The 72089-nt window shown below is 41.0% G+C and overlaps 1 protein-coding gene and 1 pseudogene across 1 annotated transcript in view; one reads left to right on the top strand and one right to left on the bottom strand.

Moving 5' to 3' along the window:
• The window catches only part of LOC147892797 (putative galacturonosyltransferase 10), a 10830-nt gene extending 8917 nt beyond the window's left edge, over positions 1-1913 (bottom strand). The window contains exon 1 of the mRNA XM_087387021.1: positions 1198-1913. Within this exon, the coding sequence (XP_087243147.1) occupies positions 1198-1347 (150 nt within the window). The 5' untranslated portion in view covers positions 1348-1913. The remainder of the gene's footprint in view (positions 1-1197) is intronic.
• Positions 1914-49757: 47844 nt separating this feature from the next.
• Positions 49758-51324, top strand: LOC147892796 (F-box protein At5g46170 pseudogene; annotated as a pseudogene).
• The last annotated feature ends 20765 nt before the right edge of the window (positions 51325-72089 follow it).

Below are 72089 nucleotides of genomic sequence, written 5' to 3'. Positions count from 1 at the left end.
AAGCAAAGAGAGAGATGACCATGAATAAGCAAAGAGATAGATGATTGAATTTTTACCAGAGCCGGATTCTAGAAAGTGGGAGAGAGAGGACAGATCAGAAAGAGCCTGAAAGATTCTAATAGGCAGAAGGCTCAAAAGCTATTGGCAAAAAACTCAAAGGATGCAAAAAGAAGATGGTCCCACGTAAAGAAACGTCAATTACTTTTCTTGCTGATAATGACAAAGGTTTTCCAGCTTCTAACTAGGAAGTTTTCAGTGAAGAAGCCTCAGAGCCTTTTAGAGCACTGGTGTGTCCTTTCCTTCCTTGGAATGTGCAAGGGATATGTGACGTTGTAAAGCCAACAGTCTGTGGAAGAGTAATTTGGAAAGCCAAGCCAGACACACTAGCGCATCAAGAGATTAAGATAGGAGTTGATGAACTCTTCTGGTTGAGGTCCACTTTTCCTGAATACACCCCATATATATTTTATTCACAGCCTGGAGTGGAAGGGGTGTTTTGATGGATGGAACAAAATGGCAGAGTAAAGAAAGGGGTAAGGATCAAAGTGGGACATTTGTTGTGGTTGAGGTTGCCGATCTATGCAGACAATAAATCTGCTCACAGAAAAATGTAGTTGGAGGAACTCAGTGAGTTGCTTGAAGGCCAGAATGCAGTGTTCGCTGGGCATTGGAATATGACAGAAGGTGGTGAAGACAGCTCGCATTAGAGAAGAGACAGAGGATGCTTGGCAGACATGAGAGCCATACTGGGCTTATGCGATGCTGCTGAGGTCTACAAAAATATAGGGCTGAAGTTGCCTAGTTGAAATAATAGCCTGTGTGCTGATAAGTTTAGACCTGCAGCTTTTATGCTATGAATGATGCCTGGTGGTTAAGATCGACATCTGTGGGTGCAACATTGATGAACAGTGCAGTCTCAGGTCATAGTCAAAATGTTTGGTCATTTAGTTTACCCTTTCAGATTCAAAGAATGCATGGGACTGCCATCAGATTCAACTCGAGTGGTTAGAAGATGCTATATTCTGTGAAAAGTTAGCTCATGAATGGAGAACATCTCAGGACAGCTCCCTCCCAAAGAATAGATCAATGGGGTGGCCAATGCTGAGAGGTGTTGTACTTGTTGGGATTTGGAAAGCGAGAAACCTGATAATATTGTCAAAAGAAGTCAGGGGATATAAAGTAGAGTACAAAGATGACCTGCTGTTGTGAAGGAGTGGCGGAAGGTCGACGGTGGTGACCGAGGATCGCGAAAAGCATTAGAGCGAAAAGACCCGCAACGAGCACAACAAATTCCCGAGAGAAGCGCTTTCGCTGCTGACGCCGTGGATCAACCAGTCGACGCCTCATTTCGGTAATGGGAGAACGGTAAGTCAATCAGCGCGATCTTTACAGCATTTCGACATGGCCAGCTTCGGCTTTTGACTCCACGCAAGTGAAAGAAGCATTCCAAGCAAAACTAGCCTATGTGTAAAAGATAATCTTGATGTTCTATGAATCTTTCTCAAGGATGCGACCTAAATCATTTTGGCAGTCCAAACATTCCATTACTTTCTGTGTCCAGATATGTCATCTGTGAGCTTCTTCTTTGCGACTTACAAAGCGAACACAAAGAAAAATGCTGGAGAGAAAGTGTGGTTCGCTACTGCCCGGGCAAAAGAACGCCGCAGAGTTCATCCCTGTTAGGACGTCGAGCAATTCCTGAAGGGTTACTGAGGGAAAGAAGATCGAAAGGAAACGAAAGCTGTCTGCAAAGTTAAGGATGGAGGTGGTCCTGGGCAGCGAAAGAGGCAAACAAGGGGCGGAGCTAGGTGCAGAAACTCTGTATTCGGATCGAAATGGTGGGAGAGTCGACAATGCAGACGATGAAGGGCATGATCCGCAGCTCAAACAGGCACAAATCGCGAGGGTCTGTGATTCTGCAGGGCAGTCAATTTTCATACAAAATGGGAAGAAGAAGTTCCTAGGGCGGCACACGTGTGTTGCCCCTCCACACGTGATGCTCTTCGCCAGAACCAGTCGACCTGACCCTACACCACTAGCAGGATAGTTAGTATTACACCCGGCTTGGGTGAGGATGTTAGGTTAGCATTGCAGCTCCATCACAAAAATGTGGTGATTCTAGCCCGACCTTGCAATGCCCAAGCATTGCATTGGGCCAAGCATGTTGACTTTGACACGATCGTGTGCAAGAATCTCCAAAACTCTGTCCAGCCTGCAACAACCTCAACTCCAGGGCTGTCATGGGACTATGCTATTGTACTGCTTAGCTGGGTAGTGGGCTGCTGCAGTCTCAGCCTTGGCTTCCACACGGGGAAGCCCTCTAAGATTTCACCCGAATCTAATCCAAAAGGAAAATTTGGCAAACACATGTTTTTTGCAAAACCCGGCTTTGACTTCGAGAGTGACAAAAGTTTTCAATGCTAGCAAACATGAATGTTTTGCAAAACCAGACTCTAACTGGGAGAGTGACAAAAGTTTTCAGTGCTGGCACTGGCTGAAGAGGAAGTTTGCAAGTGGAGTGTACGGGTTGCAAGAATCATGGACCACAAAACAACAGGCAGCTCGAGCGATTCAGTTTTGTCCCACCTAGGCTAATTTACGAGGGGCCAACCTCTATGGCATCAAATGTAGGTAGTTGGCCATGGGTGTGTGAGTGAGTGTGAAAAAAAAATATTCATGGGCCATCTATACATGAGCCTTAACACACTCTCTGACAACTATTTTCTCTCTCTAAGCTCTTACTTTCCATACTGTGCCCTAGATGTCTCGTGTCTATAGCCCAAGGACATGTAACACTTTGTTGAACATCAATAAGCTAGCTCTGCCTTGTCATAGTTTTTTTACCTTTGGAATTGTCAAACCAAGACAGCTTTCTATGACCACTTCACACTAGCAACACCCTTGATATGGCTCTGATCTAAGAGTCAATTGTAAGGGGAACGATCATAATTCAATTTGGAGTTTGGTTTATATGTTTTATGAGCTGCATTGGTCATAAACTCTAGCTCTAGTTTCTCACTAGAACTAGTCTTTCTCGTCCTAACCTCAAAAATACATTTGGTATTCAAATTTAATATAGATCCACACACATTGTGGGCCAAGATCTTTGTATCCCAATGTTGTCTCCTTGGTACCACATCAAACTTTGCGTGAGTTCTATGGCATGGAGAGAATACCTACAAGTATACTCCTTTGTATAACTTGTTGAAGGTTGTTGACTAGATCAAATGTATCCTAGTTTTGCCTCCTTGGCACCGTATCAAACTTAGAGTGAGTTCTATAACATGGAGGGACCATTAAGAATACCTGAAGGTGTCCTCTGTACAACTTGTTTATCCTCCATTCGAGCTATGGTAACAGCTTGTCGACCAAGGCATCATTATATATATTTTTTGGAATGCTATGAATGTCTCACCCTCCTCTTATTCCATTTTTGTGTATTTTTGTTGATTGTGATTTTACATTTTGTAAGATCTCTAAATGTTAACAACCATATTACTTCTACAGTTCATAATGTTGCCCTTATCTTATGTAGAGATTCATTAAGATGTCAAAGGTAACTTTGGATAAGCAAACTTTCAAACATGATGCCCACATCATCACCCCTCTTTAAGACATCTTCAAAATGTGCATGGACATTCGATTCAAATACATAGCTAGACAAATCTCTAACACGCATGGTCTAATCAAGCCAATAAAGGATGACAAAAAGTCCAATCTCACCATCAAAGAGCAAAGGGAGTCAGATGCATTTATGTGGCTCGATTTGCAAATCAACATTGTGCACATTTTTTCAATAGTTGGCTTTGCGCCAAGCACATGACAAACTTTGGACATAGATACTACAAGTGTCCACAATTCACCATGCACTTCAATCTTAATATGGGGATTTCTTTGGCAGCCGCAAGATCAAGATATAACGATAAGATGTCTCTCACACTGTCACTATATTGCTACAATGTCCTCTTTAGGCTTGATTTATATGCTTACCATCCTACAACATGTTGTTGATTTTATATGTCAAAATGAGCCCACCATCCTGCAACTTATGCTTCTTGCCTAACAACAAATGCTCACTATCTCTAATGGCACTCAACTCCTAGATCATGCTCTTCAAGAGGATTGTTCTACTTTTGTTTATATTCCATAGTCGACTATGTCAAATACTACCATATTTGTAGATGCATGACAATCTCTTGCTGACCAATTAGTTGGCCTTGATATTGGACCAATCTTTCATCTCAGTGCCAACAAATTGTTTTATCTAGGTGGGCGCTTGAGCAATAACCAATTAGTGGCAATCATATGCCAACAATCGCCAACTTATCTCCAAATCTATCTCAACGGGTTGTTTGAAAAGGGTAAGGATAAGACCCCTTGTTTTTCTCTCAATGTGAGGTCTTTCATCCACATTGGCATTTTCTCCCTAGCTGGCAACTTAAAAGGGGGAATGCAAAGTAGTAAAGTTTCTCACCTTTTTCATTTTGTTTAAAAATTTGGTAGCATATTGGCACCTTACTCTCAGGAATAGTTTCTCTCATTTCTTTCAAACAAGTTTTGCTTCCGTATGAAAAAACAAAAACAAAAAATGACATAACCACCCTCATCTTAGGATTGTGTGTCTCTCCCTCTCCGATACCTCTTCTCCTCAACACTTTTGTACTTGCTTCAATTCACTATAGTGGATCATGATACATACATTAGTTCGCAACATACATTGTTGAGTATTCTTTTGAATTAATGTCGGTTGCTATGTGCACAAGCCTATGTGTGAGATCTTAAGAGCTTTTCAATCTCCAGGGACATCACTCTAAGGAGATTTGAATAGGCAAGCAAGCCTCCATTACTCTAACACATTTTGGGGGTCACATGTAGGGAGTTGACCCTGATTCTCTTGCAAGCTTCTACTTTTACTCTTAATAAATGATGGGTAAATAATGAAGGAAGATGTGCATGCTCGTCAATAACCATTTAGCAAGGGCTTTATCAACTCAAACACACTCTCCACTTAGCATGGCGATAGATTGAATTTTCATTCAGGAAGGGATTATTTCATTTAGCAAGGGTTTTACTAGCTCATACACACTCTCGACTTAGCATGGCGATGGATTGAATAAATTTTTTGAACATTTCACATCTCTATGCTTGCTACAAATCATGATCTTTGCAAGATGATGTCGGCCGATGGATCCATTGCATGAGCATGGTGAGTGGCACTTATGGGATTTTTCACATCTCCTTCAATCATGTGATAAAGCGGCTTGAGTGGACACACATCATTGTCTCACAAATTCTCTCTTATATATGCCAAGATTTGTATCAGGTGGTGTTAGCTCAAGATAATGGATATGTTCACAATGTAGCAAAGGGCTTCAAGTCATACTGAAAGGTGTAAGGTAGAGCATTGCAAGTAGTTCTCTATATCCCATTGTGTAGGATAGGGCCTCGAGTCACATTCCATTGAAATCCATCAAAAGTTGTAAGCTGCTACATAGAAAGCAATTTTCACATTAGCTCATGTAAGGATTAATATTTGCTCATTAGGTTTTGATGGAGAAGTGCATCTTAGGGTTACAAGTTCAAAAGGGTTGTAGGATTCAAAAGCTAGGTAGGGTTTAGAGAGTGGATACCTTGTACCCTTCACCTATTTAGAGAGATGAGAGCTAAGAAATGTAAAAGGAGTTTTAAGGATTTGAGGAGTAGATAGGGCATACGAAAGAAGGATTGTAGAAGTAGATTGCCAATAGCAGATAAAGGTTGGAATACATCTAAGTTTGGACACACAGACACACATACACACACGCACACGCACACGCGCACGTGCACGCACATGCGCACGTGCACACACATGCACACGCATGTGCACAGGCATGCGCGCATGCACACACACACACACACACACAGAAAGAAAGAAAGATATATTAACATCCGCAGGAGGCCTCGCGGGTCTATGGGACAAAGTATGGAATCAAGTAACTCATACAGAATGTTGTGGCCCGGGCAAAGGGCTCACTAAGGCCCTTGCTGAGTACTAAAATACTATACTAGTACAAAATAACGAAATAGCTTGAGGGTGGCATGAAAATATCAAGTGCTTAGAGCTAGAGTCCCAAGTGCATGAACCAGCTCCTCGTACCTAGGCTCCATGGTGGCTCTTTGATGAGATGCAAAGAGCTCACGTATCTGCATCTGTCGGGCTGCCTCTCATGGTGGTGGAGGGCGTGGTCTCCTCAATCTTTGGATCTGATGGGTTATGTCAAGGAAGACGCCTCGCCTCGGTCGAGATCTCCCCTGAGGAGAGCTGAAATAGGTTGAACCTCGATCGTATGTGCTTTGGTTGCCTATCGCATCATGTATGGTCTCTATGTCCCTCGTCTAGTAGTGTTGTGTCGGCTCTCTCCACCAATCCATACATCTCTCATGTTGGCTAGCTCCTCCTCCTCTACCCCATAGTGCCCTGGAGCTGAGTCAAATGCATAGGAATCTGTGACTTGTCTCTGCGCTCAGTCTACCTCAGTACCCTATGGTACAGTGGTCCCATCCTATTGCTCTCTCTGATATGTCGTAGTAGCCTCTCTTTGTGTCGTCGCATCTCCATGAGGTAGAGTCCAATACAGACCCAGTCCTAGAAGTGGATCAGTCATCATGAGAGTGGGCCAAAGCCATGCCCCTCCTAGAAAAGGCAGTGGTAGCACCCTCAAATCTCATAGTGGGTTGGGCAGACACATAGAAAGTGCTCCTCTGTTTCGACCGCCCCCATCGCGCACAACCTGCAAGTCTATTGCTCTCTATGTATGCCTGCAGCTCTCCCTGCCTTGATCCTCAGCTGATGGAATGAGACCCGCATTTGTCCAATCGCAATCCTTAGCGTGTGTGAGACTCCTCTATCCTCGAGATACTGCTGCTAGGGGTGCTCCCTCGCCTCCTAGGTGGTCTATGAGAGATGTAATCTCATCAATGTAGAGCCCAAAGAGAGTTGGTGAGAGAGGGCATCCTTACTTTACCCCGATCATGCTCTCAACCAAGTCTGATAGGCTTCCTGGGACACGAACTCTCCCTTTGATAGACTCATATAGGCTCACCACTCCTATTGTCTCTGTGCCAACATGGACTTAGGTAGAACAAAATGTGTGTGTAGAGTAGCGGCAAAGCTCCGCTTGTACTTGCATAAGGCTAAAAATAATAATCCGGGGTTGGCACTCAGCAAGTTTCTAGTGAAGCTCAAATTCTATAGGGACCTCTATTTACGAATCATAAAGGAGGGATTCATTGATCCATAAGGATATCTTGGGATGAGGTCCCATGTCCATTAAGGATATCGATAGGATAGTTCCATGTCCCATCACATTGACTCTGTATTGAGAATGGGTGGGCAAACCTTGGGAGAGCCGCATATGCACCTATGTGACTACCATGAAATTGAGGACTCTTATAAATCCTCATGACAACTCCATTCTACTTACAAACTCCTCGATAGATAGCCTCACAAACACACAAATTTACTCAAACCAAATGCCCCTAAGCCCCCAACAATGAATGACTTTGATACCAATGGTTAACTTTGAGCTTTCCCATGCTCTTAATTTATCTAAGCATAAAATGAAGCTGATACATAGAATATAGATTGTAGTAACCCGATTATCCGTCCACCTTAAGAATCAAGTGATGAAAGAATTGCGACATAGGAGAAGACCTAAATATAAGCTTTGTATCAAACTGAATGAGACTTGAAACAGATTGACAAACTAGAGCTCAACATGACTGTGTTTGTTGCTCATAAAATGGTTGACACAATTGACTCTACTATGGAACCTAGAGTAAGACAGACTTGCTTTACAACACATCAATAATAGCTCATAGACTCTCATCCAGCAATTCATTAATAAATTATCCGAGCTTATGTAGGTCAAAATGAAAAAGCTTGAGTGCCATCCTCCTGCTCTCCCAAGAGCCATTGTCCACACTCATCTCAAACAATTGTTGACTTACCATGCAAGGTTCAATGGTAGTCATGCACTGCCCAGTTGCCATGCCATGTGATACATGCATTTCACCAGCCACTGAACACGTAGGAGAGCCAAATACCCACGAGTTGATTACATCAACTAGCCATGGAGCCTAAGGCTTGTTCTACCCTTCCAATCCTTTAGCCAACAAGACAATCCCCCTAAAGAGGATTTTCTTACATCCCCCCAAAATTTGAGTAGGGGAGCGCTAAACAAGAACAATCTTGGAATATCAAAATTCAACAAGAAAAATGGTACCACCAAAACCTTTTGAACAAAATAGAATATGATCTACCCAAGAAGAGCCAAGACCATCTATAAACAACTACATGGTTACAAAAAGATTCAGTAATTCTAAAACTTTGTAAAAGGCTAAAATGCCTAGTCATGATCATCAATTTGTGTTTCCATGAGACTTGCAACATCATTGGGATTGTACACACCTTTTCTTTGGAGCTCCCTAGCTATTCATCTTTCTATCCTTTATAGAAAAACTGCTTGATATGGCCTTCCATTTCACAATAGTAGCACATGTAAGTCCTTCCTAGTGCCCTTCATGGACTTTCTCTTTTCTTTGACCATGTAAGCACGTTCACTGACAAAAAAATTTAATTCCATATATATCTTCTCACTCATCAATAGTGCAATCAAATCCATAAAATCGAGTCCTTCAAAATTCCTATAATATTTGAACCAAATCCAGATACCTGTGAGACAGTGATGAGAGAAGTATTTCCTTCGAGTCTTCATTATTGATTTTGGATACAAGAGGTATCACTTGCTTTAAGATTTTGACTGCATCTAATTTAAACAAGTGATGAGGCCCTTAGTCTCTCCCATACAAAAGCCAAACAATTCTTGTTTCAACAAAGCCTTTCGATTTCTCATTTTCTTCCCAAACAATGACTTGAGTATGTGCCAATTATCTATTACTGCTTTTGTGACATCTACATGATGAAAATATTCTTTTCCCAATGCTCTTTGTGGAATGCCTATAGCCTTCTCATCCTTATGCTCCCAAGCAAATAACTTGTTAACTTCATTTCCCTTACTCTTAGGCTGCTTCTTTGTTTCTGACACAATGCCCACAAGCCTTTTTGCATGAGATATAACAAGGTGGAAAGCTTCCACAAAACAAAAATTTATTCCCATTAAATTTTAAAATGGAGCTCTCCAACTTATCATTCAAAGGACTCGTGGCTTCTAGTGCCTCAAATTCACCAAGATAGAGCCAATGAGAACTGTTATAAATTCTCATGACAATTCCTCTCTACTTGCAACTCCTTAATAGATAGCCTTAAAGACACATGAATTCACTCAAACCCTCACACATTCCCACAAGCCTCAACATTAAATGGATTTGATACCAATAGTTGAGTTTTGAGCTTTCCAATACTCTTAAACTATCTAAGCATAAAATGAAGATAATTTCTCAAGCCGATAAATAAAATATAAATTGCAATAATTTGACCATGCATAACTCATCTACCTTAAGAATTAGCACATGCATAACATCAACAAGCATCTACTTAGCTCTACTTCTGGCTCTATGGGTAGATTTGCACTATGTGTAATATGATGCTTATTGTCATCACCTGCATGCACATAGGATACTTTCATAATGGGTTGCATACTCTCAAACCAATTAGCTTGAGAAGTCATGTGGTTGTATGCTCCTGAATCCACATACCACTCCTCATCTGTCTTTTGCATAGCACCAAATACATGCTGCATACCCAATAGATCTCCTGCATGAAATTGATCCCTTGATGCATAGGTACTCTGTGGGATCTTTGCAGCACGTATATATGCTTGCTTCTTTTTACACCATAAGCATAATGACTAGCGATTCCACAATAATTGCATGAGCTTGGCTACCTTTCTTATTGAGTACCACCACGACCTCTATTGCTCGCCCTGCCTCTAGCATATCCACCCCTATTTGGGTTGTTTTGGGGTCAATTTCCTTGCTGAAATTGTTGGCTTTTCTTGCCATATTGTGGTTGTCCACCATGTCCTTAGCCTTAACCACAACCTCATGCATCTACTCTTCCTCTACCTTGACCATAATAGGTCACTAAGGCATGCTCTAACTTGCTAGATGTCGAGCTACTAGTGTTTGCAATCACACCTTCTTTTGACAGTTGTGTTTGCTCACAAATGAGTAGTGGGATGAGATCATTGAAAGATGAAATATTCTCCTTGATGGAGATGCTAGTGACAAAAGATTGATACTCTCTTCGTAGTCCATGTAAGCATGTGGCTACAATGTCATCATCATAAACTTAGACACCAATGATACCAAGTTGATCAACAATGCCTTGAATCTTCAAGACATAGTCTTGAATGCTTGTATTCTTGTGCTCCACATAATGTAATTCTTATTGAGCTGCAATTTGTGAGCCTTGGCTCCCTTGGTATGTAAAGTGTGAAAAAGAGAATTTATGGTTTAATTACTCAATCTAGTAGAATTTAATACTCATTTGTGCTTTCCCAAATCTCAATATCACAAAACACTATGTCCTTTTGGGACCTTTTTCATTTTGTGTGCCTAAATGAGTGAAAATAGATCACTTGGTATAGATAGTGTGAATCAAGACTAAGGTCCAAAGATGAACCTAAAAGGGGACATGCGAAAAACTTTACACCTTAAGATGTATATATACTCATGTCCCTTCATTATAATTTTAGTGCACCATTAGACACCTTGGTTATGCATCCCTCTCTCTTCCCGCCGCCCAAGGTTTTATGATGATATTTCAAAGCCTATAGTGCTCTATCCTTTGTTGTGAGAGAGTGATAGGTGCTGAGAGACCACGCTCAACATCATGTGATTACATGTGCATAGCACTAACAAATATAGAGTGCTATAAAGGAAAGGGTTAGATGCCCTAACCCTAACCCTAAATGGATTTGTATATATTCTACATTTTCAACTAAATCTCAATCTAGTGTACAGTTAGTCATTTGTGGTGTGCTAACTAGGTGTTCCCTCTCTCCTCATCTCCACTCTTCTCCTCTCCACTCTTCATATTTTGTCATAGTATCACCTTCCATTGAGGCATTGCGGTCCATATGAGAGAGTGTGATAGTTCGAGAGATTGAGTTTTCTCTTTCGTGAGAGAAAAATTCCATTCATTTGGAAGAATTTTTGTCCATTCTGTTCATCTCTATGTGAGAGAGATTTCTTTGATTGAAAGCGAGAGAGAGGATTTTCCATCCTTTGTTCTTTCTTTGTGTGTAAGAAAGAGATAGGAAGAGAAAGAAAGGTAGATTGAGTGGAGGAGAGAAAGCTGAGAAATAGAGAGATAGGTGCTTCTGAGAGAAAGAGAGAATGAGTCCATCATTTGAGAAGGAGAGAGTCGCGCCTTAAATGTGCAAAGGGGTAGATCACAGTTCAGGGGGAAGTCCCAAGAAAGAGGGAAGTCTCGTAGCAAATCCAGGGCACAGAACATTGAGTGTTACCATTGTGGCAAGAAGGGCGATATGAAAAAGGTTTGCTACAAGCTGAAAAGAGAGAAAAAGGATAAGAAAAAGAATGCAAATTAGGGTGCAAATAAAAAGGAAGAGAGTCCAAGGGAGGACAAAGGAAAAGTGAAGATCAAGGAGATCAATGCAGTCACACATGATAGTGACAATGACACTCTCTTCATGTCTACTTTATCTGTAGAGTTGCTTACCACTTCAGATGATGCATATTCCCAGGATTGGATTTTGGATTCTGGTGCTTCATTCCATGTTACTCCCCATAGGGAATGGTTCTCCACTTATGACAGTGGAAAGACAGGTTGTGTGCATCTTGGAAATGACTATGCATGTGACATAGTGGGAGTAGGTGACATAAAGTTTTCTTTTGCAAATGGGTCTACATTTGTTTTGAAACATGTGAGACATGTGCCTAAGTTGACCAAGAGTCTTATTTCAGTGGGTTAGCTAGATGATGCTAGTTTTCAAACCACTTTTGGATTTCAGAGTTGGAAAATTCAGAAGGGCTCTATGCTTTTGGCCACGGGTGCCAAGTGTGGAACTTTGTATCCCTTACATGTATCAGGGGTATTTGATCATGTTGTTGCAATAACCGAGCAGCCGAGCACTTCTTTGTGGCATTGCAGGTTGGGGCATATGAGTTAGAATGGAATGAAACTCTTATGCCGTTTGGGTTATGTACCGCATTTGAGTTTCTCTGATTTTGAATTTTATGAGCACTGTCTCTATGGGAAGCAGACTAAATCAGCCCATAAAAGAAGGGGAAAGAAAGAGTTTGAAAAGCTTGATTTGGTGCATTCAGACGTATGTGGTCCCATGCCTACACGGTCATTAGGTGGGGCTGAAACATCATTGATGATGCAACTAGGAAAGTGTGGGCTTATGCTATAGCTCAGAAGAGTGATGTGTTCCAGGTATTTCAGAAATGGCTAGCCTTGGTTGAGAATCAGGTAGAACGCTTAAATGCCAGGTAGAACGCTTAAATGCCTACGGACTGACAATGGTGGAGAGTATCTCTCTCATGACTTTCAGCATTTCTATGATACACATGGGATTAAGAGGGAGCTCACATCCCCTCGTACTCTAGAGCAAAATCCAATTGCAGAAAAGGTGAACCGTACCATTCAAGAAAGGTTGCAATGCATGCTTTCCAATGCAAGTCTTTCTGGTGGTTTTTGGGTTGAGGCAATGAAGACTGCAGTGCATGTGATCAATAGATCACCTAGTAAGAGTTTGGATGGTGGTATTCTTGAAGAGGCATGGAGTGGCAAGAAGCCCTCTTACTCTCATTTGTGTATATTTGGGTATGAGGCATATGCACATGTGCCAAAAGAGCTTTGAAAGAAGCTAGATTTTAAGTCTAGGAAATGCATCTTTCTGGGTTATGGTGAAAGTGGAGAGATGGGCTATCGTCTCTGGGATCCAGAAGCAAAGAAGGTCATATGCAGCCATGATGTAGTCTTCAATGAGAAGAAGATTCATAAGGCACCCATGAGGGATGTGGAAATGAGGAGAATCACTTTCCAGGATGTGAATCCACCTGCATATGTTGATAGACAGCAAGCTGTCCATGCATCAAATGTGCAAGAAATGGTACCACCAAGTACTCCCACAGGTATACAATCAAGGGTAGATGATGGATCATCTATTGGTGGAAATGATGAGCCAAATGTGGCTGATATGCAAGTGGGACAGCAAGCTGAAATGCCCTTGAGAAGATCATCTAGAGTGTCTAGACTGCATGATAGGTTTGTTCCAGGGGTAGACTATGTGATGCTTACTGATTGCAGGGAGCCTTCTTGCTACAGAGAGGCTATGATGCACGAGGATCAACGCAAGTGGGAGTATGCTATGCAATCAGAGATGAGTTCACTTATGAAGAATAAGACTTGGGACTTGGTTTCTTTGCCACATGGAAAGAAAGCATTGCCATGTAAATGGGTCTACAAAATAAAGGTCACAGGTACAAGGCCCATTTGGTTACTAAAGGGTTCAAGCAAGAGAAGGGTGTGGACTTTGATGAGATATTCTCTCTGGTTGTGAAGATGACCACACTTAGATGCATGCTTGGACTAGTGGCATCAGAGGATTGTTGGAAAACTAAAAGGAAAGGAAAGAGTGGACACAAACTCAGAATACTTGCATTACTTGGTTGTAGAATGAAGAAGAGTGAGGTCCTTAAGTAGGCACCTCATACATGCTCACTGACATCACTGATGACTTCAGAGCTCCACAATCATCTCCTCAATCTGCTCCTAGATTCTCTCAATCATCCTATGTGGCTCTTCCACCACCTAACTGTGCTTGTGGGCACCTAACTGTGCCTCTAGCACTCACACATAGAAACATAAGGTGTGCCTGAGGCATACACCTTGAGATATCCCAACAAACCCCCCCTCAAGGGAATGCCTCAGGCTATGTCAAGGATACATCTAGTCTCATAGTTTCTCATGCCATCTCATGGTGGTCAAGGATTAATCTATGGCTAGGTTCTCATGCTAGCAAGGGTTCCCTTGGGTGTAAGGTAAACAAAAAGGGATACAAAAAGGCCTTCCAATGGTTATCTCCCCTGCATGTACATGCACACAATGTCTGCAGGAGGTACCATGGAGCAAAACATACACATGGCCTACATCATAAGGTGACCAGAGGTGTTTACAAAACACACAAAAACACAATAGTTTATTTCATTCATTTTGGAGGACTATCTAGGCTGAGTACCTTGACATAAAAAGAGAGATCTGGAGCATACATAGAGATGATTTAAAATGCATAATCTTCATGGGATGCCTCATCTTGTGGAGGCAAAATATCCATGTCAAGGCAAGGTCTTACCACATGGGCAGTGTCTAATGCCTTATAAGATGGTACTATGATAGAACAAGTGGATCTGAAAATCATATCCTTCAAGAGAACAATTATCTTGTCATCTCCATAGTTGTGTAGAGAAGCATATCTTAGGTATCTGACCTTCATCTTTTTCTTGTACTTGGAGTCAAATAAAAGTGCCATGAGAGGGTAGATCTCTAGCTTTGTAGTTGCTTCCTTTTTGGCAACCATTGTTTTTGCAATCTTCAACAAGGAAGTCAGGTTGACATTTTCATCCTTTGTAGCATAACAAGACATTGCTTTATGTTTTGGCTTTTCACATATTTTGCATAAGCAAGCCATGAGAGGGTCTAACCCAAGTATTGGGCAGTGTCTTCTCTCTTACAGGGCTTAGAATAACAACTGAAATGCTTCAAAATATAAGCATTTAATGTAGCAAAGTCTTGTGACCAAAATTCAATCAATGATGCTTCTTCTTACATGCTTCATAGAAGTGGGTGAAATAAATACTTTCCAATCAAAACCAGGTCTAGTAATTCAAAACAAAACTGAAGCCACACTTGTACTGAAGTTATTGAAAGCTTCAAAAAACCAAAAATGCTAGAGTAGCATTTTATGTAGCATCATCTTCAAAAACTTGTCCAAAACTGTCAAAACTGAAAAGCTAAACTTGGAGGGCTTGTAGCTCACTCTTCAAAGCAAGGAAAAGAGGGCTTTCTGAAGCAAAAGAAAGCTCATATACCAGAGAGGGTCTAGCACAGAGGTTGGACGAAATGGTGCACACTTTTGCCTAGGAGAGTTGCTACAGTCTGAAACTAAGAGTTTTGACGATTTCTCCCTCGTTACTGAACCAAATGACCTGAAAAATGGCTCAAAATCTTCGTCTTGACGTCGCCCATCTACTCCTAAGAGGGCTCAGGCAATGGCAGAGCAAGCAGGGAGTATGGAGCAACAGAATAAATTCGATGTTTGGAGAATGGCAGCCACAACAGACGTTTTTTCTTCAATTGCTTGCAGGTGGAAGTTCGCCCATACTAGAGGAGTTTCCAGCTCAGAGGGTTTGGGCAATGGTCGTTTGTAGGTGGAGAACCAAGCTCTCAAAGATTTTGGGAAGAAAGAGGAAAATGGAGAAGAAGAAGATGAAGAAGAAGAAGATGATGTGGCAGAAATGGGCTCAAGGGGGATCAAAGGGCTCTGATACCATGTTGGAAAACTGAAAGGAAAGGAAAGAGTGGACACAAACTCAGAATACTTGCATTACTTGGTTTTAGAATGAAGAAGAGTGAGGTCCTTAAGTAGGCACCTCATACATGCTCACTGACATCACTGATGACTTCAAAGCTCCACAATCATCTCCTCAATCTGCTCCTAGATTCTCTCAATCATCCTATGTGGCTCTTCCACCACCTAACTGTGCTTGTGGGCACCTAACTGTGCCTCTAGCACTCACACATAGAAACATAAGGTGTGCCTGAGGTATACACCTTGAGATATCCCAACAAGGATATGGAGCTTATGCAGATGGATGTCAAGACAGCTTTCTTGCATGGGGATTTGCATGAGGAAATTTACATGGTGCAGCCGGAAGGCTTTGAAGAAAAGGGCAAAGAGCATTTAGTTTGCGAGCTGAAGAAGAGTCTCTATGGTCTTAAGCAAGCGCCTAGAGAATGGTATCAGAAGTTTGATGCTTTCATTCGGTCCCAGGGTTTTAGAAGGAGTGAAATTGATCACTGCCTCTACACTAAAAGGGCTAAGGATAATAGACTGATAATCTTGGCACTATATGTGGATGATATGCTATTGGCTAGCAAGAATACTTATGAGCTAGATGCATTAAAGGCCAAGTTGCATGAGGCCTTTGATATGAAGGATTTGGGATTTGCAGGTCATATTCTTGGTATGCGCATCACACGTGATCGAAGTAGGAAACTCCTTTGGCTTTCACAAAAAGAGTATGTTACAAAAGTATTGTAGCATTTCAATATGGAGAGGGGGGAGGCAGTGAGTACTCCATTGCCTCCATATGTGAAACTGAGTCATACAGAAAGTCCCAAATCAGATGAGGAAAGGGCCATGATGGCCAAGGTTCCTTATGCATCAGCAGTTGGGAGTCTTATGTATGATATGATAGCTACTAGACCAGACATTGCATTTGCAATGGGAGTTGTTAGCCGGTATATGGCTAATCTAGGAAAGAGGCATTGGGAGGCAGTTAAGTGCATCATGAGGTACATGAAGGGTACCAAGGAGATGTGCATCTACTTTGGTAGAGGAGACATGCGTGTACTTGGGTACACAGATTTAGACTATGCAAGGTATGTGGATAATAGGAGATCCACTTCTAGTTATGTGTTCACCTTTGCAGGTGGTGCAGTGTCGTGGATGTCTCGCACATAGAAGTGCATTGCTTTGTCTACCACAGAGGCTGAGTATGTTGTAGCCACAGAGGGTTGCAAGGAGGCTATATGGCTTGATCGGCTAGTGGGAGATTTGGGGATTCATATAGGTACCGACATTGCATAGTGATTCCATGAGTGCTATTCAGCTAGCACGGAATCTGGTCTTTCATGCAAAGACCAAACACATTGAGGTCAGGTACCATTTCATCAGGGAGGTACTTGAGGACAAGCGCATAGAGCTTGTCAAGGTTCATACAGATGATAACCTTGCAGATATGTTGATGAAGAGTCTACCTAGTCAGCGGTTTGAGTATTGTCATGTATTGTTGGGCATTGGATAGTATGCTCACTGGTTGTTCTCCCTTAAAGGCACATTGTCCTTTAAGTGGGAGGTTGTGGGGGTTAAAGGTCACTGTGCCTTTACCCCGGTTATGTACAATACTCAAAAACATATATAAATGAATGAAAAAGAAGATTAGGGTGGTTTTGCACCCACCAAAACTTGTGTGGCTCTCTATTTCTCTCTCTCCCTCTTCCATTCTTGCTTCCGTTGAGAGCACTCTCAACTGGTAGAGGTTTGGCGAGCAGTGACAATATGTATGTCCTTGTGGTTGTCAAAGTAGATCCAAGGGTCTGCAATGCTCAGTTATTTGGAGAGGGCAGAGTTTGCTACATGTGGTGTGACACGAACATGCTCTAATCACGATCGTACAATTCAAAGGGAATTGACAATTCACGAGAAGTGCCTCTCCTAGACCGTAGATTGAAGGCCCTTCATCCAACGGCAGACATAAACCCTCAAGATTACACCATAAGTGCCACTGCCAAATGAACAAATGGCTGCTTGACACGTGTTTCTCGCCACCTCTCGCATCCATCGACGGTCGAAAATCCTCTTCTCTTTGCCATCTTCCAAGCACATATTACTTGTTCCCTTTGTCATTGCTCTTGTGCATGCATGCTTCACCCTCATTTTCATTCGCCCAAGGTCAAGTGTTCCCCCATTAATGGCTGCGGTCGACGGAGGGCCAATCAAGGCCATAGGATCTTTAAACCATCATAATGGTAAAGAGTGTTGCAGACTGTGATGGGGTAAATTACAATGTTGACCGGCTAATTAAAGTCATCAACCACAACTGTTAGATTAGCCTTTTATCGATGGTTAACAAGAGCAACGCTTCATCGTAGCCATAGGATCTCAAAGTAGATCCAGGGGTCTACAATGCGCAGTGCTTTGAAGAGGGGCACAGTTTGGTACACGTGGCACGACATGAGATGCTTCAATCATGAATATAGGATTCAAAGGGAATCGATAATTCACGAGAAGCACCTCTCTTAGACCATAGATTAAAGGCCCTTCATCCAACGGCACACATAAACCCTCAAGATTGCACCACAAGCGCCACAGCCAAATGAACAAATGGCTCCTTGACATGTGTTTTTGGCCACCTCCCGCATCCATCCATGGTCAAAAATTGGCTCCGGGAGCCGATTTTTGGGAGGAGAGTGTGGCGGTGGCAACCAGCCGTACGCTTGCAGGCTTGACTATTGTACTTTTAATGAGAGAAGCTCATTTCCTAAAAACTTGGATAATTTATTTAAATGGGAAGCTCATATTTTCAATGATGTATATTGAGATAAGAACAATAAGTAGATTGGTAGAGGTTTGGCGAGTAGTGAAAAGATGTATGTCCTTGTGGTTATTAACGTTCATGCCTTGCGTAAAGTGTATAGGGGACATTGGAGTGTTATCTACAAGAAGTCGTCCATAGAAATTCTGGGTGTAAGCAATCCATAGAAATTGTGGTTGTTAAAGTTTATGGCATGCATGAACTATATTAGGTACATTGGAGTGTCATCTACAAGCAATCCATACAAAGGCCTTTAGTGAAAGCCAGCAACCTTTAGGTGTGTTGCCTTTTGCGTTTTGGATACCTGAAGAAACACTCGCCTATGTATGTGTTCCCCCTTGGAGCTTCCCTTCTCTTTGCCATCATCCAAGCACATATTACTTGTTCACTTTGTCATTGCTCTTGTGCATGCTTCACCCTCATTCCCGTTCGTACAAGTTCAAGTGTTCCCCTTCAATGGCTATGGTCGGTGGAGGGCCAATCTAGACCGTAGGATCTGGAAACCTTCATAATGGTAAAGAGTGTTGGAGACTGTGATGGGCTAAATTACAAAGTTGACCGGCTAATTCAAGTCATCAACCGCAATGGTTAGATTAGCCTTTCATCGACAGCTCACGAGCAGCTCTCAATCACAACCGTAGGATCTCAAAGTAGATCCAAGGGTCCGCAATGCACAGTGCTTTTTGACGATTCACGTGAAGTGCCCCTTCTGGACTATAGAGTGAAGGCCCTTCATCCAACGATAGACATAAATCCTCAAGACCGCACCACAAGCGCCATCGCCAAATGAATAAATGGCTCTTTGACACGTGTTTCTAGTCGCGTTTTGCATCCATCGACGGTAGGAAATTGGATCCAGGAGTCGATTCCCGGGAGGAAATTGTGGGGGCGACGAGTGCCCATAGGCTTGTAGGTTTCACTAATGTAGTTTTAATTAGAGAAGCTCATTTTTAAATTGGAGACTGGCAGGCGATTCTTGAGAGGAAGCTGTGGCAACACGTGATTCTAGCCGCTGCCGCATCCATTTATGGCCGAGAATTGGCTCCAGAAGCCGATTGTTAGGAGGAAAGTGTGGCGGTAGCAATTGGTCGTAGGCTTGTAGGTTTAACTACTGCACTTTCAATTAGAGAAGGTCATTTCCTTTAATCCTTTAATATTACTTCTTTTTCAAGGTTAAATGAGGAGGCATTTGTCAAAAGAGTGTTGAAAGATGTTTTGTACTTAGTTAGGAAGTTGGGTTAAGTGAATGACTCTTTTCACATCCAAAGTTACTCTTGAGGAAACGGAGCAGGTAAATTTAAAGTTCTATATTGTGCTATGGTGTGATGTTTGGTTTAAAGTATGTAATTGAAGCTTCACTTTTCTACATGTTGTTTGGAGTAGTCCCTTAGCTTGGATGTTTGTTTTGCATTTCACTATGTAGGCAAGAATTGCCAAAGATGCAGTTCTAAAAAAAGGCATGGTGAGTTGCATTGGTATCCACCCACTCGTTGCATGTTGGTGCGGATTCTATTCCTATTTCTTGCAGCATATTCTTTTTATTTTGAGCACAAATAAGGGGATTTCATTGATTTTAATGGAAAATTGGGATATGAAACACATCAGAAACTAGGTCAATCTTAACTTTTGTTGCAGTGAGAGATAGAAAAGGATCTCATGGCTAAAAAATAGAAGGCCACTAGGAAGTGATAATTCACATGGGTGCATGCTTCTCTTGTGAAGTCATTGCTCTGGATATAATAATTTACAAGAAAAGTTATTTTAAAATGTTATGAGATGTACCTGAAATGTCACATATGTATTGGGATTTACATTGTCAGATAACACTTATATTTGGCATTTCATGAACACATTGGTTCTATGTTAGACGTAGCCTTCTTTGGCCATAAAATTGTAGCAAGAGATTATGTTGGCTGGAAAATGAGTGGTGTGGAGATAAATACTTCCTTACCTTGCCCTTAGGTGGAGGATATGAATTTACTTGTCATGCGAGTGATGGTTATATCATTGGTGCTCTGAGTGTGGGATGCCATTTCATCTATTTGCAAGTGGAAAGATTCACTATATACCAAGTACTATGAATATGTGGAATCAACCTAGGATTGTGAAAGGAGTAAGCATCTACTCACAGGAAATCAACATTGAAAAGAGTGGTGGTTGAATTTTCCTATGGGTAAATTCCCTACTTCTGACAGGTTGCTCTATGAGCATCATGAGAAGGTCTTGCTTTCACATAACTTGGAAGATGGTATAGAAGCAATAAAGATGGCCACTGCTCGTTTCACAGTGAGTCCTAGGGAGGAAGAGGTGCAACCAATTGCATGGAAAAATATGCCAAACTCAAGTGTGAATAGAGAGGTTGTGGAGGTGGGTGATTTTCAACCTAAGAGGAGAAGGGAGGATTTAGATTACAAGAAAAGGAAGGTAATCACAAAAAGTATAATTGTTGGATCTATTATAATTTGTGTTGATCTTATGGAATTTTTTGATGGGTTGCAAGAAAACTAGAGATCAAAAGAGATTGATGCTACTAAAGATTTCTCGATGTTGCATGTGGGGCATGATGGAAGAGATCAAGGAAGGGAGCCCAAACCTCCTATAGTGTCCACTGGCCTATAATTCTATTGGACATGCCAATTGGCATGGCGGTTGAGGGTTTTGATGGCTTGCCTGATTGGAATAAGTGGTCCATTGATATGCTTGAGGCAGTGCTCGGTGGCCATGTTGGATGACTTGGAATGGCTACTATTGGTTTCCTCTACACTCATAGAGATAGGAGGCAAAGCTATAGATCGAGAGACATGGTTTGCATGTTCATGACTGCATACATTTGAGGGGCATGGATCCTTTTGGAAGGAGTTTTGATGGGAGATAAGTGAAGCTTCCTTATTTTATATTACTTTTACTTTTTGGTTTCTTTTAGAGGGACTATGTCATTTCTTTTGTAGGAGTGTCTTGATTGTTAGCAATAGTAGGTATGCAACTATAGAGCAGATTCTATGTAGCTGATAACAACCTCACAACTCAACTTCAACTCAATCAGCCGACTAACATCCTTTGCTGACTCCAACGACTGCAACGCCTCCAACAACGAGCATTGAAGGTGTATCCATAGACGGGTATCTCCTTACTGCATCGCGGGCTCACTGGTCTTCTTCATCTCAGTAGTTGGTCTAGTGTACTAGCCTTCTGCTCCAAGCGGCTAATGACCGGTACTCCAATGACCCGCCTTTGACTACGAGCTCACGGTGCTCCTCTTGGCTCTACAGATCAATGCACGTGATGCCACACAGCCAATAGCACCCTGCAATAGAGGCCTCACGACCCTCAATGACTCAGAACCCATAAGCTCCAATGTAGGAGATAGATTCTCTAAGATTCTGTCGAAATCATCGAGATTCCGGTGAACTACTGAATGACACGTGGCATAGTCCACCAACCCTATCACAAGGGTTACCACACACCAGTGTGGTCTCAAAGTTGACACGTGTCAACCTTTATCTGCCATGTGGTAGACCTTATCTACCACATCATCACCTCGCTTAGCTTGCCACATCATCACCGTCTACCACATCATCTACCATGGTGGCAGCCACATCATCATTGCCATGTCACCTTACTGACATCATCATCTATGCCACCTCAGCAATGCCACCTCAGCTATCCAGTCAACACTAACCTCTGTAGGCACACACAGTGCTCCACAATCATTGCATGTGACCACTTCTACCACCTCAACACAGGGCTTCACAGGCACACCTCTTGCTAGGCATAGTGCCACATCATCACTGCATGTGACCCATAGTGACACATCATCATTGAGCACCATTTGCACTCCTTTTGCCCCTCCACCTAGATCAAGTCGTATCTCTTGGTCCAGTAAGAATTTGAGGGTGCTCCAAAAAGGAAAGTCGCTCGTCTTTTGTGCTCTACGCGCTTGTCACATCATGTGCACATTTTGGCACAAGTTACACTCACATTTTAGCCTCGCCGACAAACCACTTCCTCCATGCACATTCACCTCTACATCGATGCATCTGACCCAACACTTAAAAAGAACAAAAGAAAAGGAATTATTTGTTGTTCTTTCATCGATCACACTTGGTATAGATCTAGATCAGAGTAGACAAGATTGCCATAGAGGGGACACTTTGAATTTTCCCAAGTCGCCAATCTAAGCCATGCCCGAAATTCCCGACTAGTACCTACTCGGAGTTAGTCCATATGCTCACATACGGTTTCACATCATTACATTACCTGAAACCTTACGTTCATTAGTTCAATAAGCAGACTTCAGAGAGTACAAAGGCATTGCAAATCGTTTTAGTGGCTAGATAGCACTTGATTTCACACACACATGCCACCATTGTAAAGCCTATTCGGCTATCTCACGGCATCATGCACATCATTTTAGCCTTGTAAAGCCTCTTGGCTATTCCGGCATCATTGCCACAAGCCTTGTAATACAGATCAGATTTTATATATTGCAGTTCTATCTTCACCGACAGTTCAGAGATTTCACTTGGCATAGTCAGTGTATTTGCAATTGATTCATATAGAGATTTTTACGACACTTTTGAGTACATTTCTTGCACCATGTCTATGACTAGCAACCTCAATCTGGAGGCATCTGCTAAGTTAGACAACTCCAATTATGGTACATGGAAATACCGAATGGAGACCATTCTTGTTCTTCATGATAAATGGGAGTATGTCGATGGGTCTACACCTAGACCATTGGTCGATCCCGCCACAAGTAGCTCTACTCCATCTGGTGTCACAGCACCAGCAACGGGATCTACATCTATACGAACAGTTTTCACACTAGTAGCCGATCCTGCCATTGCCCGAGCTCAGGCAAAATGGGATCAGAAAGACAACTACACCTATCACCTGATCAAGCAAAATGTGCAAGATGTCATGTTAGGATAGCTCAACACAGTCAAGACATCAAAAGAAGCATGGGATATGTTCGTAGCTCTTTACAAGTCTAAGAACACATCCAGGATTCTCACCCTAAGAAACCAGATCAACTAGAGTTTCCATAACAGCAATGAAACCGGTCATGCTTATGTACTCTGCATAAAATACTACAACAATCAACTTGTAGTAGTAGGAGAGACTATGAACCTGCAGAAATGGTTCAAGTCATTCTGAATGGACTAAGAGAGGGATACGAGAATCTAGTCTAGAGTATTACCATCCAACAGCAAATTTCGACACTGGAAGAACTTCAGTCAATCCTACTTAGTGAAGAACTCAGTACTCAGGCCATTCAAGCATGTAAAGGTCATTCTAATGATCAAGCATTCACAACTTTAGACAAAAGCAGAGGTAGAGGCAAAGGAAGAGGTAGATCATATCAGAAAAGTGGTCATCATCAGCAACAAAATCAAAGTCAGCATCAACATCAGCATCAGCATCATCCTCAGCAACATCAGAATCAACAAAGAGAAAATCATTCCAATCGAGGAAGATTCCAAGGACGAGGGAATGCATCCACCAATTGTCAAACATTCAGTGCAACTACTATCACAAGTTTGGACACTATGAAAGAGATTGCCGCAAGAAGCAATATGACCAGGGCGATCAATCGAGCAGTAATCGAGGGAATTTGCGAGGCAAAGGAAATCATCATGGTGGACATTCTAGTCAGTTTTTTTGCAAATAAACATGGAAATATGTTTCTTGCAAGCGAGGAATTGCATCAGATTGATATAGTGTACGTAGACACTGATTTCAATCCCAAAGATGATTACAGCTTTCAAGTCGACCAAGTGGAATAGGATCCTTGGTACATCGATAGCGGTGCATCATCTCACATGACAAATCATCAAGAATGGTTCACAGAGATGAAACCATTAGAAGGTCAGAAAAATGTCATCTACACAGCAGACAATACATCGAATCCAGTTCAAGGGACATGCATTATCCCTATGAATAATTTCACTAGTACAAAAGGATTAGTGAAAGATGTGCTCTATGTTCCGAAGCTCAGCAAGAACCTTTTGTCAGTAGGTCAAATGATGGAACACAATTACAAAGTCATCTTCGACGATGATGAATGCACTACCAGAGATAAATCCAAAAGATGTCAGCAAGTAACAAAAGGTGTCAAGGAACGACGCTTATACAGAATGCTAGCTACAGTACCAGATAAGCATGCCATGTCAGCTCAACCACAATAGAAGCCACTATCTGCAAAATGGCACAAGAGATATGGTCATGTCAACTTCAAGTACTTATTAGATCTCAGGAATCAGAATATGGCAATTGGGATTCCGAAGCTAAAGTTTCTTGGAAAAGTTTGCGAAGCATGCTGCTTTGGCAAACAAAAGCGAACCAACTTTGTCAGAAGTACCTCTCGTGCATGAGGTATTCTTGATTTGATACATACAGATGTATGGGGTTACACCCAGACCCGCAGCATCAATGGTTCACTTTACTACTTGACTTTCATCGATGACTACAGCAGATATTGTTGGGTCTACTTTCTAAAAGAGAAATCTGAAGTGTTTTCTAGATTTCAAGAATTCAAAGCCATGGTAGAAAACCAGACAGGCAGAAAGATCAAAGTCATGAGATGAGATAGAGGAGGTGAATACATGTCTTCAGCATTCATGAACTTTTGCAAAAATCATGGCATTCGAAGACAATTCACATGTGCAGGTACTCCTCAGTAGAATGCAAGAGCTCAAAGGAAGTATGGGACTTTAGCAAACAGTGCTAGAGCAACGCTTAGTGAAAAGCATCTTCCGGATCAGTATTGGGCGAAAGCAATAGCTATAGCAAACTACTTGCTTAATCGGCTTCCTATCGAACCGATACAGGGTATGACTCCTTATGAAGCATTCACTAGACACAAGCCACACATTGGGCATCTCCACATATTTGGTTGCATAGCATATGCCCACATACATGATGATCATCATAGGAAATTGGATGCAAAGTTATGCAAATGCATCATGGCTGGCTATAGTGAAGAAAGCAAAGCATACAAATTGTATGATCCCATCAATCGCAAAGTCATTATCTCTAGAGATGTAATCTTTGATGAGGAATCAGAATGGAAAACCTCACCTACACAGGAGATAGAAGCATCGACTTCATAGTCATCTATAGAACAGGTTGATGAAGAAGAGCAAGAATTGCCAGCAATACCCCAAGCAGAGCCACAACAGCTTAGACGGTCTACTAGGGAAAGCAGACCTCCAACTAGATTGACATATGCTCAGAAAGGCAAAGCAATTCAGGTTGAAACCACCAATTATGCTCTTATGACTACCATCATGGCTACAAAAGAGCCAGTGTACTTCAAAGATGCAGTAGACAAGCCAGAATGGCAAACTGTGATGAATGAAGAACTGGATGCTTTGTATAAGAATAATACTTGGGAATTATGTGACCTTCCACTAGGAAAGAAGGCCATAGCAAACAAATGGGTATACAAAGTGAAGTACAATCTAGATGGCAGTATTCAGAGATACAAATCCAGACTAGTTGCAAAAGGATTTGCACAACAATATGGTCAGGACTATGATGAGACTTATGCTCCAGTAGTAAAGATGGATTCCATACAGTTCTTGATATCACTAGTGGCACTCAGTAGATGGAATGTGTATTAGCTCGATGTCAAGCATGCATTTCTCAATCGTTATCTAGACGAGGAAGTCTACATGCAACAACCAACAGGTTATGTTAAACCAGGAAAGGAGAATAAGGTTTGCCATCTCAAGAAAAGTCTCATCTTAAAACAAACACCCAGAAGTTGGTACAACAAAATTGACAAGTAATTTGCTGATTTGGGATACATGAAGTCCAATGCAGATCATAGTCTCTACTACAAAGTTCAAGGGGAAGACATTACTATTGCACTTTTGTACATAGATGATCTGATTGTGACAGGAAGCAAGGATAGCTTCATCAGAAAACTGAAACAAGACTTATCTGCAGAGTTCGACATGAAAGATCTTGGACTTATGTACTATTGTCTTGGAATTGAGTTCTGGAGAGATTAATATAGCACAGTCATGAGTTAGCTCAAGTATGTTGATAGTCTCCTGAAGAAGTTTCATATGGCAGATTGCAAGATTGCAGCCACTCCCATGGAACAAAGTTTGAAACTTACTGAAGATTAAGAAAAGCCTACAGTCAATGACAGATACTACAGGCAGCTCATCGGATCTCTTATATATATCTGACAATCACACGGCCAGATATTTGTTATGCAGTAAGCTCACTAGCACAGTTTATGGCAAATCCAAAATGGTCTCACTAGAATGCAGCCAAAAGAGTCTTGAGATACATCAGAGGTACAAGACAGTTTGGGATAGAATACAGAGGAAGTCATCCACGGTTGCATGGGATATTGTGATAGTGACTATGCCAGAGATCATGAGACTAGGAGATCGACACAGGGATATGCATTTTTCCTTGGTCAAGGTGCTATATCATGGTTGTCAAACAAACAACCAACTGTTTCTTTGTCTTCAATTGAAGCAAAATATAGAGCACTCACTACAGGTGCATGTGAGGCTATATGGCTCAGAAAACTATTGTCAGAAATAGATTACTTTGATGAGTCAAAGCCAACAACAATATACTATGATAATCAATTGGCTCAAGCATTGGCAGTATATCACTCCAGGACAAAGCACATCGATGTCAGAGAGCACTTCATTAGAGAAAGAGTGTTACTTGGTGACATCACACTCCAGCATTGTGATAGCAAAGAGAATGTTGCAGACATCTTTACCAAACCACTCAGTAAAGAGCTATTCGAGAAACACCGACTAGCTCTTGGTTTGACACAGAGGAAGGACATTCCCATTAAAGGGTTGTGATGGAATGTAATGCTCAGTCCTTCTTCGATTCCCCAGAATCATCATCTTGAGGAAAGGCCTACTTCATGATGTTGATCTTGAGGGAAGGTGTTGAGAGTTCACACTCAATATCATGTGATCATGTGTGCATAGCACCATCACGTGATCATATGTGCATAGCACTAACCTTATAGAGTGCTATAAAGGAAAGGGTTAGATCCTCTAACCCTATTCCTAAATGGGTTTGTATATATTCTATTTTTTCAACTAAATCTAGTGTACAGTTAGTCATTTGTGGTGTGCTCTCTAGCTATGCCATCTCTCCTCATCTCCACTCTTCTCCTCTCCCCTCTTCATATTTTGTCAATACTATCCCCATAACATTGATAAGACAATATCTATCAATGTTATGGGGACATACTATTCCCATAAAGAGTAGGTTGTTGATATATATTATGCAAACATATTCGCTCAACAACCTACTTTGACCACACTATACATTTATCAATGTTATCGTAGTTAGAGTACATCTATGTCCCCATAACATTAATAAATGTATAGTGTGGTCAGAGTAGGTTGTTTAGCCAGTATGTCCCCATAAAATTATCAACAACTTACTCTGACCACACTATACATTTATCAATGTTATATGGATAGTTTGTCCCCATAACATTGATAAATGTATAGTGTGGTCAGAGTGGGTTGTTGATAAATGTTATGGGAACATACTCGCTCAACAACCCACTTTGATCACACTATACTATGTATATGAGCTTATATATAGCTCATATATATACCCGATTCATGGGATTTTCTCTAAAATTTAGTCATTAGAAAAAGGTCAAGATGGTAGCAAAGATTGTACAAAAGTATGCTCATAGGCAACATGAGGTATAGATCTATGTACTTCTATTCCAAGCTTGAAGGCTTCATTTTGTTAGGTCCAACCCAATCACCATTGATTAATCATCCTTTGTGTGTAGTATAATGGGCATTTATGTCGCTCGGCCATGAGGAAATCATAAGATTTGGTAATGGTCGACCACAACCCTTTCTAAACGTGCTCCTTTTCTCTTGTCTTTTTAAAGATGCCCCTTTTCTCTTTTGAAAGGTGTCCATTTTCTTTTCTTTTTTAAAGGTGCCCCTTTTCTTTTTTTAAAGATGCCCCTTTTCTTTTCTTTGTATGGATTGCTTCTAGGTAAGGTTAGCTCTTGCATTAATTTGACTCATTATTTGGATATTGTTTGTTTTGAGAATCATCATGTATGGATTAGTGTACCGAATCATCATTATTCGAAGCCTATGTATGTTTGAATTGTGATAGGTTGCTCCAAAAGATGTTGCCTGCACCAAATACCATGCCCACATCAAGAGATGAAGTGAAAAAGATGCTAACAATGGTGGGTATGGATTATGATACCATCCATGCTTGTCGTAATGATTGTATTCTCTTTCATCGTGAGCATGAAGATTTGGCTAGTTGTCCAAAGTGTGGGGAACCATGAGTTAGAGTGGTCGGTTACTTTTATGCCACATGGCAACCTTATCCACAGGTACCATGTCATCATGCACAGTGAAGCTGCCCAGTCACTCAGTAGCCTATGGCACTCAGTGCTATTGACTAGGCAATTGCCTCCTAAGCAGCCATCATCAGTAGCCTCCTAAGCACTGAATGCCACATAGGCACCCTCTTTGTATTTTGCATGTGACCTCCACAGGCCACATCATCATTTTTGGCCCCCCTCCTTGTATCAAACTTTGGCCATCCTTCCAAGAGCCATAACTTTTGATCCAGGGAGAATTTGGAGGTAATCTAAAAAGCAAAAATGGTCGCCAGATTGTGCTCTATGAGCTGAGCACTTAGATCTACCATTTGAGATTTTCATAGGTCAACATCATTGATTTCTCATCCTCGAAACCACCTCATGATCCATTGCAGCGCATCCAGCACATAAAATGAACAAACTAAAACTCATTTTGCTGCATTTGATGCATTGACGTGTAGTCCAGTTGTAGACTAGCACCACCATAGAAGAGATCCAACTCCACAAAGCCAAGTCAGCCAATGCCACATTAGCCAATGAGTTCCCACTGACGTCAGTCCCATCAGATCTATCATTGATATTCACTTTCACACATCTAACACCAGTTTAGTTCTCTTGGCATTTGGCACTTCATCACTCAATGTGACACTTGGCAGTGATCTTCCTCTCAAATTCAGGAGTGTTGCATTCTTCTTGCACGCACACATGCCATCCATGTACAGTCACATTTGTTGACTATTTTTGGCATTGGTTCTTGCACACATACATCAGCCTTGTACAGCCTCTTGGCTATGCCCGACATGCAGTTGTCATCATTCTAATACAGGCTTGATCCTTGGCACACAGAAGTTCTCACATGACTTGGTTTTGACCATTCAGCTTAAGCCCCATAGTGGCAGCTCTCACATAGTGTTCTCATGGGTAGACACACTCGCTGGTACATGGGTAAGCCTCTTGCACAGAGCACTAGATCGCCTTCATCATGGAGTTATCCACATCACATAGTTGATGATACACCAATCATGACTCTAGATGAGATCCGTGAGTTCCCCAAATATCTAAAAAGTATGAATTTAGAACTCACATTTGACACAAAAATTGTTCTTTTCTTCAAACTCTTATGTATAGCAAAACACAGACAAAAATATGTGCAAGCTCTCTTGCTTATGTAGGAGTGCTAGTTTATATTGTATATCATTTATGCTAGTAGCAATGGAAAAGACAAGTCAATGCCAAGGTCAGAACCCATTCTAACCCTTTTATGTAGAGATTTGCAAGCTCCATGTATATTGTAAGAAAATCTAAATGGACCATTGTTAACTTTAATTGGAACATCCCTTGCCCCGCAAGATACTAAAAAGAGCAATTTTTGGAATATACACATGGCAAAAAAGTGATCTTGCATTTGATCAAGCTTTTCTATAGACAATCTATAAGAAAGCATGCGAAAATAATTCAAAGACAGTTTCATAACAAGGAAAAGTGTACATTTTGTGAAAGGAGTGCTTACCACATGTCTAGCTCTACTTTTTCTCTACTTGCAGCAAAATGGATCTTTAACATTGAGCTTTCTCATAACTCATATTTATACCCAATTCATGATATTTAACACCCGTTTCATTAATTTTTGATTGGTTGCTCTCCAAAACAATTTGTATAATTAAGTTTGAATAAAATTTTAAAAAATAGAACCCTCTGCATGACGAAACAAATCTCTTAAAAGTCAAGTATAAATTGAAAGGCTTTCAAGCAAATACATGTAAATTATAACAAAAAAAGCTATCTTAAATAAGTAAAAATTAAGTAGATTAAATAGAAAATAAGGGGTCTAGAGAAAAATTTCTAGAAAGCCTTGAATCACCCAACTTTTGAAAGTCTATGTGCCGCTCCCAAACCAATGGCAATGTTCTTCTAATTCTTGGTGGTGGGTGTTGAAGGAGGAACACTTGAGCTTGATGAAAGAAAGTGAGGGTGAATCAAGCCCAAGAGACATGACAAAAGGAACTACGTTACCCTTGATTGGAAAGAGTGGCACCTTGAATAGCTAATTGGCCTTGATTGGATGGATTTGTGGGTGTGGGCAATATAAGGGGTGGTCTCAATTGATACATCAACTAGGGCATGAACTTTAGATAATGACATTACGAGATCTCATGATTTTCCCATCATGCACAATGAGCACAATAGAGTGCATGCCTCACCCTAAGGCAAGGGCACTCATTGGTGGGATGATTCCCCATGCAAATGCCACATCACATGTTATCACACCTTGGGAATAGGTGACGATTATTAGGGGCTTCTTTTACCATTCCTCCCTTTAATTGTTGGCTCACACCGCTACGTATGCCCACAAAACTCGATTCATCTCCAAATCCGAGCTTTTGGTGTGGCTTCCCGGCATCTTAGTCATCATCCATTCAAATTTTCATTTAACCCATTGCATTGAGGGTAATATGGGGTGATGTACTTATCATTTATATTCAGCTAACTGCACAAGTAATCCATCACTTCTCCTCTGAATCCAAGACCATTATTTGAAAGTAATTCCAGGGGAATCCCAAATCTACCGCATATGTGTTCATATATAAAATCAGCAACCCCTTTGTTGTCCACTCTTTTTATTGCCTTCACCCCTGCCCATTTCAAGTACTCCACTGAAGTCAACATATAACATCTCCGTCTGGCAGTTCTGGGTAGAGGACCAATTGCATGTATCCCCCATCTCTCAAAAATATCATAAACTAGCATAATATTTCTTGGCTCCATTTTAAGAATTCTTTTTCCCATCCTCTGACATTCATGGTAGTATCTACACCAGTGCTACACATCATTCTGTATTGAAGGCCACACATAACTCTCCAAAAGTATTTTTTGCAGTGTAATCTTGAAAGCATAGTGTCCTCCACAAGCTCCTTCATGACTGGATAACAATATATAATGTATCTCTTCTCTCCAGGGCACTCTCCTCAAAATCTAATTAGCCCCTCTCATGTAAAGCTCATCATTAATCATCATATATGGTCTACTCTTTCGTATGAAGTGATACTTCTAACTCTTCTTAAGCTCCTGAGGTAGATGTCCAGTAAGTAAGAAATCCACTACTTGAGCCAAGAATTCACTCCCTCTATACAGTGGATCTTTAAGCTTTGCTATAACTGGATCTTGATCACTCATCTCCTGAGCCAATACATGTGCCATTTTATTATCCCCCCTTCGCACATGTTGGATATTCCATGCTGTAAATTGCTGAAGCAACCTTCCTACTTTGGCTGAGCTTTGGCTAGATACCCTCTCAACCTCAGGTTTCTTACTTGCCAACTTTCCAGGACTTGCTTCACTACTAGTAGAGAATCTCCCTTAATCATTATCTTCTAAATTTTCACCTTTAGTGCAGCCAGTAACCCCTCATATAATGCTGCATATCTGCCTTATTATTGCTTCCAGCTTCCAGATGTACTCCCTCCTTCCAAATGTACTCCCTTCTTCTGAATCAGCTTGCTCTCTGAATTTGTAATCACATAGCCTCCTTTAGCTTGATGTAAACTGTTCCTGTATGATCCATCAAAATGCAAGATGGAGGGCAGTTTTCATGATAGTTTGACCCCTTGTTAGTGTTTTGCTCATAACTTTCTAATCGGAGTCCGATTTTAATGAAATGTATATCAGCGCAAAGCTCTCTTTAAGGCACATGTTCCTATGTGATCAAATATTGAATCAGATACTGCTGCAAAAAGTTATGAGTCTTTGTGTCTAATAGTCTATTTTCATGATAGTTTTTACCCCCGTCTAGTAAACTGTCCATAACTTTTGGCCGCTTCTCTGTTTCTTACAAAACATATATCAGCATGAAGCTCTCTTTAAGGTGCATGTCTCTATGTGCTTAGATCTTGAATCATATATTACTGCAAAATGTTATGAGTCTCTGTGTTTGACAGTCTGTTTTCATGACAGTTTTTACTGCCTTCCAGTAAACTGTCCATATCTCTTCAACCGTCTATCTGTTTTCAATGAAACTTATATCAGCGTGAAGCCCATCTCAAGGCACATCTCTTTGTGTGTTTGAATCTTTGATATCCTATGTCCACTGAAAGTTATAGGCCTCTATGTCTAATGACAGTTTGTAGAGTGTTTTGAGCTAAGTGTAAAGGTGTCTATGAAGGAGGTGCAATGTTTCCTTGGAATCTACCCATCCGACCCAATCAGCCCCTTCAAACTCCTCGATATATATCAGTTCATGTCATGTTGAGCTGCAAGATCTTCTTTCAACAATGTATTGCTCTTCTCTTTGGCACAGACCGCTAGAGACTGTGGCTCGTTGAGATTATGGCCTCTACTGATCCTTTCCTTCTCCCTATGCTTTATTACAACATCACTTGGGATGTTACCATCTTCATTCTCATCTAAGGGAGGAAAGTATGGTGTGGTATCTTGGCATAAAAGCTTCTTTTTCATGTCCCATTATCAATGATAAATATCTTTGTCAGTCAGTCCGAAAGCAGCAGAAAGTGAAGAGTTGTGTGAAGTTTATTACCCCCAACTTCATGTCACATCTTTTGGTGGAGACACTGGGTACGTTTGGTATTGGATTCATCCCACCTTACTAAACGGTCTCGGGTGTACTTGATTGCATGTTATGCCCAGTATAGGCATGTGTTTCTGATGAGATAAAGAAGATGCATGGAAGAACTCCGTTAGAAGAGATTGCAGCCCATTTAAGAGAACTTGAAGATTGTGAAGGTGATGCTCAAGCTATTCACACAGTCACCATGATCATATCCTTTATGTTTGCACTCTTGAATATGTTGGTGAATCAACAATGCCATCAACAGGCACAATGATAGATTGGGGATTGTTTCATGCACTGGCAGCTTGGTGTGAAGAAGAGTTGAGTCTTTGGGTAGTTTTTGACTATAACAATGGAGTGGTGATTCTCAATGCTTTCAACTTCCTTTGCTATGCAAATGATGAAGAGTACAATATTTTGAAGCTGTTATATGCTGCACTTTGGTGGAACATCACTAAGCACAATAAAAGGCAACCAAAATCTTGGAAGTCTTTTCAAAAGCTCATCAAGAGAGATTTTCTTCCCTCACATTTCAAAGCAAAAGCTAGACAACAGTGGGATACTTTCAGGCAGTTCGATAAGGAAACGATCTCCACATATATTGATAGATTTTGGCAAACGTTGATCCAATTACAATCCTTAGAGAAAGTTAATGAGCGAGATCAACGCAGAAAGTATGTGGCAGGTCTAAAGTCTAAGTTGAGAGCCGAGATTAACATGTTTCATCCTCGCTCACTGAGCTCAGCAATCTCTCTTGCAATGAATTGTGAAAGGAAGAATGGGATCCCAAAAGAAGGGATAGATTCAAAACAGCATGTACCCTTCCATAAGAAAAAGAGATTTGATAAAAAGCCTTTCTGTGGAGATGTTTCCTTGGCTTCACCCAAGTTAGTGGTCTTCAAGGTTTGGTATACCTCTGATTAAAATGAAGGGGGCTTCGCTCCTTGGGCTTTCTCATTTATATTGTCACACCTAGGCATACAACAGTCTCATTATAGAGCTCAAATGATGTGGGAGCAATGATCAAACTACCTTATTCTAAGTTTGGGCAACTAGAGACCTCAAAAAGCATCTCCAAGACAACTCAAAATGACTTTCCCTCTCTTTCGCACTCACTTTTCCACTTTCCTCAACTTCTACCTTTCCAAAACACCAAAACCAAGTACTTTTCACCAAGCTACTAAGTGTTGGAAAATGGGAAGTAATGAGAGAAGCACATGCAAGTAGAAGCATACCTCTAACTCCCTAGCAATGGTTCCAAAAATGTGTATTCTTCGACCATGACTCATGTTTCATGGGGATCTTGGAAGTGTGGAGCCTCCTACTCACAGCTACTCCTTGTGGGAGTTGTGCAAGCATGAACAATCCAAATAGCTCTCAGAGTTGTTGCAAGAATGAATCCACAAGACAAGAAGGGGGAGAAGGTTTGGGAGAGGGGAAGGTAGTCAAGAGATACGACAGAGAGGGAAGGGGGATGAGTGGCAATCACTAAAGTCAAGATGCAAGAAGAACATAAGACACAATTCTTGAAAAGAAGAGAAACTTGTATTCCTCAACTAGTATACAAACCACTAAAGACCAAAGTAAGAATTTTGGTCTTTTATACAAAGCACCTTTTAAAGGGAGGGCTAACCCTATGGTTTCTTTCTCTTCCTATCTTCTCTACTCTACTGCTCCTAGTTTTACAATCCTCTTGGCACGATTCGACTTCAAGGCATTCCTAACAAAATCCCTAGGCACACAGTGCATATTTACAAGATTACATGGGAAGGCACAAAATGTTCAAATGTTGGCCCTCATTTTGCTATAAGCTCCTTCACTCACTCTAAGCATCGATGTCAATCAACACATCCATGAACCAAGCTCAAACCGTTAACAAGACCTACTATTCTTGAGACAAAGCTCGACAGATAGAGCGAAAGCTGCTCGATGGATAGAGCAAAAGCAAGAGATTGCTCTAAAACATTGTACTTGAACCCATCCTTATAGTAGAAGAGTATGTTGTAGATGGGAATACGTTGAGGGGGCAGTGGACTGTTTGATTTATGGCGGAGCATTTGAAACAAAACAAAACGATGATGAAGATGAATTGAAGGATACAAAACTATACAATTGAACGATCGATCATTGCTTGATCCTTGATATGAATCATCCAATCATCTCCCTCCATTAGTGGGTTGTTGCATCTTCAAAATGAAAAATTGATAAAGCAAACACAACTCCAATACAGTAGTAGTAGGTGCCAAGGTTCGAGTGTACCACGGAGTATGGGCGAGTGTTAATCATGAACACCTTTGGTCGCTCAAAGTCAATCCAAACCACTTTTGTCCTTAGCCACATGCCTAGCCTGTACCTATTGATTGCCCCTTTCAACACATCGGCCATCGCTGCCCGTGTCAATTAGATGTTTACATTTTCTCTACCCCTCCACATGCCTCGAAATGCATGCAGTGTCTCAAGTTTCACCCTTGCAAATCTTCCTTCTATCCAATACTACCTAATGTATTGTGCATTGGAGGAAGATGGTATTCATGTTGGAAGGATTTGGGGGGAGAGAGAGAGAGAGAGAGAGAGAGAGAGAGAGAGAGAGAGAGAGAGAGAGAGAGAGAGAGAGAGAGAGAAGGGGGGGTTATTATTTGTGTGTGACGTTGGGAAGGCAATTGGCCAAGATCATAGGAATGTGGTTACTCAAAACTACCATGTGGCACACATAATCATGCTCCATGTAATGCCCAAGTTCTAACAACATTCATCATCACTGCATGAGACATGGAGCCTGTGCATGCAACCCCCTCTTGGGTATACAGACCTTGATTGAGAGTTCTTGGCATAGTCTTTCGATAGTTCTTGACTGCACTAGGTCAAATCTCTTATAATATACTTGGGAGTTCTACCATGTAACAAGGCAAAATTTTTTATCGATTAGTCTTCTCCAAAAGGATAGAAGATTTTCAAAGAATTAAATTGATGAGTTGGAGCAAAAGCTCCCTTCCCTTGAAATATGATAGTCTAAGAGTTTCAATAACCTAGTAGGGATACTTTTTGACATTTCTAGCCTTGCACTAACATTATGAGTATAGACATAATTGAGTGAGGATGTTTTGTGTCAGTTTACTACAATTTATAAGGAATGGGAAGGAGAGTAGCACTTAATTATGGAATTCCTCTAGCAAAAATCACTAAAAATGATGACACAAAATCAAAAAAATTCTTAGATTTCCTTTTGGACTCCTCTTCTATTTGTTGATTGTTGGGATGGAAAGGGGTAAGAACTGTGGTTCGGCATTGAAGCTTGTGGTTACAAGTGTAAAACAAAGGTCGTAACTTTTGTCTTATCTTGATTGACGCAGGTGTGTCCAACTACCTTTCTCAACATTTGGACAGATAGGAAAGGAGATGGAAGTCTCGTCACTTTATACACCAATAACCAATGGACATGATCTTGGTTTCCAAAGAACTTGCTATGCTCAGGCTTTTGATAAGAATGCTGTAATTTTTGCAAGGATTCCTCATGGAGACTATTTTGTAATCAATAGAATGGCTATTAATCTCCATACGTACTATTGGAGTAGAAATTTAGAATATGAAATAATTTGGTGTTTTGGTGAGAAATACGCATACACTAACTAAGAAAGAACTTGATTACATTTTCTAGAAGTTATGCAGTAAATTCTACTAGCTATTGGGAATCTATACTGTGTAATATGAGTACATCTGATAATGCAGATTTTGAATATGAAATATAAGATGTCTTGGGGGTTTAAGATAGGGAATCTCACTTAACACCTAATAATTGATATGGGGAATGGGTGTGAGATAAAAGGCCCCCCCAAAAAACAAAAGACCAAAAATGGGTAAGAGACCATTGAGATGAACTACTTTGCTGCACCTCTAATTAGTTAACTAATTGGAAGCATTATTGTAATGAAGAAATGGTAGCTAGGGACAATTATTCAAGCTAGAAATAAGCATGTGGGGTAAAGGAGACGTAAGTAACGTGCATGTGCACACGTGTGCACATGGACACACACACACACACACCTTTTTTTAGGTGAACACACACACACACACACACACACATGCATGCACACATGCCTTGCTCTGATCTTTGATAGCAATTGTGTATGAGAGACAAAGTCATTTTGGTGACAAAATGTTCTACTTTTCTCTTTGAACTAAAACATTTTAAAGCTATGAGTTACTTATTGAGACAGGGAGTAAGGCAAAATCATATAAAAGGAGTTGTTATTGTCCAAATGAAGGTGATGTCTTATGAATATGAAGGTGGCTTAGCTCTATTAAATTTGAAGATATGTTAAAGACACAATGGCTATGCATGAGGCTTAATATTAATAACCTGGGTATGACCCCTTTATGAGGACGAATATAAATAATTTTATTAAAGAATTGTAGAGAGAGGGTATAGATTTACCCCCTATCTTTTCACTGGAAGTGGAGAGTGGCTTAAAGGGGAGAATCCTATGCTTTGGGAGTTCATTGGTTATCTCAAAGAAAAGGGGATTTGCTATGATAAGTTTTTCCTTGTGCTAAAATCTCGGTGGTTAGGATGATATTTTATCATGAGATTTAAATGAGTGTAATAAGAGGAGAACATAGTTATGGAAGCGTAGGTGATTGGGAATTTTTTTAAGGAACATCGCTATGCAATCGTATGCCATTGGGTAAAACTTTCCCCAACATAAAGTTACAAATGCTAGCTTATAAGTTTTTTATACGCTAATACTTCACATACAATTTTGTTTAAAGCTAAAATTTGAAACTTTTAACCTTATAGATGGCTATGCAGATCAATTTGAGTACTTGAAGGGATGAATTCATAAGTTATATATGAAATTTATGTTAATTTTTGGGAAATTATATCAAATTTAAAGCTATAAATATTAGCCTAGGCAACTTGGAAAAGGCTTCAAATTCACCGTTGGGCTAATATCCTCCCCTCATTTTTTTCGTGATTGGAATGAGATTAATATTGTGAGATGTTTGGTTTTATGGATATCAGAGAATACCCTTTGGACCACTATATTTTACCATACATGAGTCATGGAAAATGGAGACATACATGGATGAACATGGCATGGTGCACATTGCACTCTAAGAAATAGCTAGACAAGATGTTGTTTATGGGCAAACAAAACGAGGTGAAACAATTCATGAAGGTCTCCCATGAACACCCTAAATGGAATAATGGCACCTTCATAGCCAGTTAATGTACTAAAACTTATTGCACACTACTCAATGGAGTGGCTTGGTGAATGAAAGAATCCAAAGATTGTCTTTTGAAACCTACCATACTATTTGTAACTCTGGATGACCAACTTTCACACCTTTACGTGTGTCACATAGCTCAAGAAGCCAAAAGCTTCTCTAGCATAATGGCAAGACAATAGCCACTTGTGAACCACTATTCGAGTTGCAACTGCCACTGCAGATTCACTTGCAATGACAGGAGGCTACTCTACTTGAGTCCTAATCACCTTGGTTAACATTGTCCACATTCACTTGCGACGACATGAGGCTACTTGAGTCTTAATTGCCTTGGTTAACATTGTCCACAACCTCCACTCCCTTTGTGAGCTCACCCTCTAGCTTAGGCCCAAGCAACAACCTGTGTTTAGTCTCTCCACTTTACATTGCAGAGTTTGTGCAAACTTGGATACCTTCATTCGGGAAGGGAGCTTGATGGAGCTAGTGCAAAACGTTCATTTGGTCTGCTTGCAAAGCAGCTAGAAGGTACAATTGAATGTGTTATCAAACGAATTCTTTTGATAAATGTGTGTAACCCAAGATCATTCCTTGACCCTTCCTCACCAAGGGAACCCTCTAATCCTCATTGAATTTACCCCTCCTTAGAAATAAAGGACACAATGAAGAGGGATAATAATGAGGAGCCTCTTGGAACAAAGGTCTTCTTCCTTAATATGACCATTACAGTGGTGCATCCCCAAAATGGCATTGCCATAACAAGTGAATTCAGCAAGCTGGAGCATCTGGTCATCCTCTCCCAAATTATGCCTATACTCTATATGGAGACTCGGAAATTCAATGCCTTTATTTTGCTTATTTTTAATTATCTTTCATTCATTTTTCCTATTTCCTTACTTTCTCATTTTTTCATTGTTCTTATTTTTCTTCATCTCTTCTAACTATCTCTCCCTAATTTTCCCCAAAACCCCCCTCTTCTCTCCCTAATTTTCCTATTTCTTAGCTATTTTCTTCCTATTTTTCTATTTTTACTACACACCTCAAACTAAACTACATGAAACTAATCCTCCTTAACTAACCCCCCATTAACCCAAAACCCCCCGACTAACCTCCCTGACCAAAACCATAACTATCCTTTAAAAACCTTGCCTTCTCTTGCTCATTTACTCAGACTCCCTTGCTATCCCGCTGCTGTGCCAGCTATACTACTCCTTTAGAGGCCCACTACCCTTCCCTTGACTCTCGCCTCCCTTATTGGCTCACAGCTCATGAATTGTGCCCTTTAAGATGGTACCATGCTACTCCCTTTGTGCCTCGCTTCTAGCACCTCCTAGCACGTGCTACCTTAGTACCTCCATGGCTCCACCTTTGTTCTATGGCCCTTTTTGGCTTTACTGACTCCAAAGTACTCTGTTGCCCGTGCAATCTTCATAAACTCTTTGTTGCCCGTGCAACCTTCAGCTCCTGTACCCATGCTACCCTTTGACTTGGATTGGGATGACGCCTTCTCTGCATGGCTTCATCGATCGCGACTACCCCAAGCTCTTAGGACTCTAAGGTCCTTTTTTCACTTAGGTTATATATATCTTTCATTAACCCCCCCCCCCCTTCCTCTTTCTTTAAAAATCACTTAGGAAAACCACCCCTCCCCCATTAATTTCATTTACCTCATTTATGTTTTATCTTTCAATTTCCATTTTTCATCCTTTCCATTAATTTGCTTAGAATTTAGCTTAATTCTCTTAATAGTCAACTTATATTTTTCCTTGTTTTTTATTATAGAATTTTTCTCTCACTAAAAGTCATTTTCCACAATACCCTTTCCTTTAAATTTTTTAAGGATAAGCCCTCACACACTATCTCTCTTATTTATTTTTCCCTTTATTCTAATCCTACTTTCTTGATATAATTGCCTCTACCTCCCCATACACTTAGTCACTTAAACTCCTAAACCTCCTACAAACCTTCAAGCCCTTCTCTACCCCCTTTTTCCCCCAAACCTTTTTAATCTCCCCCCCCCCTCTCTATCTAATTTATTTCCATCTTCCTCGTCTCTTACTATTTCCCTCCCCCTTCTCTCTACATATGTACTTTTTTTTCCCTCCCCCTCTCCACTTTTGTAATTGCCCTACATTATCTCCCTTTATGTTTTCCCTCTAGGTCTCCCCTTTATAAATCCCTTTAAAATTTCCCTCAACATATTTTTAGTTTGATTAATTATTTCCATTGCACCTCCCTTTCCCCCCTATATTTACCTCAAGTTGGTTTACCCCACCCTATTCCCCACAATTTGGTTCACCCTACTCCACAAACCCATCTATTTTACACCTATAATGCTACATTGAGCTGTTTAAGTTTGTGGTTAAGCTTCTATTTTATTGTGAAGCCAATAACAAGGGAGGGGTGTTTATGACACCTGTCTTCCCAATCAAAGTTAAGCCGGTTCGTACCATGTTTTCTTGTTGGATGGTGGCAGGTAGGCAGACTCCCCTCTTCAATAAAAGTGATGCTTTCTAGGACTTATCCAAGCTCAACCTCTATAGAGTTTCCATAAAGTCATTTCTACAAAAGGGCCCACTGCTAGTTTCCTTTATAAACAGGGATTCACCGACTTGTACAAACTTTTCCGTTAATGCAAGTAGTCCTATTTCATTGTCTAGCTTCGCTCTTTTGGCTTTTCACTATGCAAAGGGGTGTTGTAAAATCTTACACACACACACACACAAAGTCCTCCCATTGTGTGGCACATGACCAAGGAGGCAGGATTGGATGGTAACCCTATATGGGTAAGAAATGATACCTTTGAAGGAACACCCTTGACCACTAGCACATATTGACAAGAGTAGGAGATACTACAAAAGGGAATGTCCTCTCCAGGTGTATAATAACCAACGATGAGGTTGTAACTGGAATAAACCCCATAAGGTTTGTTTGATTACACCTCATATTTTGTGACCCCCAATAGTAGGCTTAGAACGACAATGGGATTGACTAATTGAGCAAAGGCATAGCGCTATGTTACATATCACTTACTCTCAGCATGATAATAATGTAATGACTAAAATTAGAACCAGGAAATTATGCCACTTGGCACAAGCACGTCATTGCACCCTTGAACCGTATCATAGGATTTAAGAAAGTATCCATGCTAGGCTATTGAAACTCTTGACCTGCCGTTTTTCATGGGAAGGGAGATCTTACTTCAACTCGTCAGTTTAATTCTTTGAAAACCTTCTATCCTTTTGCAAATGACTAATTGATGAAAAATCTTGCCTAGTTACATGGTAGACTATAAGAGACTCGACCTCCTGTAGTCAAGAAATATCAAAAGACTATGCCAAGAACTCTCAATCGAGGTCTGTATGCTTTAGGAGGGGGTCTCATGCACAGGCTCCATGTCTCATGCAACCACGATGCATGTTGTCAGGCACCTGGACATTACATGGAGCATGCTAGGAGTTCAAAGCCATGTAATTACAATCTCAAAGCCGTTGTGCATTATTATGGCTAGTGTATGTTCATGGATAAGACTCTAGCTCTCGGGCAACCAAGCAATAGATAGTCAAAATTGGTACAAAAAATGCCAAGAACTATCAATGAGGGTGTTCATACATAGAGGATGTGTCAGAAACGTCCAATGTGGCTTAAAGACCCAAAATGGGGTCACATGACTAGGATCTATGTCTCATGCAGTCAAGAGGCATGTTGCTAACCCATGAGTAGTATATGGAGTATGTTATGAGTCCTTATTTATGTATAAGAAGTCTTGAAAACACTTTTTATCGTTGTGGCTAGTTTATGTTCATAGATACACTTCTAGCTCCCGGGTAGCCAAGTAGTAGAGTTTGTCTTCTATCACAGTGTTGTTAGTGTCTCACACATAGGGGCAAAATATCTTTGACGAAGCCTAGTATCCCCATCATAGGAGGCTATGTGCCTCGCTCCCAAGTCCTCCCTATGCTATTGTGAGCACTCAAAGTGTGAGCTCCATGTGAGCCTAGGCAAGGGAGCTTGTGAATTATGAACGGCTAACAACATGACAAAATTGTGAGGTGTTATAGGGGGTAAGCACCTGAGTATTATCCATCCTCCTTCATGGCTTTGTTCGCTTCCCCAAGACGTGTAGAGCTCGCTCCTTTTGATGTGTCAAGAAACTCTAGCACAAGGCTCATTTGGCATGTCGACTTGGCTTCAGAGGACTTTGGAAATGTGTGAACCTTTGGATGCTTTGCATTATCTTTGGCCTTTTCTTAGCACAAGAAGGCTCGAAGGCTCGAAGATAATGGTGCATTCAATGCATGGCCAGTCTCAAAGCTTAGTTGGGGGGCTCAATGTCCATGTCTTCGAAACCACCCCATGTCATGTCTTTACCTCTTCATGGTGCATTAGGCTATACATATCATCGTGGGGCTCCTTTATACACCTAATTTCCTTATCACCTGATTATTTATGGCTTCATTGTTATAATGTATTAAGGTCCCCTATTTTTAATGGCATCACCCACACCTAGCAAATAAATCGTGGCATTTTTCCTTTTTATGTAGGCCTTTAAATTATATTGCTCCCCCATGAGTGATCCTCATATGGGCCACTAAACTTATATAAGCCCTAGAAAGTAATTGCCATAGCTTATGGGGTTGTTCGAGTGGGTTCTTTCTTAGTTACAAAAGTTTTCTGCACATAGCTTTGGGTGCAATGAACATAATTCATAAGTCTATAGAAATCTTTGCTAAATGTTAACCTGTATGGTAAGGGATAAGGATGCTACAATGTGGAAATCCTTGGAAAACTCTTCCAATGTTCTAGATTTTGCTCCCATCATTAAGTCATATGTATATAATATCTTAACTATAATTGTAGGTGGGCCTTGTATATCTCCATGTCGGAGCTCCACTTCAATTTCAACCTTCGACATGTTTAAGTTTCGTATTAACCTTTGGATGTACCTAGTATAGCCCATAGGATTATGGCATACCTCAATCAGTAGATCCTATGGAAGGGATTAATAATGTGAATATATACACATTTTTGGGGTCACTAAGTTTGAAGTGCAATCGCCCTTCCTCTCTTAACTCCTATGATAGGGGTCAAGGGTGCAATGACGTGCTTGAGTGGTGGTTACCAGGAGGGTGGGGCATTGAGCATATCTAACAATTAATTTTGCTTAAATATTGTAGCTCACTCACTCTCTCTCTCTCTCTCTCACACACACACACACACACACACACACACACACACTTTCATTGTCCCATTTACTTGCTTTCCCCCCCCCACTCCTTGTTTCTTTATTATTCCCCCTAATTAATTTCTTACCCTCCTTTTAGGATTTTTAAATAAATTGTGAAAATTTTTTATAATTTATTTCTTATCTTGTTTAAATTTACTAGGCTTTTTTCTCTTAATGGTTGGCATTTAAGTTCTTTTTTAATGCCTAAATAAATAGCACTTGCTTCCCACACTTACACATACACACACAATTTCTTGCCTTTTCAAACCCTTCTAACCTTGTTCCTCCTGCATTTAATTTCTACCCCAACCAATCCTTAGCCAAAAAAAAATCCCTCTCCTTAAAATTTCTATTTTAATAATGATTTAACCCTTAGTTTATAAGGCCCCCCAACCCTCTTTAATATTTTGTTTTTTAATGAAATTCCCCCTTTTTTTTAAATTTAAAAAAACCTCTAATTCCCCTTTTGTCCTAGGCCTTTAATTGTTAGTATTAAATTGCCTTCTTTTAAAAACACCAAAACCCTTATATTTACATGTTTACATATACTTATTTACTTCTCGTTCCCTCTTGTTTTCTCTTTATTTAATCTCTATTGATTATTTTTTCTTCTCCTTATTTCATTAATTTCCTCATTTTTTCACTTTCAATTTTTTTTCTTTTAAAATCCTCTCTTTCTAACTTATAAATTGTTTCTCTTCTTTAACTCATAAAATTGTTCTTAAAATAATTTTATGGGCTTTAATTATTAATGAATTATTAATTAAAATTATCGATCGCTTATTCATTTTTGCTTGAGCCTCTTGGGTGAACAAATTTTTTTTTGGATCACTTATTGATTTTACCATGAGCTTCATGGGAATTTAATTGCTCTCATTTAAGTGTTATGTTTTTAAACTTCATATAACCGTCTTAACCCTAATTATTGTGTTTACTTTTTAAGTGGGCAATAAAAGCCTTCCTAGACTCATTCAAATACCCCTAAGTGCACTATAACTACTAAAACCTTCCCTAAACCTCCCACTCGTGTGACTGCATACTTTCTTGCAGGGCAGTTTTCTTTGTAAACGGCGTTTTGTCTGTAGACACACACGCACAAACAACTACCATTTCACACATGCACTCATAGACTCAAACGGTCGATGCTTAGTCACCACCTATGCTCAACTTGTTATTAAGCTCTCTGTCTTCGTAGTCGCCGCTTGCCTCTCCATTGAGACCTTTTACCACCACCTTAACGTTGTCTCTTGGTTAACGCATTGTTGCTAGCAACTGGCTACTTATTCGCTTCTTCTCTCGCTAGCTCACGACGCATTGTGTTGCCTGTTACCTTCACTTTCCTTGTTGCACATGGGTTTTTTTTGGCTTCCACCTCCCCACAGGTACTTCAATTTCTCTTCTCTTTTCGTCCCTTTACTTGATAATGCTAATTACATTCGACCTTTCTCTGTCTCCTACTTGTGCATTCGCAACCTTACTGTTCCCTTTCCTTTCGCCTCGCACCACTGTGCCATCCTTTTCCTTTGCCTTTTGCAGAGTGCCATCAGGCTTACAATACTACATGGAGTCCTCACAGGTCCTTTGATTTTCCTCAGAAGGTGGGTTGCTCACCAAACTTGTTATTGGTCATCGTGGTTATTTCTTCTGATCGCCTCCTTCATGGCCTTGACAAGGTTCTTGCTTTGCTCGTTGCATGGCGGGTCATCACAGCTCTGCTCGTAAGGATTGAACGCTTCCTCTTTGGCTGCGAGTTTCAGCTCTTCTCTTCTCAACTCACTTTGTTGGCTCTCTTGTGTCACAGGGTGTCATTGCATTATGTTCATCCCTTCTTAGCTTTTTGGATGCTGGCTTTTCTCGTCTACATATTGCAGGGCCTCACAGCTCAGATGTTATGTTTGTTGCTCAAGCTTTGTCTTAGTGGCTTCTTCTCTTGCAAAGACCCTCTTGAAAAATTCTGCTACCTTACTAGGATGATGGGAAACAAACTTGCTTTCTTCCACCACTTTCCAGTGTTTCTTTTCTCGCTTCTCTGCTCCATGTTCTCAAAAGCAATTGCAACATGTGGTACATCACAACAGCAAGCTTTGTCTCATTTATTGTGTCTCAATTGAGGTTTGGGTACTATCAGCTTTTCATGTATATTCCCGACTTTACATTTTGCCTCTCTAGCTATCGAGGAACTCAGCGTTGTGGTCTTCCATACTTCTCTTCCGCCATTCCTAAGCTTGTTGCATTTAGTACTTTTGGTAGGGAAGGGTGTTCTTAGCTCTTGCTAGGTGCTTCATTTGCGTTGATAGTTCCCAGAAGGCCTGGGCAAATGTCCATTTAAAAGAGAACTCGATTTTGTTAGCTCTTCCTCAACTCATTCAATGTTCGAGCCCTCTGGCTAGTCATGGCTTATGGTGGATTTGCCTCATTGCTTTCTTCACTTTTAGTTATGTATATATTTATCAAGTTTTGTTTTTTTTTCTATAGCATGATATATAGGGCTTACTTATTGTGAGATTTGTTTCTTGTCTATAGGGCTACACACACACACACACACACGTCATCTGTGCAACCCTTATTCCCATCAAAACTTATAGTTAAGTAACCTTATATATGTTTATCCCTATAGAGCACTATTTACTATATCCCCAAATTTTGCTATTTAATTTTTTATGCTTTCTATTTTCACATCTTATTTCCTTCTTTGTTCTTTATTTCCGTTAAATTATATTTAATGTTTTTCTTGAAAATTCTAATCATTATTTTTAGTGAGATTTTGATATACTTGTTGATTATAAGTGTGTTGTTAGAAGAAAATATATGTCCTTTTTTGTTGGACTTGGGAGTTCTACGTTTTATTTTTATCTAGTTTTACATTAACTTATTTTTTTCTAGGTTTTCATCTTTATAACTTTTAATTAATAATTATTTTACTTGAGATCAAATTTAAGGAAAACTTTTATCATATATTTTTGGTTCAATCATTTAGTTTTTCAAGTCGTTTCATCCTTTAATTGCCATTCTTGGGTGTGGATTGATGAGGGCCAAAGTATTTATTCCACATGCAATGAACTCAGTATGTAGGCCCTCAGGATCTTTCGATCATCCGTTGTGAAGCTTTAGCATTACATGTTTGACACCATTGGGTATGAAAAGTGTGTAGGAAGTAGGACCTGGTAATTGCAAGAGATCGAGTGATAGCAGGTTAGGGGCATCATATAATGTGCGATTTGTTGTCTATGAGAGAAGATGGGGCTTGTTGCTCAAGAAACTTCCCCAAGAAGTCTTTAGAATTGGTACTAAACAAATTGTTTATTGACAACTCCTCATTCTATTGAACAAAAGCTTGCTTCTTGTACATCACATGCACTATCACTTTTCTATGCTTGTTGTGATCATAGCACAAACACACACAAGTTACACATCATCTAAACATGAGGAGGTTAGTGCCTTACCTCAGAAACACATCACCTAAAGATGAGTCAGCTTTTTTAGATTGGTCCTTGCTATCCAAAGATGCATCCTTGCATACATTGCTTCTAGGCACATAGACACATATGTAACCATACACACTTTTTGAGGAGAGGCACATGTTAGTGGGCAAGGCTCTTAAGTGTGATGGATCTTGTAAAAGTGCATTCGACATTGAAAAGTGTACTCATGGTGTGGGGTTCAACATTACATAAGAGAAACGTGTGCCCAATATTAAAAATGCACTCATGAAGCAATGCACGGACAATAGGTAAAGTTAATTGTGGGATCCATAAAAGCTTTTAAAGAGAAGAAAATTCCCAAATAGGGGTCCAATGAAGAGCACGCAAATGCAAGATGATACATACATGAAAAATGAACAACATTGGAAAATTACAAAAAGGACCATGGTAAACTATGAATTGGATCCGGCTAGGCACTTAATTGCTTTCGCTTGTCCTCCAAAGTCCACCTTTGTCTTGAAGATCCTAAACTCCCATACGGCCAGAAGGATCACGGCTCTAACATATGACCATCTAGCTGCTAATGTCAAAGGCATTTCCAAGGAGTCTCCTACCAGGGAATCCTCCATCTTCCTTTGAAGTTTAGTTTAGACATCAGTCCCGATTCCTTTATGGCTCGTTCAAGGCAACACCAAACTTCGGTGGTCACAGGGCTGCTTGCAGCGTAGGCCCCTGACTTGCGTCCACCTTGAGCCAACTTTTGTAAATGGTCTTTTTTTCTTTTTGATGGGCTCACCACCCCGTTAATATATCCGGCATTTATTAAAAAATAAAAAAATGAAAAACTATAAATTGGAGAAAAGTTTAACCTAGTACAACAAAAATAGCAAGGGCCTTCTCCCACCTATTGTTAAAATAACTCCTTGAATTACATTAAAGTTAACCTAAACAACACAATTCCATAATGCATAAAATGGTCCTAACAAGAAATTTCAAATCTCTTTTTCTGCACAAAATGGTATAGCTACTCTGAAGTCCATTCTCTGATTTTACAATGACAATGGCTTCTTCTTTTCAAGAGCTTTCAAACGACTACACATACTAAACATAAATCTTAAATAAAGTAGCATTCCCACTATCCACACTCTCATTTTCTATATTTCAACTTGTATTCCTTCACAAAAAGTCTTTAAAGTATCTATTTCCCAGGGGTTAAAACATATAGCATGTTTAACATGTCGTTAAGAGATAATAAAGTCACTCATACTTTGCCAAAGCATTGAGTTGGTTATTGATAGATACCTCAAAGGACATCTTATGTATGATGTAGAGAGGGCCTTTGGTTAGACAAATAAACAGCAAAACTAAGTGCCACCTTGCTAAAACATGCACTCAGCTAGGACGTGAGTTGAACTTAATCTCAGCTACGGTGCTTTGAATTCGTAGGAGACGACATTTGGTCACCCGACATGTGACCATGAAAGGGGTCCTCTGGGGAACCCACTACCACCGAATATTCCCTAAAGGCCATGTAGGTAAGCTTGTGAAAGGGTGAAATAGTTAGGCGGGCTCCACACCAATGGACGGCAAATGAGCTTTGATGGACGAGTGTCGTCACTGTGTGGTGTTCACATAGCACAGACAACAACTCCTTGGTAGCCTGGTTAATCCCTACCAAAGCCTTCAACTGGTGCTGCTGCTCTTGAGCTATGTTGCCTAACAACCTTCCATCCGCTATGGCCAGACAACTCGAAATCAAATGATTTCGGGCTGCATCAGGTGACACCCGTGTTGCAAGTCGAGGGTTCGAGGGGTCTACACAAAGCATGGAAAAAAATGTAGACCCAGGCTGGTTATTCGTTGTTACAGAAGCCTCTCAGAATCGTGTGGCCCACCAAAGCTCTAATTAGTGCTCGGGAGTGTTGCCGGACAACCTTCCCTTTCGAATGATTTTGGGAACACCCATGGAAAGCCAGACTCAATGGTTGGGTTACCTGATGATAAAGTTAGTTGATGCAAATTTTGGGTTTGGGTAACCTGAACGTTTTGTAAAGCTTGATGCTGAGCTTGGCTATGGCGGAACCTCAGGCTATGGAGGAGCTTCGTCCTTGAGCTTGGCTATGGAGAAGCCTTGAGCTCGTCTATGGCAGTGCCTTTGAGAGGAATGTGAGTTGCTCTATGGTTGCGCCTTGAGCTCGCGGGCTATGGCGTCACAGCTTGGTGGGGGCGAGCTCCAGCCCTCTCGCATGACGTCGGCAGCTGCTCCATCGATGCTTATCCTCACGATCCCTGCACTTTTCCGTCTCCCACAGCTCACTTTCCACGTCCCATCCCTTTTCTTGCACCCCCATCAGATATTTTTTGTCCAATTGCTCCCCACCAGATGAGCTTTGATGTGGGAGAGTAGAGCTGCGTTGTTTGCGTGCAGAACGTTGCTATTTTAGGCGGTGAGCTCACAGAAATGCATTGCGAGATAGCACATTCGTTCTCATCCTCCTCGCCTTCGTGCACCTTTTGGATAGAGCAGCTTGCAAGGTAGATTATGATTGCGTAGTGTACTCAGGGATTACGCTCAGGTGTTTAGCAGCTTGACCGGTAGCCTTCCTCAGAGCGAGCGAGCGAGAGCAGAGCAAAGGCCAGAGCTTGCTCCTCACAATGATTCGCGACGTTGCCATGCTCTCTATCGACTCCTTCGATCTCCTCCCTGACCCCATCCTCCTCCTCATCTTCAACAAGCTCTGCGACATCAAGTCCCTCGGCCGTTGCTCTGCCGTCTCCACCCGCTTCCGCACCCTCATTCCGCAGGTGGAAGACGTAGTCGTCAAGATCGACTGCGTTATCGAAGAAGAATGCAGCAGTAGCCACCACTACGGCGGCAGCAGCAGTAGCGTCGTCCCCAAGGGGAAGGCCTTCGTCCTCGCCCAGCTGCTCCGATTCCTCGTGGGTAGCTTCCTCTTGAAGCCCCTGCATGCGCTGCAGCAACACCTCGCGCCCAAGAAGAAGAGCAGCAGCAGCGGCGGCGTGCTCCCGGAGGTCTCGCACCACTCTCCGGGGGAGGTTCTGAGGAGTTTCAAACAGGTTCGGAACCTGAGGATCGAGCTTCCGGAAGGAGAGCTAGGGGTAGAGGAGGGGGTTGTACTGAAGTGGAGGGCGGAATTCGGAAGCACTCTGGAGAGGTGCGTGATTCTATCTGCGTCATCCATGGTGAATTGCGAAAAGCAGAGATCGAGGGAGCGATGTCTGGGCACGATGCAGGATGGATCGACGGAAGGAGTGGACGTCGAGCAAGCAGAGATCTGGAGCGGCTCCCAAGACGACAGTGTGAGCATACCAGAGTCCTTCTTCACCAACGGAGGTCTGAAGCTGAGAGTGGTGTGGACTATAAGCTCCCTCATAGCTGCTGCTGCGAGACATCATCTGCTACAGCAGATCATCTGCGAGCATCCCACACTGGAGAGCCTCGTTCTGGCGGATGCTCATGGTCAAGGAACTCTGTGCATGGGCAAACAACAGCTTCAAAATTTCAGAGACAAGCCCATTGCAGCAGCTTCTGCTTCTTCCAACCGGACTCAAGTGCCTGCTCTCAACATGAAGCTATGGTATGCTCCTCTCTTGGACTTGCCTGGTGGAGGTGGAATGAGGGGAGCTACTCTTGTGGACATTCGACCCAGCCATGAAGTTTCAGGCAAAGGAGCAGAGACTCATCATCTACTCTCGTCTGCATTCGAGGAGCCCTTCAAAACCGCAGCCAGTTCTTTGGTTAGAAGACGAACTTACCTTCTGGAGATGAATTCCTTTTAGCCTTCAACATGCCATTTTCTGAGGCTAATCTGATGCATTCAAGTCAAAAGCCTCTGTCTCCTTGTATAGATCTGAGCATCAAAGCTTTTCATTTCTATGACAATGGCTGGGAAAAAGCTAAATCTGGTTCTCCTTGCTTTTGTTTTCTTTTTATCTTAAGGCAAGATCTCCCTGGCCTGATCTTTTGATTTCACAAATCCAGGAGATCTGGTACTTTCCAAGGTCAATATGAAAAGGTGATGAAGTGTAGTGCTTTATCACTGGTAACCTTCCTCCACAAGGAAAGCATACTGCACACTTTACATAATTCATCTCTTTCAAACAATTCCTCTTGATCATCGCCCTCATGGTAGGTCCAACCTCCACACCAAGAAGATAATATGCTTGTACATATGCAAACTGTAGTCTCAAGTCCTAAATGCATAGAATTCCGGCAAAAGTATATGTTCACTTTTCCCAAGATGCAAGAAAAGTGAGACGTCATGATGTAGAGTAGATCTAATATTTCATTGTGCCATGCCATCTTGCAATGGTAGTGAGTATAATTTTTTGAATGCATTGACGATCTGAACAAGTTGAATTATATTCAACAGGCCTGCCCTGACTTGAGTTGGGAATCGTTTTTGCGGAATTGAATTTTTGTTGTCATGTGGGGAGTGCAATGTATATCAATGAATGGTCTGACCGGTTTCAAGCCTCTCGATGAATTCGTCACACCCAACAGTAAGCCAGGCAGCAAGCAAAAGCACCTTCGCCTGAAATAAGGTGCTATAGTTGCAACCGAGAGCCCCACAATAGTTCAGCTCCTTATTCATAAGTCCCTTTGCAATTCAACGGTGTAGGATACGCAATGCTGTAGAGATCGTGTAGGCAGATATCGAATACAAATCAATATGAAAAAGGTACACAAAATACGATTCAACAAATTATTGCGCCATTCCTTCTGCGAAAACATCTCAATCTGAACGTGTAACCACATCGCAGTGCCTGACATTCACAATTCCGCATTTTACATAGACCCTCATAGTTGTTTTAATCTTGCCACCCTTTCCTTTTTCATACAGCTCGACCTTCTGGGCTGGATTAGCAAAACCAAGGATACTTGGTGAGAAACCCGACAGTGGAAACAATATTGATGCAAGTATGATATTGGAAGAGCATGTTCGCAACCCCAAACGACACGAATGAGTGAAATCATAGAATAATGAAATTGAATGAATGAAGCAGCAAGATAAGAAATCGAACAATCTTTTTGGAAGCTCACTCACAGAATAATGAAATTGAATGAATGAAATGGTTACAACTCTTCGTAGACTCTTTGAACTATTCTTTTAGATACTGATGACCACCAGAGATCGGTAGATGCGTGATCTTCAAGCTCGTCACTCTTAATTGCCAATTGCCTCTTCCAACGTATAAGCATTTTGCTTACTTTGGATAGACTATAACATTCAGAATATGCTTGGAAGGATGATATCTATTTATAAGCTTCGCATGAAGCACCAGATTCTCTTATCAATCTACCGCAACACGTCCATTCTATAAGACATCTCTGATTTTTTTAGTGAAACGTACTGCAGGAAATCATAAGAAACATCAGCATTTAAAATTCAAGAATGGTAACATGTAAATAAAACTGCTTAAAATGGTGCACTCAATGATTGGACTTTGCACATCACAAGGTGCCCAGGACAAAAGCTTGGGGCAATCCCGAGTATCGTTTCTGTTCTGTAAACAGTTCGAAGTTACAAAAGCAATTAACTTTCAGAGAATGTTTGAATTATATTTGAAACGGTTACAAAGTCACGGGGCAGGGCTTGGGCTGAGGTAGATTTCGCGCAGCATGCTCACAGCAGTAGGGCTCACTGTCAGAGGGGGGGGACCTTATGATAATCATGAGAACCTTCCAGTGTATCTGGCCCTCTCAATTCCACATTTTTCTTCTCACTTGCATCATCAATTATATCCGTAGTAGACATACCCACAATGACCCAAGAGGCTGGGTTGAGGCTCAACACCAATAAAGAGTGGCTTCTGAACTAAAGGGATTTGAGAGTGAGTTAAACTACCGTCGCTAATGCTAGAACAGGAGCCGAAGAGGGGATAGCATCAGTACTTCACCAGCAGCTCACGAGAAGTGGAGGTGCTGCTGCCATGAGCTTTGATAGGAGCTGTTATGTTTGTAACTTCTCGTAGCTGGAGTTACATGCGCTTTTGTGGTCGTCCGGGTCGACGTAGAGGTGAAATCGGCTGAGGAGTCGTTTGTAATGCCGACTGTGGGTAGTCACTATGCATGCAAGCTGGTGGAGCTACATTGATGCACCGACTGGAGTCGTTTGACCATGGCGAGGCATTGCTGGGTCGTTTGGGGTCCCTCCTCACAGGTCGCAATGAAGGCTCCACGGATGTTTTTATCAAAGCTATGCTTAAGGTTGGGGAGACCATCGAGTCAAGAGTAAAAGCCGAGTGGGAGCTTGTTCTAGCAGGGGCCTTTGCTGTTGTGTAGCCACTCTTTGCTCTATTGGGGCTTGATGGTGCTTATGTTGCTGCCTGAGTCCAGGTGGAGTTAGAGCTTCAATTGCATGGAGCACTGGGTCGATAGGCCGCTTCCAATCGGTTGTAGGAGCTGCTTCACAAAGCCCTCCAACGATACTCTCTCCCTCAATGGGACTCTTATAAGGAAGGTAACTCTTATAAGCAAGGAAGAATCGTCACACCGACCGAAAGAGATAGAATGAACGGAATTCGCTATCACTCAATGAACGGAAATATTTATAAAGGAATGAATGGAAATATCTTTCAATCAAATGGACGGAAATCTCTCAACGGAAATGAGCTCTCACAAAGAACACTCAAGAGAACTTTCAAACTCTCGATCACTCTCACTCTCTCAAGAATCGCAATGCCTCAGCACAAGACAAGGGAGCTCTGATACCATGTCAAAGTGAGGGATCAAGGAGGATCAAAGCACCACAACAGAGACATAGGGTAGCAAACACTCAATCTATTGCAATGTGTACTTGAACAATACAAAGTAGGCTTCTTATATAGAGAGAGCCTTTAGAATAGTCAACACATGTGGTATCCTCTCATCCACATTTCTCCTTGTGGATATCCTTGATCCACATCTCCACATCATGTAGTCCACATCCTAGGGTGGCTACTTTAATGCATTCCTATACCATACCTTAGCCTCTAATATGTGCTCATGGCACCATATCTCAAACAAAAGTATATACACGAGCCCACTTGTTGAGATTCATGAGAAGAATGAAGAACAGGATCTCGAAGAATATCACACTGCAACATCAAAGATGATGAAAACCTCTATATAGAATCTGTGCATAGGGTGCACTACATATCAAGTTGCAATGAAGAGGAAGGAAAATTGAATTGATTTGGTTTTGAAACTTTGTCTTGGTTGTGTGTAGATTCATCGTCTTTTCACTTCAAACAAGATGAGATTGTAGAAGTCTGAAAACAAAAAGAGGACCCATTCAATTTTTGCATAACTACCATGCAACAAATGTCCAATTTTCACTCAGCCTGTTAAAACTCATCTACCAGATCTAAGGCCACCTTCTCTCACATGTGTTACATCTTGGAACAACTTGGACTTGCTCATGAAAGCATCTTCCCCACCAATAGTAGCGACACATACACACACACATGCACACATGCACACGTGCACGCACACATGCACATGCACGTACACACACACACACACACACACTCGCATGCACGTGCAAAGTTCGCCCCTTGTGTGGCACATAACTAGGGAGATGGTAGCCCTATATGGGTAAGAAAGGATACCTCTAAAGGAACACCCCCAACCACTAGCATATATTGACTGGGACTAGGAGAGACTATGTAAGGGAATGTCCTCTCCACGTACATAACAACCAACGGCAAGGTTCTAATCGAAATAGACCCCATAAGACTTGTTTGATTATGCCCCATATTCGGTGACCCCCAATAGTGGGCTTGGAACCAAGCCCCTGAACCCACCATATGATAGGATCAATTAATTGAGCAAAGGCATAGCCCTATGTAGCATATCACTTACTCTCAGCATGATAATAATGACTAAAATTGGAATCGGGAATTGATACCTCCTAGCTCAAGCATGTCATTGCACCCTTGACCCCTATCATAGGAGTTAAGAGAGGAAGGGCGATTGCACTCCAAACTTAGTGACCCCAAAAATGTGTATATATTCACATTATTAATCCCTTCCATAGGATCTGCTGATTGAGGTATGCCATAATCCTATGGGCTATACCAGGTACATCTAAAGGTTAATACGAAACTTAAACATGTCGAAGGTTGAATTTAAGGTCGAGCTCCGACATGGAGATATACAGGGCCCACCTACAATTATAGTTAAGATATTATACACATATGACTTAGTGATGGGAGCAAAATCTAGAACATTGGAAGAGTTTTCTGAGGATTTGCACATTGTAGCATCCTTATCCCTTACCATACAGGTTAACATTTAGCAAAGATTTTTATAAACTTATGAATTATGTTCATTGCACCCAAAGCTATGTGCAAAAAACTTTTGTAACTAAGAAAGAAGCCACTCGAACAACCCCATAAGCTATGGCAATTACTTTCTAGGGCTTATACTTACAAGTTTAGTGGCCCATATGAGGATCACTCATGGGGGAGCAATATAATTTAAAGGCCTACATAAAAAGGAAAAATGCCACGATCTATTTGCTGGGTGTGGGTGATGCCATTAAAAATAGGGGACCTTAATACATTATAACAATGAAGCCACAAATAATCAGGTGATAAGGAAATTAGGTGTATAAAGGAGCCCCATGATGATATGTATAGCCTAATGCACCATGAAGAGGTAAAGACATGACATGGGGTGGTTTCAAAGACAGGGACATTGAGCCCCCCAACTAAGCTTTCAGACTGGCCATGCATTGAATGCACCATTATCTTCGAGCCTTCGAGCCTTCTTGTGCTAAGAAAAGACCAAAGATAATGCAAAGCATCCAAAGCTTCACACATTTCCAAAGTCCTCTGATAGCCAAGTTGACATGCCAAATGAGCCTTGTGCTAGAGTTTCTTGACACATCAAAAGGAGCGAGCTCTACACGTCTTGGGGAAGCGAACAAAGCCATGAAGGAAGATGGATAATACTTAGGTGCTTACCCCCTATAACACCTCACAATTTTGTCACGTTGTTAGCCGTTCATAATTCGCAAGCTCCCTTGCCTAGGCTCATATGGAGCTCACACTTTGAGTGCTCACAGGCATAGGGAGGACTTGGGAGCGAGGCACATAGCCTCCTATGATGGGGATGCTAGGCTTCGTCAAAGATACCTTGCCCCTATGTGCGAGACACTGACAACACTATAATAGACGACAAACTCTACTACTTGGCTACCTGGGAGCTAGAAGTGTATCTATGAACATAAACTAGCCACAACGATAAACGGTGTTTTCAAGACTGCTTATACATAAATAAGGACTCGTACCATACTCCATATACTACTCATGGGCTAGCAGCAAATTAAAAATAGGGGACCTTAATACATTGTAACAATGAAGCCACAAATAATCAGGTGATAAGGAAATTAGGTGTATAAAGGAGCCCCACGATGATATGTATAGCCTAATGCACCATGAAGAGGTAAAGACATGACATGGGGTGGTTTCAAAGACAGGGACATTGAGCCCCCCAACTAAGCTTTCAGACTGGCCATGCATTGAATGCACCATTATCTTCGAGCCTTCGAGCCTTCTTGTGCTAAGAAAAGACCAAAGATAATGCAAAGCATCCAAAGCTTCACACATTTACAAAGTCCTCTGATAGCCAAGTTGACATGCCAAATGAGCCTTGTGCTAGAGTTTCTTGACACATCAAAAGGAGCGAGCTCTACACGTCTTGGGGAAGCGAACAAAGCCATGAAGGAGGATGGATAATACTTAGGTGCTTACCCCCTATAACACCTCACAATTTTGTCACGTTGTTAGCCGTTCATAATTCGCAAGCTCCCTTGCCTAGGCTCACATGGAGCTCACACTTTGAGTGCTCACAGGCATAGGGAGGACTTGGGAGCGAGGCACATAGCCTCCTACGATGGGGATGCTAGGCTTCGTCAAAGATACCTTGCCCGTATGTGCGAGACACTGACAACACTATAATAGACGACAAACTCTACTACTTGGCTACTTGGGAGCTAGAAGTGTATCTATGAACATAAACTAGCCACAACGATAAACGGTGTTTTCAAGACTGCTTATACATAAATAAGGACTCGTACCATACTCCATATACTACTCATGGGCTAGCAGCATGCCTCTTTACTGCATGAGACATAGATCCTAGTCATGTGACCCCATTTTGGGTCTTCAAGCCACATTGGACGTTTCTGACACATCCTCTATGTATGAACACCCTCATTGATAATTCTTGGCATTTTTCGTACCAATTTTGACTATCTACTGCTTGGTTGCCCGAGAGCCAGAGTCTTATCCACGAACATACACTAGCCATAATAATGCACAATGGTTTTGAGATTGTATTTACATGGCTTTGAACTCCTAGCATGCTCCATGTAATGTTCAGGTGCCTGACAACACGCATCGTGGCTACATGAGACATGGAGCCTATGCATGGGACCCCCTCCTGAAGCATACAGACCTCGATTGAGAGTTCTTGGCATAGTCTTTTGATATTTATTGACTACAGTAGGTCGAGTCTCTTATGGTCTACCATGTAACTAGGCAAGGTTTTTCATCAATTAGTCATTTGCAAAAGGATAGAAGGTTTTCAAAGAATTAAACTGATGAGTTGAAGCAGAATCTTCCTTCCCATGAAAAACGGCAGGACAAGAGTTTCAATAGCCTAGCATGGATACTTTCTTAAATCCTATGATAGGGGTCAAGGGTGCAATGACGTGCTTGTGCTAGGTGGCATAATTTCCTAGTTCTAATTTTAGTCATTATTATCATGCTAAGAGTAAGTGATATGCAACATAGCGCTATGCCTTTGCTCAATTAGTCGATCCCATTGTGGTTCTAAGCCTACTATTGGGGGTCACAAAATATGAGGTGTAATCAAACAAGCCTTATGGGGTTTATTCCAATTACAACCTCACCGTTGGTTATTATACACTTGGAGATGACATTCCCTTTTGTAGTATCTCCTACTTCCGTCAATATGTGCTAGTGGTCGAGGGTGTTCCTTCAGAGGTATCGTTTCTTACCCATATAGGGTTACCATCCAATCCTGCCTCCTTGGTCATGTGCCACACAATGGGAGGACTTTGTGTGTGTGTGTGCGTGTAAGATTTTACAACACCCCTTTGCATAGTGAAAAGACAAAAGAGCAAAGCTAGACAATGAAATAGGACTAATTGCATTAACGGAAAAGTTTGTACAAGTCGGTGAATCCCTGTTTATAAAGGAAACTAGCAGTGGGCCCTTTTGTAGAAATGACTTTGTGGAAACTCTATTGAGGTTTAGCTTGGATAAGTCCTAGAAAGCATCACTTTTATTGAAGAGGGGAATCTGCCTACCTACCACCATCCAACAAGAAAACATGGTATGAACCAACTTAACTTTGATTGGGAAGACAGGTGTCATATAGCCCCTCCCTTGTTATCGGCTTCACAATAAAATAGAAGCTTAACCACAAATTTAAATAGCTCAATGTAGCATTATAGGTGTAAAATAGATGGGTTTGTGGAGTAGGGTGAACCAAATTGCGGCGAATAGGGTGGGGTAAACCAACTTGAGGTAAATATAGGGGGGAAAGGGAGGTGCAATGGAAATAATTAATCAAAGTAAAAATATATCGAGGGAAATTTTAAAGGGATTTATAAAGGGGAGACCTAGAGGGAAAACATAAAGGGAGAAAATGCAGGGCAATTACAAAAGTGGAGAGGGGGAGGGAAAAAAAAGTACATATGTAGAGAGAAGGGGGAGGGAAATAGTAAGAGACGAGGAAGATGGAAATAAATTAGATAGAGAGGGAGGGGGGGGGGGGGGGAGATTAAAAAAGTTTGGGGGAAAAAGGGGGTGGAGAAGGGCTTGAAGGGTTGTAGGAGGTTTAGAAGGAGTTAGAGTGACTAAATGTATGGGGAGGTAGAGGCAATTATATCAAGAAAGTAGGATTAGAATAAAGGGAAAAATAAATAAGAGAGATAGTGTGTGAGGGCTTATCCTTAAACAATTTAAAGGAAAGGGTATTGTGGAAAATGACTTTTAGTGAGAGAAAAATTCTATAATAAAAAACAAGGAAAAATGTATGTTGACTAGTAAGAGAATTAAGCTAAATTCTAAGCAAATTAATGGAAAGGATGAAAAATGGAAATTGAAAGATAAAACATAAATGAGCTAAATGAAATTAATGGGGGAGGGGTGGTTTTCCTAAGTGATTTTTAAAGAAAGAGGAAGGGGGGGTAATGAAAAAAATATATAACCTAAGTGAAAAAAGGACCTTAGAGTCCTAAGAGCTTGGGGTAGTCGCGATCGATGAAGCCATGCAGAGAAGGTGTCATCCTAGTCCAAGTCAAAGGGTAGCATGGGTATAGGAGCTGAAGGTTGCACGGGCAGCAAAGAGTTTATGAAGATTACGCGGGCAACAGAGTACTTCGGAGTCAGTAAAGCCAAAAAGGGCCATAGAACAAAGGTGGAGCCATGGAGGTACTAAGGCAGCACGTGCTAGGAGGTGCCAGAAGTGAGGCGCAAAGGGAGTAGCGTGGTACCGTCTTAAAGGGCACAACTCACGAGCTGCGAGCCAATAAGGGAGGCGAGAGTCAAGGGAAGGGCAGTGGGCCTCTAATGGAGTAGTATAGCTGGCACAACAGCGGGACAGCAAGGGAGTATGAGTAAACGAGTAGGAGAAGGCAAGGTTTTTAAAGGATAGTTAGGGTTGGTCAGGGAGGTTAGTCGGGGGGGTTTTGGGTTAATGGGGGGTTAGTTAAGGAGGATTAGTTCCGTGTAGTTTAGTTTGAGGTGTGTAGTAAAAATAGAAAAATAGAAAGAAAATAGCTAAGAAATAGGAAAATTAGGGAGAGAAGAGGGGGGGTTTTGGGGAAAATTAGGGAGAGACAAGTTAGAACAGATGAAGAAAAATAAGAACAATGAAAAAATGAGAAAGTAAGGAAATAGGAAAATTGAATTAAAGATAATTAAAAATAAGCAAAAACAGTACAGTTAATTAAGGATAGGTTATAGAAAAAGAGAATAAATTAAGTAAATAGGGGAAAAGAAAGAAAAAGTAAAGATTAATAAGAAAAAATTAAGAGACTAGCAAGCTCATTGAAGTTCATGGGAGAAGTAGTAGGGAGTGGAAAGCTCATGGAAGTTCATGGGAGAAAATTAAAGAGGAAACTAGCAACTTAGAACAAAATAGAGAATAGGTGGTAAAATAGGAAGAAACTAGGAAATAATCAGGAAAAATAGAAAATAATTAGGGAAATTTGAGAGATTAGGAAAATAAAGACAACTAGGAAAAAGGGGGGAAGTAGGAAAAGTAGGAAAAGGGGAAATTAAAAAGTAATAAATAGAGTAAGACAATAAAGGGGAAATAAAGGGAAAAGGGAACATTTAAGAAGGGAAATGCGAGGGAAATGAATGGAGAGTGGGTAAAAAGAGGGAAATACTAGGGAGAGAAATTGAAAGAGGGGTTTGGAAGGGGGGGTTGTCGGGGGGAGATTTAATGATCAAGTGGCCAAACTAATGGAGGAAGGGATAGTAAGTGTGTCTGTGTGTAGCCCACCAACCACATTCCCACAGCAGGTTCGTACACCATAATCTATGCATGGGCAGCTATGCGCCCATCATCATAGAGTGGGTCGGACTGCTACCCCACTGAAGGTTAAGATAATTGTAAGTAGGTATCCTTTTAATCTGAAACACTCCTATCCATTGTGCAATTTGTCAGGTGTCCAAGGAGCTGCCCGAGAAATCTCTCTCCAGAAACTTCAGGATGATCCCTCGACTCTTCTTAAAATTCAATCTATTGTTTTCAAAGTTGCCTTTTAACTTTTTGATCTGTATAAAGGCATTGAATTTCCCAGTCTCCATATAGAGTATAGGCATAATTTGGGAGAGGATGACCAGATGCTCCAACTTGTTGAATTCACTTGTTACGGCAATGCCATTTTGGGGATGCACCACTGTAATGGTCATATTAAGGAAGAAGACCTTTGTTCCAAGAGGCTCCTCATTATTATCCCTCTTCATTGTGTCCTTTATTTCTAAGGAGGGGTAAATCCAATGAGGATTAGAGGGTTCCCTTGGTGAGGAAGGGTCGAGGAACGATCTTGGGTTACACACATTTATCAAAAGAATTCGTTTGATAACACACTCAATTCTACCTTCTGGCTGCTTTGCAAGCAGACCAAATGAACGTTTTGCACTAGCTCCATCAAGCTCCCTTCCCGAATGAAGGTATCCGAGTTTGCACAAACTCTACAGTGTGAAGTGGAGAGACTAAACACAGGTTGCTGCTTGGGCCTGGGCTGGAGGGTGAGCTCACAAAGGGAGTGGAGAGTGTGGACAATGTTAACCAAGGTGATTAAGACTCAAGTAGCCTCATGTCATCGCAAGTGAATGTGGACAATGTTAACCAAGGTGATTAAGACTCAAGTAGAGTAGCCTCCTGTCATTGCAAGTGAATCTGCAGTGGCAGTTGCAACTCGAATAGTGGTTCACAAGTGGCTGTTGTCTTGCCGTTATGCTAGAGAAGCTTTTGGCTTCTTGAGCTACGTGACACACATAAAGGTGTGAAAGTTGGTTATCTAGAGTTACAAATAGTATGGTAGGTTTCAAAAGACAATATTTGGATTCTTTCATTCACCAAGCCACTCCATTGAGTAGTGTGCAATAAGTTTCAGTACATTAATTGGCTATGAAGGTGCCATTATTCCATTTAGGGTGTTCATGGGACACCTTCATGAATTGTTTCACCTCGTTTTGTTTGCCCATAAACAAGATCTTGTCTAGCTATTTCTTAGAGTGCAATGTGCACCATGCCATGTTCATCCATGTATGTCTCCATTTTCCATGACTCATGTATGGTAAAATAAAGTGGTCCAAAGGGTATTCTCTGATATCCATAAAGCCAAACATCTCACAATATTAATCTCATTCCAATCATGGAAAAAATGAGGGGAGGATATTAGCCCAATGGCGAATTTAAAGCCTTTTCCAAGTTGCCTAGGCTAATATTTATAGCTTTAAATTTGATAGAATTTCCCAAAAATTAACATAAATTTCATATGTAACTTATGAATTCATCCCTCCAAGTACTCAAATTGATCTGCACAAGCCATCTATAAGGTTAAAAGTTTCAAATTTTAGCTTTAAACAAAATTGTATGTAAAGTATTAGCGTATAAAAAACTTTTAAGCTAGCATTTGTAACTTTATGTTGGGGAAAGTTTTGCCATACGATTGCATAGCTATGTTCCTCAAAAAAATTCCCAATCACCTACGCTTCCATAGCTATGTTCTCCTCTTATTACCCTCATTTGAATCTCATGACGAAATATCATCCCAACCACCGAGATTTCAGTACAAGGAAAAACTTATCATAACAAATCCCCTTTTCTTTGAGATAACCAATGAACTCCCAAAGCATAGGATTCTCCCCTATAAGCCACTCTCCACTTCCAGTGAAAAGATAGGGGGTAAATCTATACCCTCTCTCTACAATTCTTTTATAAAATTATTTATATCCGTCCTCATAAAGGGGTCATACCCAGGTTATTAATATTAAGCCTCATGCATAGCCATTGTGTCTTTAACATATCTTCACATTTAATAGAGCTAAGCCACCTTCATATTCATAAGTCATCGCCTTCATTTGGACAATAACAACTCTTTTTATATGATTTTGCCTTACTCCCTGTCTCAATAAGTAACTCATAGCTTTAAAATGTTTTAGTTCAAAGAGAAAAGTAGAACATTTTGTCACCAAAATGACTTTGTCTCTCGTACACAATTGCTATCGAAGATCAGAGCAAGGCGTGCGTGCGTACGTGCATGCATGCGTGCGTGCGTGCATGTGTGTGTGTGTGTGTTCACCCAAAAAAAAGTGTGTGTGTCCATGTGCACATGTGTGCACATGCACGTTACTTACAATTACAAGGTAACTACTTCTCCTTTACCCCACATGCTTATTTCTAGCTTGAATAATTGTCCCTAGCTACCATTTCTTCATTACAACAATGCTTCCAATTAGTTAACTAATTAGAGGTGTAGCAAAGTAGTTCATCTCAATGGTCTCTTACCCATTTTTGGTTTTTTGTTTTTTGGGGGGGCCTTTTATCTGACAACCATTCCCCATATCAATTATTAGGTGTTAAGTGAGATTTCCTATCTTAAACCCCCAAGACATCTTATATTTCATATTCAAAATCTGCATTATCAGATGTACTCATATTACATAGTATGCAGAGATTCCCAATAGCTAGTAGACTTTATTGCATAACTTCTAGTAAATGTAATTAAGTTCTTTCCAAGTTAGTGTATGAGTATTTCTCACCAAAACACCAAATTAATTCATATTCTAAATGTCTACTCCAATAGTATGTATGGAGATTAATAGCCATTCTATTTATTACAAAATAGTCTCCATGAGGAATCCTTGCAAAAATTACAGCATTCCTATCAAAAGCCTCAGCATAGCAAGTACTTTTGAAACCAAGATCATGTCCATTGGTTATTGGTGTATAAAGTGACGAGACTTCCATCTCCTTTCCTATCTATCCAAATGTTGAGAAAGGCAGTTGGACACACCTGCGTCAATCAAGATAAGACAAAAGTTAGAACCTTTGTTTTACACTTGTAACCACATGCTTCAATGCCCAACCACGGTTCTTATCCCTTTCCATCCCAACAATCAACAAATAGAAATCAACAAATAGAAGAGGAGTCCAAAAGGAAATCTAAGATTTTTTTCAATTTTCTGTCATCATTTTTAGTGATTTTTGCTAGAGGAATTCCATAATTAAGTGCTACTCTCCTTCCCATTCCTTATAAAATGTAGTAAACTGACACAAAACATCCTCACTCAATTATGTCTATACTCATAATGTTAGTGCAAGGCTAGAAATGTCAAAAAGTATCCCTACTAGGTTATTGAAACTCTTAGACTATCATATTTCAGGGGAAGGGAGCTTCTGCTCCAACTCATCAATTTAATTCTTTGAAAATCTTCTATCCTTTTGGAGAAGACTAATCGATAAAAAATTTTGCCTTGTTACATGGTAGAACTCCCAAGTATATTATAAGAGATTTGACCTAGTGCAGTCAAGAACTATCAAAAGACTATGCCAAGAACTCTCAATCAAGGTCTGTATACCCAAGAGGGGGTTGCATGCATAGGCTCCATGTCTCATGTAGTGATGATGCATGTTGTTAGAACTTGGGCATTACATGGAGCATGATATGAGTTCAAAGTCACATAAATAGAGTCTTGCAACTATCATGCATTACTGTGGCTGGTGCAAATTTCTAGATAAGACTCTCGCTCCCGAGCAACCACATAGTAGATAGTTAAAACTAGTAGAGAAGGTGCCAGGAACTATCAATGAGTGTGTTCATGCCTAGAGAATGTGTCAAGAATGTCCAACCTGGCTTGCATACCCAAAAGGGGTCATATGACCGAGGTCTACATCTCATGTAGTCGAGAAGCATGACGTTACCCCCTAAGCAGTATATGGAGTATGCTACGGGTCCTTATTTATGTACAAGAAGTCTTGAAATTGTCGTTTATCATGTGGCTAGGTTATTTTCATAGATACACCTCTAGCTCTTAGGTAGCTAAGTAACAGGTACTTGAAACTAGTAGAGGAGTTAGGTGAGGCATCTTGTGTACAAGGAGGTCTTGTATTACAATTCTCTATATCTCTATTCTCACTAATACTATAGCTATCGTTTGTGGACCGTGTAGAAAGCTAGATGCTAGCTTGATAACATAGAGTAACTCAAGGGGTCGGGTTACATGTAGAAGGAGCTAGAGAAGCAAAAGATGTAAATGTCTTGCTATGAATAGAGGCTTTCCCAAGTAATGATCGGAGAATAACAAGGGAACCGAGCTAGAAATTTTCATAAACAATGCATGTGAAAAGACGCCGAAGAGTGAACCATGAGGTTCGCTAACAAGAGTTGAGCTACTAATAGGAGTAGAGGCCACGACACAAATAGAGAGTAAAGGGGTGAGCAATGAAACAATTACTATACAGAAACTAAACTTGTGAGGGGATCTATCTTGAGCATCTCATGACTTGCTACCAATCTTGGGTTCTTCTACTGGGAGTCCTACTGAGAGACTGAACTAGAGGGTGAAGGAAGAAGAGGCTTGAGTGCCAAATGTCTATTTTTTTCTGCAAGTCACTTCAATTGTTACAGTGAATCTCTTCTTTATTCAAGCGATTGTATCGGATTATGTAAATAATATATAAACTTCTTTTCTACACAAAAAAATAAAGCTCTTCTCAGCTCATTTCCAATGAAAAAATATGAAGACATGAGCTAAGCAGGAGGCTATGTTCCCCACTTCCAAGTCCTCCGTGTGCTCTTGTGTGAGCACTCAAGCTATGAGCTCTATTTGGGGCCAAGGCGAGGGAGGTTGTGCAGTATGAAGGGCTAGTAACATGATGAAACTACATGGGATTATAGGAAGTAAGTGCTTGAGTATTATCCATCCCCCTTCGCAGCTCTATTCACTTCCCTAATACGTGTAGAGCTCGCTCCTTTTTATGTGTCTGGAAACCCTGGCACATGGCTCATTTGGCATGTCAACTTGGCCATTAGAAGACCTTGGGAATGCATGAAGCTTTGGATGCTTTGCATTCCCTTTGGCCATTGCTTGTTGGCACAGTAGGAAGGCTCCAAGATAATGGTGCATTCAATGCATGGGAGTCTGAAAGCTTATGTGGAGGGCTCGAGGTTCGAGGGTTTGAAACCACCCCATGTTTTCTCTTTACCTCTTCTTGGCGGATTAGGCTATACATATCGTAATGGGGGTCCTTTGTACACCTAATTTCCTTATCACCTTATTATTTGTGGCTTCATTGTTATAAAGCATTAAGGTCCCCTGTTTTAATGGCGTCACCCACATCTAGCAAAAATAAATCATGGCATTTTTCCTTTTTATGTAGGCCTTTAAATTATATTGCTCCCCCATGAGTGATCCTCATATGGGCCAGTAAACTTGTAAGTATAAGCCCTGGAAAGTAATTACCATAGCTTATGGGGTTGTTCAAGTGGTGTTAAATCTATGTCAACATGGACTCGAGTAGACAGAATGTGTGTGTGTAATAGTGGCAAAGCTCCTCTTGTACTTGCATAAGGCTAGGAATAATCTCTCTTAGGAATCCAACATGCATGTTCTACATGCACGTCCTACATGCAACTCCTACATGCATGTTCTACATGCAAGTTCTACATACGTTTCCTACATGCGTGTTCTACATGCAATTTCTACATACCCCATGATGGAATGAAGACCATACTCTTTGGGGCATTGTGTTGAGTTCTATTTTGGTGTTCTATGCGATTGTCTCCAAGTGTCCATGCTCCCTTGCACTTCACATCCAAAAGCATGTCCTAACCTTGTCTCCTTCTCCCCTCTCCTCCAACCTTGCAACTCCTCCTTTCCCTCTCCTCTTCCCTTCTCCTCTCTCTCCCCCCACCCCCATGCTCTTACATATTAATTCTCTCCCATTCCTATGCCTTCCTTAGAGTAGTTCCTTAACCCTTGACCTCCAAGACCACTGAGGGAGATGAGCTCTACACCATGTACTCTACTCTGAACCTTTGCTCTCCCTCCTAACCTTGAACCTCCTTCTGAACCCTCTCAACCTTAAACCCCCATTGGAAGCAAAAGCCTTCATTCCCCCAACCATGTTGATGAGTGTTCCTTTCACACAAGCATACACAATGTCTGCTTCCCGCACTTGAGCCTATGCCTCACACAAAATACGACCCAAGGTCCTAAGCTACATGTATACTACAACGACAAAGACATCGATATATTTGTAGGTGATAAAAAATCCTCAAAGCCTACAAACCCTACAAAATTTGCACACCCTACTCATCCTACAAAAGCCGTGGGACAAAGCCAACATTTTTGTGCTATTGCTAGGAAGACTAACCCTAAACCCCTCCCAAGTTCATCCTTATTTTAGAGATTGAGGTGTTGATCAAGGGGCTACCCACGTGTCCTTCATATAGTTCTTCTATGGCAAAGCTCCTCTTGTACTTGCATAAGGCTAGGAATAATCTCTCTTAGGAATCCAACATGCATGTTCTACATGCACGTCCTACATGCAACTCCTACATGCATGTTCTACATGCAAGTTCTACATACGTTTCCTACATGCGTGTTCTACATGCAATTTCTACATACCCCATGATGGAATGAAGACCATACTCTTTGGGGCATTGTGTTGAGTTCTATTTTGGTGTTCTATGTGATTGTCTCCAAGTGTCCATGCTCCCTTGCACTTCACATCCAAAATCATGTCCTAACCTTGTCTCCTTCTCCCCTCTCCTCCAACCTTGCAACTCCTCCTCTCCCTCTCCTCTTCCCTTCTCCTCTCTCTCCCCCCACCCTTATGCTCTTACATATTAATTCTCTCCCATTCCTATGCCTCCCTTAGAGTAGTTCCTCAACCCTTGACCTCCAAGACCACTGAGGGAGATGAGCTCTACACCATGTACTCTACTTTGAACCTTTGCTCTCCCTCCTGACCCTGAACTCCTTCTAACCTTGAACCTCCTTCTGAACCCTCTCAACCTTAAACCCCCAATGGAAGCAAAAGCCTTCATTCCCTGAATCATGTTGATGAGTGTTCCTTTCATAGAAGCATGCACAATGTCTGCTTCCCGCACTTGAGCTTATGCCTCACACAAAATACGACCCAAGGTCCTAAGCTACATGTATACTACAACGACAAAGACACCGATACATTTGTAGGTGATAAAAAATCCTTGAAGCCTACAAACCCTACAAAATTTGCACACCCTACTCATCCTACAAAAGCCGTGGGACAAAGCCAACATTTTTGCGCTGTTGCTAGGAAGACTAACCCTAAACCCCTCCCAGGTTCGTCCTTATTTTAGAGATTGAGGTGTTGATCAAGGGGCTAGCCACGTGTCCTTCATATAGTTCTTCTCCAATGTGTGCCACATGGTAGTTTTGAGTAACCACATTCCCATGATCTTGGCCAACTGCCTTCCCAATGTCACACACAAATAAGAACCCCCCCCCCCTCTCTCTCTCTCTCTCCCCCAAATCCTTCCAACGTGAATACCATCTTCCTCTAATGCACAATACATTAGGTAGTATTGGATAGAAGGAAGATTGGCAAGGGTGAAACTTGAGAGACTCCATGCATTTCGAGGCATGTGGAGGGGTAGAGAAAATGTAAACGTCTAATTGACACGGGCAGCGATGGCTGATGTGTTGAAAGGGGCAATCAATAGGTACAGGCTAGGCATGTGGTTAAGGACAAAAGTGGTTTGGATTGACTTTGAGCGACCAAAGGTGTTCATGATTAACACTCGCACATACTCCGTGGTACACTCGAACCTCGGCACCTACTACTACTATATTGGAGTTGTGTTTGCTTTATCAAATTTTTGATTTTGAAAATGCAACAACCCACTAATGGAGGGAGATGGATGGATGCTTCATATCAAGGATCAAGCAATGATCAATCGTTTAATTGTATAGTTTTGAATCCTTCAATTCATCTTCGTCATCGTTTTGTTTTGTTTCAAATGCTCCGCCATAAATCAAATAGTCCACTGCCCCCTCAACGTATTCCCATCAACAGCATACTCTTCTGCTATAAGGATGGGTTCAGGTACAATGTATTAGAGCAATCTCTTGCTTTCGCTCTATCCATCGAGCAACTTTCGCTCTATCCATTGAGCTTTGTCTCAAGAATAGTAGGTCTTGTTAAGGGTTTGAGCTTGGTTCATGGATGTGTTGATCAACATCGATGCTTAGAGTGAGTGAAGGAGCTTATAACAAAATGAGGGCCAACATTTGAACATTTTGTGCCTTCCCATGTAATCTTGTAAATATGCACTATTTGCCTAGGGATTTTGTTAGGAATGCCTTGAAGTCGAATCGTGCCAAGAGGATTGTAAAACTAAGAGCAGTAGAGTAGAGAAGATAGGAAGAGAAAGAAACCATAGGGTTAGCCCTCCCTTCAAAAGGTGCTCTATATAAAAGACCAAAATTCTTAATTTGGTCTTCAGTTGTTGTATACAAGTTTGAGGAATACAAGTTTCTCTTCTTTTTAAGAATTGTGTCTTATGTTCTTCTTGCATCTTGACTTTAGTGATTGCCACTCATCCCCGTTCCCTCTCTCTCATATCTCTTGACTTCCTTCCCCTCTCCCATACCTTCTCCCCGTATTGCCTTGTGGATTCATTCTTGCAACAACTCCAAGAGCTATTTGGATTGTTCATGCTTGCACAACTCCCACAAGGAGTAGCTGTGAGTAGGAGGCTCCACACTTCCAAGATCCCCATGACACGTGAGTCATGATTGGAGAATACACATTTTTGGAACCATTGCTAGGGAGCTAGAGGTATGCTTCTACTTGCATGCGCTTCTCTCATTACTTCCCATTTTCCAACACTTAGTAGCTTGGTGAAAAATACTTGCTTTTGGTGTTTTGGAAAGGTATAAGTTGATGAAAGTGGAAAAGTGAGTGCGAAAGAGAGGGAAAGTCATTTTGAGTTGTCTTGTAGATGCTTTTTGAGGTCTCTAGTTGCCCAAACTTAGAATAAGGTAGTTTGATCATTGCTCCCATATCATTTGAGCTCTACAATAAGACTGTTGTATGCCTAGGTGTGACAACATAAATGAGAAAGCCCAAGGAGCGAAGCCCCCTTAATTTTAATCAGAGATATACCAAACCTTGAAGACCACTAACTTGGGTGAAGCCAAGGATACAACTCCACCCACCAAGGGCATGGATATGGAAGAGTTGTTGGCTACCAACCTGCCAAATCAATTGAGCCAACAATTAAAGGGAGGAATGGTAAAAGAAGCCCCTAATAATCCTCACCTATTACCAAGGTGTGATAACATGTGGTGTGGCATTTGCATGGGGAATCATCCCACCAACGAGTGCCCTTGCCTTAGGGCGAGGCATGCACTCTATTGTGCTCATTGTGCATGATGGGAAAATCATGAGATCTTGCAGTGTCATTATCTAAAGTTCATGCCCTAGTTGATGTATCAATTGAGACCACCCCTTACATTGCCCACACCCCCAAATCCATCCAATCAAGGCCAATTAGCTATTCAAGGTGCCACTCTTTCCAATCAAGGGCAATGTAGTTCCTTTTGTCACATCTCTTGGGCTTGATTCACCCTCACTTTCTTTCATCAAGCTCAAGTGTTCCCCCTTCAACACCCACCACCAAGAATTAACAGAACGTTGCCATTGGTTTGGGAGCGGCACATAGACTTTCAAAAGTTGGGTGATTTAAGGCTTTCTAGAAATTTTTCTCTAGACCCCTTATTTTCTATTTCTTAATCTACTTAATTTTTACTTATTTAAGATACCTTTTTTTGTTATAATTTACGTGTATTTGCTTGAAAGCCTTTCAATTTATACTTGACTTTTAAGAGATTTGTTTCGTCATGCAGAGGGTTCTATTTTTTAAAATTTTATTCAAACTTAATTATACAAATTGTTTTGGAGAGCAACCAATCAAACATTAATGAAACAGGTGTTAAATATCATGAATTGGGTATCAATCAGAGTTATGAGAAAGCTCAATGTCAAAGATCCATTTTGCTGCAAGTAGAGAAAAAGTAGAGTTAGATGTGTGGTAAGCACTCCTTTCACAAAATGTACACTTTTCCTTTTTATGCAAGGGTGTTTGAATATTTTTCGCATGCTTTCTTATAGATTGTCTATAGAAAAGCTTGATCAAATGTAAGATCACTTTTTTGCCATGTGTATATTCCAAAAATTTCTCTTTTTAGTATCTTGTAGGGCAAGGGATGTTCCAATTAAAGTTAACAATGGTCCATTTAGATTTTCTTGCAATATACATGGAGCTTGCAAATCTCTGCATAAAAGGGTTAGAATGGGTTCTGACCTTGGCATCGACTTGTCTTTTCCATTGCTACTAGCATAAATGATAGACAATATAAACTAGCACCCCTACATAAGCAAGAGAGCTTGCACATATTTTTGTCTGTGTTTTGCGATACATAAGAGTTTGAAGAAAAGAACAATTTTTTTGTGAAATGTGAGTTCTAAATTCATACTTTTCAGATATTTGGGGAGCCAGGGATGTTCAAATTACAGGTACCAACTATCCATTCAATTTCAATTTCTCTTATGCTACAAACAAGGCTTGAAAACCTCTATTTCAAAGGGTTGTCATGACTTTACATTAAGTTGTCATTTCCAGTTCTACTCGCATAAATGATAATAATATCATCCCTTGAATAACAAGAAAGCTTGTAATTACCATGATTCTAATTGCAGTTACTTGCTTCTAAAATTGGAAATTCTATATAGATGGCAATTGAAATATTGTCAATATTTTCAAGGATGATGATATATTAAGATAGGAATAATAACTAGATTATTAAAGTTTTGGTGAATAAGAAAAAGATGTGTATCCTTGCATTTTCTCAAGTTCATTCCTTGCGTGAATTGTGAGGACATTGGAGTGTTACCTAGAAGCAATCCATACAAAGAAAAGAAAAGGGGCATCTTTAAAAAAAGAAAAGGGGCACCTTTAAAAAAGAAAAGAAAACGGACACCTTTCAAAAGACAAAAGGGGCACCTTTAAAAAGACAAGAGAAAAGGAGCACCTTTGGAAAGGGTTGTGGTCGACCATTACCAAATCTTATGATTTCCTCATGGCTGAGCGACATAGATGCCCATTATACTACACACAAAGGATGATTAATCAATGGTGATTGGGTTGGACCTAACAAAATGAAGCCTTCAAGCTTGCAGTAGAAGTACATAGATCTATACCTCATGTTGCCTATGAGCACATTTTTGTACAATCTTTGCCACCATCTTGACCTATTTCTAATGACTAAATTTTAGAGAAAATCCCATGAATCGGGTATATATATGAGCTATATATAAGCTCA

This window comes from Dipteris shenzhenensis, chromosome 16 (genome assembly GCF_047967505.1).
Source record: "Dipteris shenzhenensis isolate YYH24624 ecotype China chromosome 16, Dip_SZ_1.0, whole genome shotgun sequence".
Classification (NCBI taxonomy): domain Eukaryota; kingdom Viridiplantae; phylum Streptophyta; class Polypodiopsida; order Gleicheniales; family Dipteridaceae; genus Dipteris; species Dipteris shenzhenensis.
Note: the sequence above shows the minus strand (reverse complement) of the source record. Positions and strands in the feature narration are given on the sequence as shown.